Here is a 72,089-nt window from a genome sequence, read left to right as displayed (position 1 = left end):
CGGATGTCTAATCTGAACCTACTCTCCAACAACTTGTGGCCGTTATTTCTTGTTGTCCCGTTTAATAGGTATCTTGGGTTGTACATTCCCCGGTCCCACTGTGGGAAGCCTATTTAAACCTGATTGACTAAAACTCAGTTGCCGGGTTAGGGAATGCTGAGGCAAGAGACCGAGTCAGAGGTGGTATGGGCAACATTTGAACAATGGTTAAAGGTTCATCACAGCGTCCAGCCCATTGGAGTCCTGACCCCAAATGCTGTCATACTTTTCCCGGGATGACTGGTGGAAGTCCTCCCCACAAAGTTTATGAACACTCATGCTAAACTGAGGCTTATTCACAACAGGTAAAATACAAAACCCTGATGTGGCAAGCCATCTGAGAAGAAACAATGAGGTATCCTATCCAGTATATCTGCTATCCATAAGAATTTCAAGCTGGCTCTTAAGCGTCTGGTTGATCCTTAACCTTATGTTTTTCCTGGTTGTTAATCAGTTTCTTGAGATGTTCCAAACCAGATAACCCCTTGTCACTAGAAAAGGCAATTATTTACACAATTAAAAGAATGCTTTGAAGAAGCTAAACTGAGGGTATAAAAAAAGCTGTAAAAGCAGCAAACAGTGTGCTTCAAGACAGAAATATCTCTGACACTATCTGTTCTTGTTCTTGAGAAGCTGGAAGAAACAGATTGTCTCCCTTCAAGGATTGTGCAAAGAACTTTACCTGTCAGCATTGCAACCTGAGTGCCTTGGACTGGTGAGACCCCAGCTCTCTCTCTCTCTCTCTCTCTCTCTCTCTCTCTCTCTCTTCTTCTCTCTAGGCATAGATTTCTGAACCTGAATTGTATTAGTTAAATTGAGCTAAGTTTCCCCAAATACTTAGTGAAACCAGGGTAGTATTGTAATTGTTTTAATTGTTTTCCTTTGCGTGTCTATTATTACTAGTACCATTATACATGTCATATACTTAGCAATAAATAACTTTTATAGTCAAACTGGTAGTAACTGAGTATATTTTTCCTTCTCTACTTCCCCTTCCCCACTCGCTCTGCAGCAATGCTTCTTTTACCTAAGCCAAAGATCCCTGTGAAGCCCAGAAATACCGTGGGGTCCGCTCACCAAGAGGCTACCAATACTAGGACAGTTAGGGCAAATGATTGGGACGTACTGAGTTTAAGACACATAAGGGGATCAGCTTGTATGGGCTGGTTGATCCAGTTTGGCTCAGATGTGCCCTAATGAACTGAATGCCAGCCCATGAAGGTGTCAGCTGGACACCCAGCTGGATTCAGAGGTATTCTGTTCACCTGTGTGCTTGTGTCTGATTACATTTTATTGTCACCTTAATGAACTGATTCCTGGCATATGAGGGTGTCAGCCTAACCATGTTGATCAATCCGGCCGGGTCAGGCGTGTCATGTTAATCTGTGTGTGTTTGTGTGCATGACTGATTTGGTGACTGGAGGAACTCAGCCCCATTGAAACTGAGTCTGGCAAGATAGCTCCATTAGGGGTGAGGACTTGCAGAAGGGAGAGATACAGCTCCATGTAGAAACACAAGTAATACAAGCAGCTCATTGATAGAATGACAAAGACCCTAGAAATGTATCCCTAATAAATGAGCACACCCCAAAGTGATGGGCAAATCTAGAAACAACACCCCCTAGAGATGGGGCAGGAAACAGAAGCCAGAGGATGAAGGGAGAGCCCAGAGACCCAGCTGCTCTTGCAGCTGGCGTGATGGAAAGAGCAGCAGCTGGGTGGAAACCCAGGGGCTGTAAATCAGTCTCTCTCAAGCCACATGGGGACCATGTTCTATTCTTTTCTGGTCATCTAAATAGGTACTTTTTCATCATCTACAGGGCATTTTTGGTACTTAGGTGACTTGGGGAATTCTGTTTCTGTATGTGTAACCCAACTCGCATGGATGACTGTGTAGTTGTACAGATCAAACATGTGTGTCCCTTGTGGACCTTAGATGTCTGAAAATGGGGTCAGCTGAAGGAATAGAAAAGGGCCTTGTCTATTTGTAAGATTTCTTCATCATTGTGGCATGGACATGGTACTCTGTATAAGATTTGCCATTATGAATTAACAATGTCTACCCAGCCCTCCTAAGCATTCGGAACTATATTACATTTCCTCTTCCATTATGCTTTTCTTCTTGTATAATTTATACACTTTCATGTTAAAGATAAGATTTGTCAGCAATTATTTTTAACTCCCAAGTTTACATTGTGCACATAAGATCACAATCTCCCAGTGTGAACACACTTCCAGTTATTGTACAGACTTTGTTAAGCTCCTACATGTTGTGTATGCAGCAGCCCTGCTAATAAGTTCTGTTGTTAAACATATTTCCTGCTGCTAATGTCCACAGAAGTCTCAAAGTTAATTTGTCATTTTACACAGTGCCTCAAATTTACCGTAATTCTCCAGTCATATTCATTAGTTTGAACAAATAACATTATGCACAGCGAGAATTTGCTAACATAAAACATAATAGCATGACAAAATAAACATGTCTTATTTTTCATCAACAGATGACTGAGCCCACAGGGTGCTGAGTGCCATCAGTTCCCATGGACTTCACAGGCTAAAGCTCCCTTTTCAAACCTACATTTAACAGAGGAAATTCCTGAATCTCAGCTCAGTGATCGGCAGAGACTTCATACAGATGTTACATATACAGGGGGTTGTATATGCCACAAAATTGACCTTTAAAGCAGCTTTAATGACCTTTTGCAGTGCTTTAATGGTGCTGCTGTTTACACTGCCAGTGGTGTATTGCACGTTTAATCACTTTGGGACACAGCAAAATTAAACATGTTCGAGGTGTTTTAGTTTGCTCCCTTACAGCCGCTGCCCATGGAGGCAGCCCAGCAGCAGCCCATGCAGGCAGGCTCCACTGAAGGGGAAAAAAAAGAAAAGAAGTGGTGATCCTAATTTTTTTTCCCCTCCCTGGAGCCTGCCTGCCTGAGCTGCATGGGGGCCTGGTGCTTCCCTCTGGGGCTGTGGCACCCCCCAAGACTGCCCAGGCCAGGTGCTTGTGGGCAGGTGCCACCTGGGGGACACCACTGCCACCGCGGAGGGAAGCACCACCCTGCCACCCCCTGCCGCTCCCCAACTCAGGGATTGCTCAGCCCTCCGGCAGCTTTCCCTCCTGCTGCCAAAGTTTCATACTGGCACCCATCATCACAGTACTGAGCATGTTCTATCAATGAATAACAACAGCAACATTCCTAATAAACTTTAAGGAGCCTCTGGCACTCCAGCCTTTTCTGGATAAAGTGATTTCTAAGGTAGAGTTTCTTAAGCTGGTTTGTTTAGCCTACTGACACCCTCCCTTGGCATAGTGAGGCATGCCCTGTTTGCAACTAATGCCAGAGTTGGTACACTAGAGTACAGTTAACTCTGCAGACTGGCAAGGAAAAGCCCAAGTTCAAAAAGCCCAAGGCAGAATAAATCTAAGTTACACAGTTTGCTGTAAGCAGCATAGTTTAGATTGGTGGCAAAAAGGACACACGTTCACCCTTTGGTGGAGAGCGCAAATCTTATATCAGGTTCTGCCATTTTCAAGCCACTCTGTGCACCAAACCTCTGTTATGGGTATAGACTAGTTTCCAATCAGTTAGACTGGTGAAAGTATGATGTTTGTACTTGACTCATATGTCTAAACAAAATATGAATCTGAGTAAAAAGCCACAAGTTTCCATACACCCTCTACATCTCCAGCTCTATATGTTCCTTTCTGGTTTCTGTCCACATTTTGAAACATAACTGACAAAGACCTACGCAAGACCTCCCATGAGAGGCAGTGTGGTCTAAAGAAATGAGAACTGAACTGGATCTTAGGACACCTGGAGTCTATTCTCAGTTGTGCCATGGACCTGCCGCAGGACCTTTGCTGTTTCATTTCAACTCTCCCTCCCTTGTCTTTCACTGTGTGTTTAGACTGTAAACTCTTTGAGACTGGGACTCCCTCTACTTCTGTGTTTGTAGCTGCCTAGCAGAAGGATAGGTGTCATGTCTGATAAGAGTTGATGAGAGTGGGCTGTTGTCTCACCTGAACCTGTGCTCCAATCCCTGCCAGAACAAGGACAGGATAAATCAGATTTGAGAGAGAATATTGGCCACTCTTATCTGCCCAGAAAGGACAAGTCAATGAATGCACACGAGTGCCTGCCACTATAATCCCACTATGAAGATGCTGACACCATTGTGGGGACCGAGGGTCGGTCTAAGGCTATGGCCAGTAGCCCGGACCGTCAGGTGGGGTTTTTTCCACGACGGAGTAGAGTTAGGCACGGAAGCGTATTGGTTTTACAAAGAAAGCTTTACTTACACTGCCGATGGTCACAGTGCAGGAAGGAAACTTGCTTGAGTTGCAGTTGCACACAAACAAACACAAGTGAGATCTCTTCCGAACCGCACCGAACCGAGATGAGTCGTCAATGTACAACTCCACGAGCGCTTTACACGGTGGATACGTCAAATTTCCACTATGACGGGGAGTGGCTAAGAGCTGATCAGGCCTCTATGTCCTCCTCCAAGATACACACAGAGTTTGCTCGGCTCCACAGCACGCTCAGAGTTCCCCACGAGATGGTTGTGGAGTCCTCCAACTTGGGCGGAAACTGCTCTAACCTTTTATACGGCTAGCGAGCCAGTTGCTAGCCGCCACATAGGAATAATTTAGAATTGACCAATAGTGGGACACTAATTTGCATACATGTGGCGGGAATTCTTTTGCACCGGGGATTTCTCTCTGCAGTTGAGAAATCCACCGTGCAAAGAAAGCTCCATGTGGCAGGAAAATTCCAATGTGCCGAGGCACTAAAAATCATTGGGTTATGACAACCAGAATATCCGTAAAGTTTGGTATCTACTAAGGAAAGCAGTTACAACCTACTGAAAAGTGCGTACAATTTTGCATTCAGTGTGCAAACTGTAAGCTGGTCTCAACCATATTTTAGTTACCCTTTCAAATGTTTCCTCAGTAGTAGACTGCACCATCTGCCGCACTGTTTGCCTACATGTTTTGCTTGTTACACTGCTCCCCCCACAGCAAACACAGGAGGAACAATGGAGACGATGCTTTTCAGTAAGACGATGCTTCTCTCCCACCCACTTCCTTCCACTCCAGCCGAGATCCATACTACACAACTGTTTCTCCAATTCTATTGCATGCTCATTTCTTTAAACTCCTACTCCAAAGTCTGTTGAAGCCTGCAGAAAAATTTAAGTGGTCTTTGGATCTGGCCTTATTCCTTTACAAAGCCTTGTGAGACTAAGGACCAAATCCGGCAGTCTTGCATACCTGAATTTTCATTTGGGTGAACTGAAGCTTTCTGGGGATTTCCCTCGGAGTGATCCAAATTTGCAGTTTCTGGTTTTCAGAGGTTTAAAATTAAGGAGCATGTCACTGCTGCTGTCACTGGGGAACACACTCCAGGTAAGAGGAGGGAGAAAAACTGAAGGAAAGCTGAGTGGGTGGGCTGGGGATACCTGGGCAAATTAGAAGCAGACAGGTGGCATTGGGAAGTGCAGGACCTAGCTCAGTGTCCAGTTCAGGCTGTGCAACCAAGGAAACATGCAACTATTCAATAAACTTCCACCTCTGATAAATGTCTGAAGCAACAGAGATTCCCAGACAGCAGAGAGCATGTTTTACATGATAACAGAATCTAAAAATGCTAATGGCCTAATGGGACAGAAAGGGAAAGTTGAACTGGGAAAAAGGAGGGCTATATGTCTTAGGGGCAGCAGAGGAAGCAGGAGGCAGGCCTGTCTTTTCTCAGGCACTTAGAGGTACTATAACTATCATGTAATAAAACTGTCAAGAATTTGGAACATAGAGCTTGTATGTGATTTTTCTCATTGGCCCTCTTAGCAATTATATGGTGCAAACATTTCAGTGGATGACTGAAATCCTGGTGTTCAGTGGAGTTTCTCTTGCACTGTACCCAGGGATGTGCAGCAAAAAAGAGATGAAAGAACCAGGACTTGGGAACAGCATGGCTACCTTCACCTAAGGACAGGTGCATCCCAACTCTAGATCTCCATGATTACTAGCTCCATTGGTCACTGGCTCCTATAAGAATATTTCCTTTCATTAAAAAAAAAAAAATGTCCACAACCTACAAAATTCAGTGTGACAAAAAATGAACACAGAGTTAGGATCATCCTTCATTTTGCTAATTCACTGCCCAAAATCTGCAGATCCCTCCAGCATATCCTATAACCTCTTTCTGAATACATACATCAAAACACATTATAGCCCCTACACCCTAGTGCAGCTCCATTGGAGCTGTGGTCTGGGAAAGGCACTGTTTTGTGCTCTTCCAGACTGTCAAGCCTCAGTATTCTGACATCACATACACATATTTTGCCTTTGAACTTTATCAGGCTCCACCTTCCCTTATATACATACTAACACCCTCCTCTGCAGCAGGACTGCTATGTATATGACAATTTTTACTGCTTTTTCAATCTTTTTCATAACTCTTTCATATCTGTAAAGATCAGGGTGGCCAACCTGCAGCACAAGTGGCACAAGTGGCACAAGTTGCTCGGGCCGCCTTTTTGTGTGGCACGCAGCAGATCAGGGAGAGAGCAGGGAGCGCAGAGACAGATAAGGCAGGGAGCATAAAGCAAAGTAGCACATCAGGTAGGAAGCACAAGGCTTGAAGCAGAAAGCAGATCAAGGGAAAGAGAATGGAGTGAAATTCAGAGAGGGTGAAGGGCTAATTTATGGCACACCTGCCAAAAAGTTTGGCCCCCACTGCTATAGATGATGGTATCTAACATTTTACTTCCATCATTAAACTCATAGACTACACTTATTTCCAACCTAACTGCTGTTTATCCCCTGGCAAGCAGCCCAGTTATTCGTATAACCTACAGAAAGCAGCTGAGATGAGAAGAAATGAAAGCTCTATTATGCCTCACACTATAAATTCCTCTCTTGCATTTTATTGCAGATGCGAAGGTCTGTGAGAGGGGCTCACCCCTCCTTCAGAGGGGCATGGTCCTACCAAAGAATCAGAGAAAAATAGGACTAGACCAGTAATTCCCAGACTCTGACAGGTTGTGCACCACTGATTTAAAGTGATACAACCTTAAGTACCACCAGCAATTTTACATCATATAAAATAATTATAATAAATCTGTTAACATGTACCACTGACAGGTTGTTTGTGTACCACTGGTGGTACCTGTCCCACAGATTGGGAACTGTTGAACTAGATGAAACCTCAGGATGTCACCTAATGCAACTTCCTGCTCAAGACAGAATCATCCCTGGGCAGATCCAGAGGGGGTGCAGAGGCACATTTGCACCCCACTTTGGTTGGTGATGCATGCTCAGTGAGCTCTGCTGTGAACTCTACAGGCTCTATGAGCTCACAGCTGGTTGTGCAGGGCCTGCCCACATTCCCTGCTTTCAAGCAGCTCTGGAGCCCAGGAGGTGAGTACTTCTGCTGTTTGCTCTTCTTCCTCCCCTCTTAAAATCAACAACAGGGCAAAGGAGGGGACACTTACCTCCTGCTTTCATGCAGCTCCAGAGCCTGAGGCTGCGTACCACCACCACTCATTCCCACCTTTCCCCTGCTGAATTGGATGGGAGGGTGGGGAGAGGAAGAGTTAACAATGAGGGGTTAACAATGGCAGCACTCACCCCCTGCACTCCAGAGTTGTTTGCAAGCACAGACTATAGGCAGACCCCAAGGTGATGGGCTTATAAACTGCCAGCACATGTGAACTCCAAACAGGAGCTATGCTGACATACCAGTGTGCTCTGAGAGCTCGCTGGCATCCAGGATCAGAAGCCCCTTTGGCAGTGTAGCCCCTGCTCTCTTCACTCCGCATCCACCACTCAACCAAAGTGGCTGTGGTCGCATCCCCCATGATCTTGGTTCTGCCCATGATTATCCCTCCTAAAATATTCCAGCCAAGTCTTCATGTATCCTGCACTTCAAAACTGGGGAGCCTGTCCCAATGCTTAACCAGCTTTATAGTTCGAAAGTTCTTCTTCATATCCAGCCAATGTTTCCTTTATTGAAATGTAAGACCGTTGCTGCTTATCCGGCCCCTGAGTCAGTAGAGATTGCTTTCCTATTACAATTAAAGTTCTGTGAAGCTGTTCCAACTAATCCTTCCACTATTCCATGGAGGCATGCTTAATATAACAGATGCATGCATATCACCTCCACTGGTTACTGTCAGTTCCAAGGAGGCAGAGTTAAGAACGCATAAGTTTGTGCCTTTCCCCTGTATCTCCTGGTTTTCAGAGGTTTGAACTTGGACTACTGAAACTCTTCATGTCGGGAAGTTTCTGTGTTACTGACCTCAACACAAGACACCACCACGTAGCCTGAACTGTGTGTTAATGATATTTTTTTATAACTGAAAAGACTTGTTGTCCCAGATCTTCAGTTACTATACATCATTGTGGCTTCATTAAAATTATTAGACCTATATCAAGCTACAGCACCTGAGAATTTGTTCTGTTAGGCACTTTACTCAAATTCAAGCTGTGACTCATTGGCAGAGCCAGGTACAAAACGTCTTAGTTGTAGTTCTCCATCCTGTTTCCCAATAACCTGCAAATGTACAAAATGTATTTTTATTCAATGGCCAACTTTCCAGCCCTTTGCAACATTTTAGGATATGTTTTCACTCCCACAAATAGAAATATACTTAGAATTACAGGATCATAGGAAAGTAGGTCTGAAAGGCACCTTACGAGGTCATCTACTCCAGCCCCCTGCTCATGTCAGGATTATCCCTGACTAAACCATCCCACCCAAGTGTCTATCCATCCAACTCCTACTAATGTCCAGGAACAGAGATTCCATAATGTCTCTAGGTAGCTTTTTCCAATGTTTGACCACCCTCATAATCAGGAAGTTCCTCCTAATCTCCATCCTATATTTCCTCTTAAATTGAAGAATGTATTTGTTATCAAAAAACAGTAATCCAGACTGACAAGCTTGGAAAAGCTTGAAGAGGAGAAAAAAAAAATCCAAGGTCCAGAACTTCAGTTGGTATTAATGGCAGAGCCAACAGAGCTGGAACTTATATTAGTTGAGGACCTAACCCCATATCAATGAACCATTACAAAGTTTCCATTTAGTCATATGTTAAAAGAGCATAGGGTTTTTCGGCACCCAGAGACTACAGGTGCTTTCTGATCTGTATGGTCTCCAGTCCAACATATCTTATAGTGCCCTCTTTAAACACTTACACCTACCCCTCCCCAAACATACACAATTCCCCACCACACACACACACCCTCTGTTTCTCCCTTCATCAGCACAGTATCAATGAAGCGATTCTAATGGGGATCCCTTTGGCAGCATCTGTCCTTTATCACCATCATCAAAGTAGAGAAAAAGCTACAAATCAATATTGCTTTTGTGTTTAACTCCAATCTGGCTGTTTCTCTCATTTAAGTTATTTAGAGCAAATTATGTAAAATGATTTTATTCTAAGCATTTTATGAAATGTGCTGGATAAATCCTGCAATGTACATTCACGAATTATTAGCTCTGTAAACTGAGTGAATAATGGGAGGAAGGGAAAATGTAATGAATAATGCATTCAAACACCATTGCAGAATGTGTGGAATAAATTATGCAACAAATAGTCTTCAACCAGTTCTATTTTTAATACCACAGCATGGCTCACTTGTGCCATTAAGCCCCATCTAACAGCAGGAAGCAGCGAGGAGGTGCATTCATCCAACAGGAAGCTCATTTGCTCTGGGAGAGCCAAGCCACTGTTCCAACTATGGGCAGATCTAGGATTTTTTTAAGCAGAGGGAGGTGCAGATGTGGTGCACCATTGTATATAAACACAAGACATATTTTTCTCCAGTTAAAAAGAAATTAGATGCTTTACTAATATTGTACAGCCTAGGGCTGTATCATTCAGTTTAAGATCAAAGCAGAAATAAATATAACTTTATTGGAATGTGCATTAATTATGTATAAAATAAAACAAACTAGGCAAAAATAATCAAAATATGTTGTTTCATTCATCCTAGTGATTAGTACATCTCTTTTTTCAGATTTATAAAACAAAGTTTAGGCTTCTTGAGCACCTTGACAGTGTATCCACACCTGAATTATTGTTTTTATCTAGAGTTAAAGGTGCCAGACTTCACACTTAACAGGGCTGTGCAATATGAATTACATTACCAGAAGCAGCAAACACACAGCAGAATTGCAGGATAGCTTGATTAGTGGAACATCAAGACTATTACAAAGAAAGAGGGCTGTTAAGACCTTTGGAATGAAGTTTAGAAGGTTTAAAACTTTGGTTGCAGTAGGAAACAAAGGGGGATGTAGAAGCATCACTGTCCCCTCCCCTGGCAGATCTGCTACTGGCTTGACATTTCTCTGAAGAGTCTATGTCCTGCAGTGGCACCAGTTCAGTGGGGTATAAGAACTATGCTTCTGCTCTTGTTTCCATTTCCAATCCTGCCCAGAGGTCAACACTATGTTATAAAACCAATTAAGATTCGTTTTTATTACATTTCCATTTCTCCTTAGTTCTTGAATAATAGGAAAGCAGGATTGGAAAGGGAGTTCACAAGGTCATCTAGTCTAACACCCTGCTCAAAAGAAGATCATCCTTGTCTTGAACATTTCCAGGGATTGAGATTCCATAGTTTTTCTAGGTTTTCTATTCCAATTCTTGACCAGCCTCATAGTCAGAATGCTCCTTCTAATCTCCAACCTAAATTTCTGCAGTTTGAGGCCGGTGCTTCTAATCCTATCCCCTATGGCCACAGAGAAAAGCCCATCTCTGAAGATAAAGTTGGTATCTTAGAAATCTAATTTAACATCTTAACTTTTCCCTGAATACGACAAAAAAGATCATGATTCTTACCCTGCTTCCCAACCCAGGGAACAAGTAAAGCTAATTTAATATCAAGCTGCAACATAGACTTCAAAACAAAGCTAAGATGTTTCTTATGAGCACACAGCACCTTGACTGTTTGCATGCAACATTTTCATGCACCGCTTGTGTAAGTGACACCCAAGTAACTCATCTGTATATCCACAGGAAAAACTGGTTTCATCAGACCTAGTTGTTTTTTTTTATAGTAGCCTAAATACATACAGCAAGCTTCCCTAAACTAATTACTGAACTAATCCTAATTTACTCCTATATCATGAAAACAATGACACAACCTCAGAATCTAATGAACAAAGGAGTTGAAGAACAAGTAGACTGAGTGTTGTTCCACCTCTCTGCCTAGACTGAAGTTAGAAGTAGCTGAGGGGTGGTTGCCCCTGTCCTGTCCCTTTAATGCAGTAGTTTCCAACCTTTTTAAGCAGGAGATCACCTTTGGCACTTAAAAGCAACCCAAAATCTACTCTGTGCTGCTGCCCCACCCCCCGCCACAGCAGGTAAGTCTGTGGGGAGGGAAGGGGAGAGGGCAGACTGAAGCAGAGGGAGAAAAAATTATTTGGGGGCACACCTCCCCAGCAGGTAAGTCCCACCCAGCTGGGGCTCCACTCAACTCACCCCTGCTCTTGCTTCTGCAGCGCTGTCCCTCACTGCAGGGGCCTCAATCAAGCCCCGGCCCCTTCCCTCCTCCCATGGACTTCCCTTCCCAGCCTCAGATTGACTCCAAGAGGCTCCAAGATCAAGATCCACTGGTTGGTGACCACTGCTTTAATGGCCTCCAAGAGAGGTAAATCTAGTGCACAGGCAGGGAACAGAGGGTACTGATGATCAGAAAAACTGTGACCCCAAGGGCACAAGAACACCCAAGAGTGAAGTACAAAGAGGCCATTGCTTAAAGAAGAAGAAATGGTTACAGATAGATGGAGAAAAAAGCAGAGACAATATTGGTCAGCATAGCAAGCAGCTATCACAGCTCCTTGGTTGCCTACTACAATTAATTTTTTTGTTGGCATGATGGCAAAGGACAGTTTTAAAGAGTGATACACAAAAGGGCAATGCCCTTTGATGCTGATGGGGTACTCCTCCCAAGCTTTGATAATATAGCAAAGCCTTAGGCATAGAGAATAGATTAGATAGATTCAGATGATTCATATTGCGCTGGTGAATGCAATAACTCAGATGCTCAGGAGAGATGTAAATCTGGCAAGTACAACATTCATTAAAATTAAAGAAATATTATGCCACTGCTTATGATTTCAAGTCATGAGACAAACAGCCATTCAGCTAGTCTTGGCAGGAGCCAGGTCTGTTTTCTGTTTAGATTTTGAAATGTACTGTAACTGACACACAATGCAATAAAGTATCTCTGAAGCCTCAGTGATTCTATTTACCTTTCTGGCAAGAGGGAATTCAATGCATCTTGCTACCCTGGGGGACAGTATTTTGTACACAGCCTTTCCTAAAATTTGTTCTGGGTTTTGTTTCTCAACTGTGGATACTTTTTAATGAAAGGTCTAAAATCACTGCACAGTTGCCTATGGCAGTGGATAAAGATCATGCTGCATGTCATAAGGACTACAATTTGCTAAAAGAGGGTAGATGGAACCACAGCTCAAACATATTTTAATGTGAGGATTAGTTGATGGTGTCTCCGTTTGACTTCTGGGCTGTTTTTGTTGGTTTCATAGATTTCATAGACATTAGGGCTGGAAGGGACCTTGAAGATCATCAAGTCCAGCCCCCTGCCCCAGGGGCAGGAAGTCAGCAGGGGTCATAGGATCCCAACAAGATAAACATCCAAATGTCTCTTGAATGAGTCCAGAGTAGGTGCCTGCACCACTTCTGGAGGGAGTCTATTCCAGGCCTTGGGGCCCAGACAGTAAAGAAGTTTTTCCTTATGTCCACTCTAAAATGGTCTTGGAGGGTCCTTGGGCCCGCACTGTTCAATTTCTTTACTAGCAACTTGGAGGGGGGTGGTGAAAAGCACCCTGTTGAAATTCACTGACGACACCAAGATTTGGGATGAGGTGGGCATGCTAGAAGGGAGGGACAGGATACAGCTGGACCTGGACAGGTTACAGGGGTGGGAGAAAGAGAATAGGATAGGATTCAATACTGACAAGTACAGGGTACTGCACTTGGGCAGTAAGAACCAGCAGCATACCTACAGCCTGGGGAACTCCCTTCTCAAAAGCACAGTGGCAGAAAGAGATCTTGGAGTCATTGTGGATTCCAAAATGAACATGGGCCGACAGTGTGAGGAGGCGGTCAGTAAGGATAACCAAACCTTGTCATGCAACCACAGATGCATCACAAGCAGGTCCAAGGAGGTGATCCTCCCCCTCTATGCGACACTGGTCAGGCCATAGTTAGAGTACTGTATCCAGTTCTGGGCACTGCACTTCAGGAGGGATGAGTCCAGCATTAAGAGGGCCCAGAGGAGGGCCACTTACATTATCTGAGGACAGCAGGGCAAACCCTACGAGGAGAGGCTACAGGACCTGAACCTATTCAGCCTTCACAAGAGAAGGCTGAGAGGGGACCTGGTGGCCATCTATAAACTTACCAGTGGGGACCAGCAGGGAATGGGAGAGACCCTGTTCCCCCAAGCATCTCTAGGAGTAACAAGGAACAACAGCCATAAGTTGTTTGAGAGTAGGTTCAGGCTGGACATTAGAAGGCGCTACTTCACAGTCAGGGCGGCTAGGATCTGGAAGCAACTTCCAAGGGAAGTGGTGCTCACTCCTACCTTGGGGGTCTTTAAGAGGAGGCTTGACAATTACCTAGCTGGGGTCATATGAGCCCAGTATTCTCTCCTGCCCATGGTAGGGGGTCGGACTTTAAGATCTACTTAGGTCCCTTCCGAACCTACATCTATGAATCTATGAGTTTAAGACTGTTGGTCCTTGTTTTTCCTTGGGGTGCTCTGGTGAACAAACATTCTCCCACACCCTGATGTACACCCCTTACGTACTTATAGGCAGCCACCAGGTCACCCCTGGGCCTGCACTTTTCCAGGCCAAGTCCCATGGCTGTCAGCCTCTCTTCATAGGGCCTATTCTCTTGCCCTCTGATCATGTGTGTGGCTCTCCTCTGGACTCTCTCAAGCTTCTCAACATCCTTCTTGAATTGCGGAGCCCAGAATTGGATCCAGTACTCCAGCTGCAGCCTCACCAAAGCCAAGTACAGTGGAGGATGACATCCTGAGATTTACTTGAGAAGCATCTATGGATGCAAGCCAGAGTTTTGTTTGCTTTACCAGCTACAACATCACATTGGTGGCTCATGTTCATCTTGTGGTCACTCATGACCCCAAGTCTCTTTCAGCCGTGGTGCTAGCGAGTGTAGCACTGTTGAGCATATAAGTGTACAGAGGTTTTTTTTTTTTTTCCTGAGGTGGAGTACCTTGCATTTTTCAGTATTGAATGTCATCAGGTTTATATCCGCCCACTTTCTAAGCTTATCCAAGTCAGCTTGGATCACTAGCCTATCCTTAGGTGTGGACACTATGCTCCAAAGTTTAGTGTTTTGGGTGAACTTGGCCAGTGTGCTTCTGACATCAATGTTCACATCATTGATAAAGATGTTGAAGAGAACTGGTCCAAAGACAGAGCCCTGGGGGACACCACTGGTCATGGTGCGCCATAATGATTCACTTCCATCAACTACTATTCTCTGGATCCAACCTCAGAGCCAATTTTCCAGCCATTGGACTGTGGTGTAGCCGAGGCCATGGTTGGCCAATTTTTTCTATAAGGAGATCATGGGACACCAGATCAAAGGCTCTATTGAAGTCCAGATATATGATGTCAATCTCTTCTCCTTTGTGCAGGTGATATGTCACTTGGTCATAGAAGAAAATGAGATTGGTCAGGCAAGACCTACCCATGACAGACCCATGCTGGCTGTCCCTCAGGATCTTGCTATCAGCCAGCTCATCAAGAAGGGTCTCCTTGATAATTTTCTCCAAAATCTTACCGGGATTGAGGTCAATCTGATTGGCCTGTAATTCCTGGGATCTACTTTCTGCCCTTTCTTGAAGATGGGTACCACATTGGCCTTCTTCCAGTCTTCAGGTACTTCATCTGAGCACCATGAGTTTGCAAATATTTTTGCCAATGGTTGGGCTATGACACCTGCTAGCTCCTTGAGTACTCTAGGGTGTAATCTGTCAGGACCAGCTGACTTGAAGGTGTCCAGCCTCTCAAGGTGTTCCTTTACAAAGTCTACACTGATGCTGGGTATAAATATGCCCTCACCCTGGTTGTCCTGCATCATGCTAGGCAGGGCAGTCCCTTTGGGCTATTGAAAGACCAATGTGAAGTACCCATTAAGCAGGTTGACTTTTTCCTGGGTGTCAGTTATCAGTTGTCCCATTTGGTTCAGCAGGGGTCCAATGTTACCCATGCTTTTTTTTCTGACTCCCTACATATCTGAAAAAGGACTTTTTATCATCCTTGATATGTAAAGCTAGATGGAGCTTGGTTGCAGCCTTGGCTTTCCTGGTCTGCTCCCTGCAGGTACAGACCAGTGCTGAATACTCCTCCTTGGTGGTGATTCCAGCCTTCCATCCTTTATAAGTCTCTCTTTTTAGTCAAAGGAGGTCTTCAAGTTCCCTGCTGAGTAAAGGGGGTTGCTGTGCCTTTTTGCTACCCTTCTTCTGAGATAGGATGGACAGCACTTGTGCTGTCAGGATCACTCCCTTAAGGAGCAACCACTCCTCTTGGAATCCTCTTCCTGTTGATTTGTGGTCCCTTAGGGCCTTGACAATGAGCCTCCTGAGCTTATCAAAATCAGCTTTCCTAAAGTCAAGGTCTTCTGCATTACTGACTGACTTGCCAGCTTTGCAATGGATAGTAAAGGTGATTGGGTTGTGATCACTATCACCCAGCTTTCCATCAATTCTTAGGTCACTGACTAGATCATCCCCTTTGGCCAATACTAGGTCCAGCAATGCTGGAATTTAAGGCCTACCTGGAACATGTAGTGTTGACAAAAATGTCTATTTGGTGAGTTGATGACAAGGACGAAAACCAAATCCTCTTGCCTTATGTTTCTGCATAATGCAAAACAGACATCTGAAATGCTGAAGGATCATATAAAAGTTAGTCAGTATGGCTGGACAATTCTTTTTTCTTGGACAATTTTGACTATTTTGCCAAATAATTAAATACTGTGATATTTCACCTAGAAAACCACAATTTGATTTGCTATAGGGCTCAGGGGAGTTGCAAACAGGGTTCCCTAATCTAACTACATCATCTGTTGTGCATCACATTATCCACTCTGGTATATCATCAGGATCCAAGCACATCATGCATCTGGAGATGTGTAGTCCATCAAGGACTCTCGCCCACAGAAGAGAATGGAGACATGAAGCAATCAACCTACAATTCCCATGATGCACCATCACAGCAGATCCCTTTTTGAACTTTGGCTGACACATTTCAGTTTCAGGCATTCTGTTTTTAATTGGAAAAAAAAAATCAAAGTTTAAAAAACAAAAAGAGCACACACACACACACACACGCAATTACTTTATGTGAAAACTGTGGTTTGCATCAAGAATAGATTTGATGGAAAACTTTAAGCCAGATTCACTAGTCAACAGGTCCTGAAGCCCACAGTCCAGGTCTCCCTGCCTCACTGTGCAGCCATCAAAATCTGATGTCCAGCACCTTTAATTTGAGAGTACACTAGCCTTCCTTGCACACCCACTGGATTTGAAGAACACACTCTGCGTTTCTCAAACAGAGATCATGGTGTCGGTAAGTCCAGTTGGATTTCTAGACTAGTTCTTTGAAGAGGCCACCCCCATTGGGGAGTGAATCTTCAACGCCAGCTACCCCTGTCTTCAGTTCACTCCGGCATTTTGAATTCTACTAGGCAATTTTGGAAGACATCTGATAGCACATCTTTCCTGCTCTCTAGTTTTGGACTAACTGAGGCAGAATCTATGAACATTGACTGGAACCTACCAAGTCTGTCATCTTCTGCTCTGCAGCCTAGGGATTGATGGGTACTAAATGCATATGAAAATACAGTACTGTGATAGTTACAAGAGTTCATAGTAAAATAATCCCTGCCCCAGAGACCAAAGTTCACAGAGATAATCCCTAACCCAGAGACTTTACAACAGACAAGACGGATGAATGGCAGGAGAAGAAGAAATCATAAATGCCCCTTTTTATCTCCTCCCTTCAGTTCAATTTGGCATATGTAGAAGTGAACTTGGTTTAATTGGGGTTTGGAACACTGGTGTACAATAATTAAGTATCATAATGCCTCTTTAATTTATAAATAATGGCTCAAGTCTAGCCTGTCAGGTACAGATTACAACTATATGAAAAAATGTTAAACAGATACTGTTATGACTGACATCTGGGCACTTAATATATTGTATGTCTCCAAAACTAATTATATATTATCCAAAAGACTGAAAACTCCAAAACCCTCCTGGTCTCACAGTTTAGCAATACCCATTCTATAATGGGGAGACTGGGAAGTTCATTTAATATATTGTCATTTTTGATTTTGAGCTTTGATTGTTAAGCCTACTTAGCCAATACCTCAGGTTAAATATAAAAATCATTACATTATTTAACACTCTGACTTAAACAGACAAAAAAAAAAATCAAGAAATTCAAAGTTAGAGCTGGCATCGCTACCATAATATTTTCTCAAAGATAAATAATTACTATTGGGTTTCAGAAGGTTTTTCTGCTTGCCTTCCCTTCATACACTGATACCAGAGGGACCACATTCACAAACATGTGCATGTGTGCACACATACACACACAAAGCAGAACAGAAGAAACTAATTAGGTTTTAGTTTGCCATAAAAACAAGCAGTGTCCAGTCTTCAGAACATGTAGCTGCCAATGTCACCAGCTAAGGGAGTAGTGCATGTCTGTCCTATAAACCATAAACCATGCTCTACATTCAGAGAGGATAACACACAAATCAGTTACTAGGAGATGCACAAGAAAATCCTAAAACAGATTTTTAACCTAGAAATTAGATGAAGGGGAGGTTTTATCCATGTGTCCACAAGTCCTGCAAAGACATGTTCTAGTGTTTTTGTTTAAATCTATTAAGAGAAAGGGTTTCCATTATTTCCCCTGGTAGCATACTCCACAATTTCAATTAGGTCATTCTTCTTGCTATTTCACATAATTTTTTTCTGCCCTTAATTTCATCCCAGACCTTGTACTACCGAGGGTAATTCTCTTTCCTTGATTTTCTACAGGCATTAATGACACAAATACTTACCATTCCCCCCCATCTTACCATGCAAACCATCATTAGTGCTATTATACCCCCCCTGAGCCATTCTCCAAATAGCTTGTGTTGCTCTTCTCTGAACTCCTTCCTGTTTGAATCTTTTCAGTAAGCAAGTACATCCCAGTGTATTTTCCTGTGCCATTTCATCAGAATAAGATTATTCATGATCTAACACTCTAGTGTGGAGAGCTAAACATATCATAGGCCATATACTAAATCACAGTCTCAGCTGGTACAAATCAGCATAGTTGCACTGAAGTCACATCATTTTTAACTAGGTTTAGGATGCAGCCTATTGCTATTACTTGGATGGTAAAAAGGAAGCATCTTTTAGTTCTATGTTTGGATGCCACCTGGCACAAAGAGGCCTGTTCTCTGAGCATCCTCAACACCTCCCCAATAAAAGTAATAATGAATAACCCTGTGTCCTCATGCAGTATTGAACAGTACAGGTGGTTTGTCTCAAAGAATCATATAAAATTAGGGTTGGATGGGACCTCAGGTGTCATCTAGGCCAACCCCATGCTCAAGGCAGGACCATCTAGCTCCATCCATTTGAGAACAGTCTAGCTCCATCCTCTTTGAAACTACCTGTCAGGTAGTTAAAGGCTGCTATCAAATCCCCTCTCAGTCTTCTCTTCTCCAAACTAAATAAACCCAGTTCCTTAGCTTCCCCTCATATGTCATGTGCCCCAGCCCCTGAACCATTTTTGGTGCTCTCCACTGTACTCTTTCCAAATTGTCCACATCTTTTATATAGTAGGGGGCCAAAAACTGGACACAGTACTCCAGATGTGGCCTCACCAGTGCCAAATAGAGGGGAATAATCACTTCCTTCAATCTGTTGGCAACACTCCTACCAATGCAGCCCAAATGCCATTAGCCTTCCTGGCAACAAGGGCACGCTGCTGGCTCATATCCAGCTTATTGTCCACTGTAACCCCCAGGTCCTTTTATGCAGAGCTGCTGCTTAGCCAGTCAGTCCCCAGGCTGTAGCCATACATGCGATTCTTCCATCCTAAGTGCAGGACTTTGCATTTGTCCTTGTTGAACCTCATGAGATTTCTTTTGGCCCAATCCTACAATTTGTCTCAGTCACTCTGAATCCTACCCCTACCCTCCAATGTATCTACTATACCCCTCAGCTTGGTGTCATCCACAAACTTGCTGAGGGTGACCTCCATCCCATCTTCCAGACCATCGATAAAGGTTTCTTCCCAATTATACTGTTTTACTAGGAATTTCTGCATTTTAGTAAGATGACGGGGGATTTAAAAAAAAAACAACAACAATAAAACTTCAAGGTTATCTACCCTCAATGCAAGTCCTTTCCTTGGAGTCATTGACATCAACATACTTTAGATTAGTTCATTTCCTGTGCTGACTGGGAGATTATAGCATAGCTGTAATGTAATGTACTGCAGCACAAAAGCTGCCAAACACCTGAACACAATGCAGCACCTCAAAATCATCTTTGACACATGAAGCATATGCATTTGTCAATGCTAACCTCTTCATCTAAGAACTCAACCCTACAAATGTCACCCCTTTCTAAGTTCAGTATAAAAGGAGACTCTCTTTTGAAATAAAGGGAATTATAAATGAACTTTGAATGAAGAACCCTTTTGCCACACAGAAAATTGCTGTAGCTCCACCCCTTCAGGAACTGTAGTCTGTTTCTTGTCCTTCACTTTATGTGATGATAATTACATACCTGTCACCTACCTACTGCATTTAGAAGGCAAGTTGCACATTTTCCTCAACAACCTACCACTTAGTTCTCTCCCACTTTTTAAATAGTGCTGACTGGTAGTTTTTAATTAAGATTTGACAGTTGAAATTTGCATTCCAAAAGCCAGCTGAAGTCCCGGGAATTAGATTGTCTATTATTTTACACTCAGCACACTTTACATTCACACAACATTGCAGAGTAAGACTGTCCTGCTCTAGTCTTCATTGCTCACAGAGACAGCCACATGAGAGGGTGATAGGCTACCTCTCCCAGACCATTGTGAATTGGCATTTTGCGGTTTGATGCTCAGCTAATGGAGTGTAATTAAGCATGCTGTGTCATCTGTGTAACTCAGATAAAAACATTGTTCTTGTCTGATTAATTATTCATTCATACCTGCCAGCTCAAGAAACTATTACTATCAAATGAGCAAAATACAGTAGTATTATTGGCACTGAAATTTGGGGTGGCCATGGGGCTAAAACAAGGGGCCATTGCATGTTACTAGGACATATGACTGAATTTTATATTCCACTGAAGATGCCCTGGCCATGACTTTGACTCACTTGCATCAGTTTAACCCTGATTACCACTGAGTTCAATGGAGTTGTTTTTGATTGATGGTAGTGTAAGTCACATCAGAATTATTTCTCAACTGCTAAAGCCTTGGATTTGATTTTAATAAAACAGCTGTTTAAGCATAACAGCCATACCTACATGTTCTTCATAAAGCTAAACCTCAATTCTGACTGCCATTGAAAAAAGAATAAATCAATACTCCTGTTTAACCATTCCAGTTACTCACAATACCATTGGCAGCTGCTTACCTTTCCAACAAGAGAAAACCACAATGCTATAAATATCATGAAATACAGAGAGCACTGTCAGGTTTATAAAAGATTTCCCCTTGCAAGTAAAATGAGTGTCTAAGTTTAGAAGAGAGGCAAGGTTTTCCTAGGGTGACTGAACTAACTCCATAGCTGGGATAGAGTCAGACACACTTTCTAATGTAGGAGTACATTTAGGAGCACATTCCTCTTCTACTTTCTAAAGTGGTAAAAAACTTAGTGTCACCAACAAATGCATGACACCTATCTGTGAAATGTCATATTTTATTTCCCACTTTCAGTGGCCAAATATGTACTCTCTCTCTCATGTGCTAAAGGATCCAAAACACAATATAGGATGTAAAATCCATTATAGGTGTGAGGTTATACATAAAGCCATATATCAAAGTAGGTACTGACTATATGCAAAGGAAATATCTCAGACTCTTAGAAAGATCATGTTCTTTATACCAAAGGTCTTACTCCAATCTGCTATATCCATCATGCCTTTTACATCAAAAACTTCTGGAATATTTATTTTGGATCTATGACAATACTGAACACGTGGTTGGGGCTTATTAAAAGCATGATGAAAAAACAACAGCGGTTTAAAATGTAAGTTAACAAAACATCCTAGAATATTTCTACTTTGCCTGGATGTATTAAGGGGATTTTGCAGGTGCAATAATTATTGGTAATTAAAATGTTTGTCTATACCGAATGACCTTGCATGGTCTGGGTAGTGAAGTTATGCAGTATAGAACTATGTGCTGAATTTCATTTTCTGCAGTGCTTTATAATCAGGGATCCTGATTTTCCATGATAAAAAATCACAAATTCTCTGATAAAAATCCCAAAATTTGTGGTTAAAAATGAAATGCCTTCCACAGCCCTGTTAATGTCCCTTACTGCCCCCCCCCACAACTGCCCAGCCCTACTTGTGCTCTTTGCCCCCCACCCACAGCCTCTGCCCCCCAGCCCTGCAGGAGGGGGCCCCCAGCTGCCAGGGCTATAAGGCCAGACACCCAGGTCCGCAGCCCCCTGCCCCCAACAGAAGTCAGTGACTGCTACAGCAGCAGCATGAGCTGGCTTATCCCCTGATGCCTGCCTGCTGCAGGCTTGGGCAGGGACAGCTCTCAGTGGCAGCGTGAACTCCTGGGGCGCAGGAGGGACTTGCACAGGGGCAGTGTACACCCACCTTGCCACACAGATCTGGGGTGATTAGGGCCTTGTTGGGTAATGATCCATGCATAGAGGGCTAGCTCAGTGATAGGGCATGAGTGGTGTGAACCAGAGGTAGAATATTTTTGTTAGCAAACTACAGATCTGGTGACGAGGACTGAGGGTCTGGAGGAGTAAATAAAGCGAGACTATGGATGGCATCAGTACGATCACTTCAAGAGTCTGGTGGCAGCCTCCCTATGTGCTATAAGTTACATCAAGGCATGGCAGGAAAGATAGGAAAACAGGGGTACTCTGAAGAGCTGGAGGGAGGGGAACGGGAGGACCAGTAGGGGGCACCACAGTGGCCCTCGAAGCCAGTCTTGTTACACTGTACATTCCTGGTCCTGCTATAATTTACACTGGCCACATCTACACAAGGGGCTGACTGCACAGTAGCCCCAAACTATTGCACAGTAGCATCATATGGCAGAAACTTTGACATGACACTACTGCAGAGTAGTCTCGTGGTATTGCACAGTCAGCATCATTAAAAAGCCATTCTCTGGTGCTACTGCACAGTAACACAGGTTACTGCACAGTCATTTAGTACTTATATAAGCAAGGAGCTGTTTAGTTTCATTTGATATGTGATGTCACTTTTTCTTTCTAGGTTGGTGGATGCTAATACATTTTGGCTTGCCGCTGCCTGATGAACTGTCTGTGCTCATTGTTTGCTCAGGATGTTGGCTCCAGCCTTAGCCTTCTTATGTTTCAGATTTCACTTATACTTCTACTTGTGAAATAGATTCCCCATCAACCTCTGTCCTGCAGCAAGAAAGCACAGAAGGCCAAGAAGGTCCTTTTCAAATCTTGATCAGGTATGGAGTAGCAGCATCTACTTGTACTTGTATAAACAAGTACTAAATGAGTGTGCAGTAATGACTGTGCAGTCAGTGTGTCATGTAGATGCAGCCACTGATACACAAAAACTATCTAAATTACAATAGAGTATACATTCATCTGTCCTTACCCTGAAGGTAATCTAACAGTCCTTCTCAAAGCTAGATATCAGATATGTTGGGTGTGGGGGGGTGTGTAACCAGATGCTTAAATTGAACCTCTTCAAATTCAAGATTAATCAGATTTTATTCTAGAAATGTATAGGGCCTATTTTCCCATTCTGATTTAAATACAATGAGGTAATATTGGCAGCTACACTAGGCAGATTATATACCAAAACAGCACAGGAATTGAAATTAAATAAAACTAAACAGCTCCTATAATATTGGCCCCATTTCATCCAATCCCACCCTGGATTTGAAACTGAGCTCTACTCCAAAAATGTGGTCATGTCTACACAATACACTGACTATGCAGTAGCATAATACGACTGCGCAGTAGTGTTGCCTGACAATAACCATGATGCAACACTACTGTACACTAGTATTAGGTTGCTGCGCAGTCAGCATCACAAAAAAGTTGCTTGTTGGTGCTACTGCGCAATAATTTGGGTTACTGCATGGTCAGTTATTGCCCAGTAACAACTGCACAGTCAGCATCTCATGTAGATGCAGCCACTCCATACCTGATCAAGATCTGAAAAGGACCTTCTTGGCCTTCCATGATTTCCTGCTGCAGGGCAGAGGTTGGTGGGGAATCGATTTCACAGGTAGAAGTATAAGTGAAATCTGAAATGTAAGAAGGCCAAGGCTGGAACCAGGATCCTGAGCAAACAGTGAGCACAAACAGTTCATCAGGCAGCAGCAAGCCAAAATAAATTAGTATCCACCAACCTATAAAGAGCAAGTGACATGACATATCAAACTAATCCTTCTGTGTAACGGCATCAGCCCTTGCAGCTTAAATGCTGCCAAAGCTGTGGCTGAGAGAAAATGATTCAGAAGCAAGGAGCTCCTCAGGCCTTGAGCAACAAAACCCTTAGCTACTTCACCCCACGACAGGGTAACAGCAGAATTACCAGCAGCATTGAAGTCAGCACAGTGAGGGAGTCACCTGTTTTGCTGAAGGGCAGTGAGTCTTAACAGTGGTACTCCAGCCATGCTGTGAAGCTAGATACAGCTAAATGTCATACCACAGGAAAGAACTGACTGCTCCTATATTTGGACAGCATGGAAAATAAATTGGGATGTCCTTTCCCTCTAAGATTTTGAGCAGAGGGTCTCTGACTGAGACATGGAGACTAGCTGCCCCAGGTAGCCATGTATCAGCATTCTTTTGAAATCATGAGCTATCATTTTTTAAATGGTGGATCTATGAAAAATAGTGGAGCTTTGAGAGAGTGGTGATAGGTGGGTAAGTAGCATCACCTGACCATCGCGGCTGGAGATGCCAGAGATTTATAAAATATACCAGTCTTAATAAGACCTGTTTCCCATCTCCCCTTCCAACTTTTCTCCCAAGACGTATCTGGTTCCAGCTTTTGCACACTTGCAGCTATCCCAGGTGTGACTATCCTGCCCTATCCTATCACATTAAGTGCTCTGCTGTGTTTCTTGGGTCCTGAATCAAACAACTTTTCCAAGATCCTCTCCTGGAAAAACCCAAAAGTGAAAATGTAAATTGAAATTATTAGCTTGCATTTCCAGGGATGGAAGTGAGAGTTGAAGGGCCTTTTACAAAGATGTTTCTCTTTAAATATTAATATTTGCCTTATGAGGGGAAGAATGAAGTTGCACAGCTCCTTGGGATACACATGGTATCCTGTGGCACTGATACAAACAGCATCTTGCTGTGAAGAATGGAGCAATGTCTCCCCAGAATTTGCTTAAGTGTCCATGACTGAGACACAGTCCATGGAAAACTTTGGTGCAACTGATGGCTGCTATAAAGTGACTAAAGAGCATTTTTAAGACTGAGCTGGCAAGAGAGTACATGATCTCATTGGGCCTTAAAAATCTAGGGCACTTGTACACGTGATGATGTTACGATGTAAACGTGAAAAGAATTTGGGTTGTGTGTGTTAATAGTGTCACACATTAGACATTCGTGAGTATGGGGGTTTTGAATGAGTCTGCATTATCGCAAACTAAATTATATCCCGATGTGGTTTAATTTGCAACATTGCAACTTGAAACATTGCAGCCATTAGTCAGCTCGCCCCTGACCACAAGAGAGGTCGGCAGCCTCTGCAGAAAAAGAAAGGGATTGGGCTCCTCACCACTTCTGCCTTCAGTTGGCTTCTGCAGCTGACAGGATGCCTGGGGTGACCTAGAAATGGGATGACTTGCCACTGGGGTAGTATAGAGAGGTGGCAGGAGGGCAGTCAGGTGTGCTGGTGGCCAGAGAAGGCAGTGGGGACAGTGCACGGCAGAAGCAGCGAAGGGCTCAATCCTTTTTTCTACAGAGATTTCCTGCCTCTTCTGCGGCTGGGAGGTGAGCTGACAGATTAATGGCTCCCTAGCTGTGGGAGAGACAAGCAGGCTCCACCAAAAAAAAGAAAGGATCGGGCCTCTCGCCACTTCTGCCTTCAGCAGGTGCCTGTTGTCACCAAAACAAATATACAGCGATGGAAAAATAAAAGCTACCGTTTCAATTAAAATCTCACCATTTCAATTTAGGAGGCATAGAATGCAACCCTAAAGATTACAATCCTGTCGTGTACAAGCGTCCCTAGAAGCCAAACAACAGTGCCTAAAAAGACACAGAAAAAGGTAATAAAAATATTTTAGTTGAGATTAGAAAAGCCAGAATGGCTTATATTTATTTAGCCTGGAGAGGAGGAGAGATGTATTCAGAAGGGCAGAGAGAATGATCCGTACCTCCTCTCAACTCTCCCCTAACATGAGGACAACAGGACACTCAATTAAATGACAAGGCAGTCAATTTACAATGAATACAGAGATAAGATACTCCAGGCAAGCTGTAGCCAGCCACTGGAATTTACTGCCACAGGAGATCATTAAGTCAAATACTAGGGCCAGATTTTTTAAAAAGGTTGGCTAATTTAATGGTTATTAACAGCATATGTTGCTAGGCAAGCTAAGGTAATAAAAATGATAATAAAATTTCATACTTTGAAATGTAAACCAGTCACCTGTGATGGTCAGTAAGGGGGTGTCCTTCTTTCCTTTTTTTTCCTTGTGAGTTTTACATAATTACTTTCACGTTTTAAGGTAAAATATTATTGTGAAGAATGGGACATTCACTCCAGCCAATGATGCAGTGCTGGTCTACAAGGACCAATAGCCTAATCTGATATGGCACCTCTCAGGAACCAGTATGTGAGCTGAGCTCTGAGGATGCAGGCAAAGCAGACAGCAGGAAGGCATTTCCCCATGCACAGCTCTAGAAGCTGAAGTAAGATGTTGATGGGAAAGGACTTCCCCCCTCCCCTCCCCCTGGGTGGCGGGACTGGTCACAGGGGGGGCATGTGCCCCCCCCCCCCCCGACTAAGGTGGCACCAGTCGCCCATGCTTGGGAGACCTAACTGCTCCCATTTTAGCTTGAGCATGAAATAAAAAATAAAAACATCTCAAAACAATGTTTTAGACAAGACTGATAATATGGCTGTCAAAAGGGAAAGCCAGTGCAACAAGGAAAGCAGAGGGAAGTTGTGAAGGTTCCTAACAAATGACAAGCTTTAGGCTACCTTTTATAGACAGCAACTGATACAGGGGTGGCCAACTGGTGGTACATGCCACAAATGGCACAGGTAGGCTCTGTACATGGCACACGGCAGACTCAAAAGTAGGCAGGTAACACAGCAGCAGATAGGGCAGGAAGAAGAAAACAAAGCAGCCAATTAAGCAGGGAGTAGAAAGTATTGCAGCTGATCAGGGGATGGGAGGCAGTTGGGAAGGATGTAGGGCTAATTTCTGGCACCCCAAAAAGACTGGTCTCCACTGCTTTAGTACACCCTTCAAATCAACAACAGGTGGTGTAAATCTGTGTAGATCTACTGCAGCCTATTACCAGGAGCTGAGGATCTAGCCTATTACATTTAGAATAGGAAACTGGGGAAAAGGTTTTTATTTCCAGCATATTCTTTACCTGTCGAATGCACATAATGGTTGGATACTTTATTTTGTAAATGTGACAATCAATGTCTTCCCCATGTTTTGTAGGGGATTAAAAGAGGGAGATGGAGCCACTAGCATCATTGTCAGGTTTCCCAACAAGTCAGTCAGAGACAGCAGGCTCTCTCTATTGAGATGGCACCCCTTTCATATTCATCCTCTACATGCAATATTGAAAAGGTTTGCAGGATTCTCAGCAAGTATCACATCACCTCACAGTCACAGGTTATAATTATAGCTGGTTATTTGTCATGGGAAAAAAAATAGAGAAAATGATGGGAAAAATATGCAAAGCTCATCATTTCAGTGTTTAAGAACTGGGGAAGTTTTGGCATGGGAAGTTTTTCATTAACAGTAAAATTTATTTTTGTTAGAAAAATTTCTTTTGATCATTTTAAAAATTGCAAAACTGAGAAACCGAGCATGCGAGTGAAAGAACGAGTCAAGTTCATGATGATTTTGCTCAGAAATCAGCAAGGAAAGGCGAACAATATTATGACCATTTGTGGATAATAATAAAATGGCCTAAAATTTCAACAAATGACCCTCAGTTCGGTTTCCAATTCGGAGACCCTCCCTTTTTGGATTTCTAGCCTGAGATGCATTGGAGAAGGCAGGTTTTCTGAGGCTGGTACTCCACAAGAAAGCTGGTTGAGAAAAAGTAAGTATTTGAGATGAATGAAAACGAGGAAGGGAGATTTCCAACCAAAAAATTCAACTGGTTTCTGGGGAAAAGGACCCTTTACACCTAGCCCATCCCCCATCAGATTTTAACAACTGAACACCAAAACTTTCAGCCAAAAGCTGGGGAAAAAAATAATGTAACTGAGTAATTTCAGTTTGGGGATCTTTCATTTTCTGATAGTAAAAGCAAACAAAAAAAATGGACTGTGCATTACACACACACACACACCCCATTTCCTCAAAAATTCAATTTTCTGTCGAAGAATTATTCTGAACTTTTTGCCCAACCCCCTGCAAGTACTTGGCATAAACTTCTGAAAGAAATTAAATTTCTTGGACTTATTTTTATCAAAACAAAAAAAAAGTCATTTTAATTTCATTTCAAATGGATTGATTCCAATGTGCTTTGGTCTTTGTAAACTAAAAGACATAGGTTTTGTTTTAAGTGTTTTTACCTCTATTTTGGGGGAGAAAGTAAAAAATGAGAAAATGAGAGACAAGAAGGGATGGAGGGAAAACAAGAGAAACCAGCCAAACACAAAGCCTAAAAATCCAAACCTGATATGTTTTAACTTTTACATCTAAAACTAGATGTGGTATTTTTATTTCAAATTAAGAAAAATGAACATCTTTGTATTAATCTCAACTGATTAAAAACCCTAACGTTTCAGAGCAAAATATTTATGAAACATTATGATATATAAAAGCATTGATTGATTTTGCCAAGCCATCTTTGGTGGAAAAAAATATTTTGATGAAAAAAATTCAGATCAGCTCTATTTAATAATTTCTAAAAATCATATCTCTTTCAACAGGTCTCAGGAGGAATGCCACAAAAATAAGGCAGCTCAAAATCTTTTTAGCAGGCAGAACATGATCGGCCAAGTCATGATGAATGCTTATGTTCAGTCAGTACGCAATTTAGAGGTGCCCCTCTTGTCAGAAGGAAGCTGTGAGGTTGGGTCTGATTTATCAGTGCATTGTTTGGAGTCGCATTACAATAAAGTTGGAACAATGCATCAGTGAATCAGGTGCAGTATTCCCAAGAGCAGTTGTCAGATCATAGATATATCTTGTAATGATCAGCACAATTGTAGATGCTGCCAGAAGAACTCCAAATCCACATTTAACCAGTTTCTAACAGCATTTGTTCCCTTCCAAAGAAGTCAAAACTGAAATGCTATTAATATCTCCACTACAGTGCTTTGATATATAGGGATGCAAAATAGTATACAAGAGCTAGGTATGGTTCACTCTGAATACATAGAAGCAACCAGAGTGAACCATACCTAGCTCTTGTATACCTTTTTGCATCCCTGTATATCAAAACACTGAAGTGGAGATATTAATAGCATTATTACCATTTTTAAAAATGAGGAAACTGAGGTACAGAGAGGGAAGTCACTTCCTAAAGTTACTTAGCAGGCCACTGTGGAACTAGAAATCGGACGCAAGTTTTAAGAGTTCCACTCCTGTCCTCTCCAGTGCTCTGAAGTAGAAAGGATAAGAGTTAAAGACAAACCTTCACATTCAAGCTTCCTAAATTTTGAGTTATCAAGAGGGAAACAAAGTATAAGGAGAGCACAGAGGGAGAGAACGTAACACACCAGCCTACAGAGGAAAGCACAGCACATTTGAGGGCATCATTGCTAGGCTCAAAAGTTTTACTGGGCAGACATGGTTTTAGCTATATGTTGGTTGCTCCAGTGAACAGAAAACAGTATAGTGAAGTAAGGATGGTCTTGTGTTTAAGGTTTGGGACTGGGATTCAGTTTCTAGCTCCACCACAACTTTTCTGTGTGACTTTGGGCAATTCCTGTTGTAGGTACAGATCCACAAAGGCATTTGGTAATTCACTGTGGTTTAGCACTGATTCTCATGGGAGTGAGACATTCAGAAAGGAAGTAGCTACTTGAATAACTGGGAATGAGGCAAGGATGTTTATATCTTTTACTGGACCAGCTTTATAGTTGAGAGAGCTGTTGGACAAGCTTTCAGGCATTAAGTGCCCTTCCTCAAGGCAATTAGCTAAGGGTTTATTAGCTAAGTGGTTTCTTCCCCTTCTTATGCCTTTAGTCCTGAAAAGTGCCTGGTGGCTAAAAGTGACCTGGGAAAAGGCATTTGATACCAAAAAGCTTGCTATGCAGCTCTCCTAACTATAGTTGATCCAACAGAAGATATCATTCAAACTCTTTGCCTCTTATACATTTCCTGTACCATCATGGCTACAACAGAACACCCTACTACATTTGTGAATATGGGTCTTCATTGTCCTGGGACTTTCCCTGGTCTTTTTTTTTAAGATATGAAAAGTAGAACCACACTACCCAAGGGGACATTGTGATGAAACATTAATTGGCAGTTAGATATCACATTGATGGGGGAGCTCTAAGTACCCAGAGAGAAACAGCAGAGTTAAATGAGGCATAGTGAATCTGCAATCTGCTGATAGATGAATAGATCGTAAAAGTTGTAATGAACATAAAATCCAGGAAGAACATCCCTCCTCCTTCACCTTGTATGAGTCTTATGGAGATGTGGGAGTTTCCTGAGTTACAGCTCAGGTCATAGAAAACTTCAGAGTTCACCTGGCAACACAAAAGCATCTGTAGCTTGGCTCAACCCTACAACTTCATTAGCTAATAATAGTAAACGAGAAGGCTTCCTAGCGCTAGTAGTTCAGGATTGAGAGGGTCAACACAGAGATGTAACTAGGAATTTTGGTGCCCTGGGCAGAGAGGGGAAGGGAAGGAGGTGCCAAGTGCTGGACAGTATTACCTTTGCTGCTGCAGCCACTGCTGCTATGGTATGGGCTGCTGCTCCTGTAAAATGGGCTCCCCAAGGGTTGCCATTCTGGTGCCCCTCTAAATGGGGGTCCAGGGCTAGTTTGGGTCTAAATTAGGGTCCACTCACCCACCCCTGGTTACACTGCTGGGTTAATAAGTGCCCCTTCCTCCCCAAAAGTCTCTTTTCAGAACTAAAGGTACAAGAAGGAGAAAAGCCATTTAAGACAATGTTTCCCAACCAGTGTGAAGCGGCACAAAAGTGTGCCATCAGAAATGAACAGGTGTGCCACAGACGTTTACCATGGGAATGAGCTACAATATATATGAAGACGGGGAATGCCTTAACTGGTGTGCCACGAAAAATTTTTAATAATGTAAGTGTGCCTTGGGCTGGAAAAGTTTGGGAAACACTGATCTAAGACACAGCAAATTCCAGGCCAGAAGAAGCCATACTGTCCTGCCCTGAAGATGTCAGAGTGAAAGGAAGCCTGCAGTACAGAAGTCTTCACATGCCACAGAATAGTTCAAAAGGGAAACCTTTCTCAAGTCGTTTTATAAATGGGAAAAAAATGGAAAGGAGTGGCACGATTTGCCTGTAGTCTTTCAGCAACTTAATGGAACAGAGCCCTTCTCCTTGCAGCATGCTTCAACCCAAATACTCCCCACTCTAGCCTGGTCCAGCTGTATGCTCCCCTAGTTTCCCCAATCTTCAGCTATATCCTCTGGAGACCTAAAGGAATACTTCAGCCATCACTTCTCTCTTCCGAACCAGAAAACTGCTCCGACTCCTGCTTTTTCTCTCTTTGCAGTTTGCTGTGCTTTCAGACTGAATGCACAACTTGTGGGCTCTTTCTGGTTACCAAGGGAACTTGATGTCTGTGTTACTTGAGTCTATCACAATGGGTACTCCCTGCTTATTTATAGATGCTAAAAAGAAACAAGCCTGTTTTTATATCAATGAAGGGCTTAACAGGAGACAACTTCGGGCATGTGGCTCACATCACTTGTATGCATTTATTTATCTGTTTTTAAATTCCTTCTGAGAGTGGAGGTCCCAGGCATAAAACAGCTGATTAACTGCTCTGGCAATTTGACCTTCACATCAACTACACAAAATCTGGCCTGGCAACAAATAGCTCCAGAGAGTCCTGCATTGCAGTCTCTCTCTTTTATATCCAGGAGGGATGGCTTCCACTGTCTATGGCTTTAACATTTCCGGGTCATGGACTGAGTTGTGCATGGTTTACTGCTGTGCATTTTGCTTTGCCAACAAGGGATCTTTACATGTGGTTTTTCTGGCATTTGCTCCTAAAGGGAGAACTTTAGATTTTAGATTTTTAACTGCCTCTCACTATTTTTAACCATACTACAATAACAAGGTCCTTTCTTGGACAGTAATGACAATTATAATTCATACCTCACTCATATACCACTTCCTACCCATAGATCTCAAAATGCTTTACTCAGAAAGAGCCAATATTATATCCTCATTTAGTTGCTGTGTCCTGCACCTTGACAGTTAACCAGCACATTTGTTTAAAATCCCCTGGTTTAAAAACCCAGTCCTCATGGTTCCTGATGACACCAGAGGAAGCTGTAGGTTTTGACTACATCTGAAACTATGTCTGTGATGGTTTTAACCAGGGATGATCTTGCTTTGAACAGGGGGCTGGACTTGATGACCTTTTGAGATCCCTTCAACCCCACTTTCTTATTATCCTCCATGCTTTCAGACATGTGGGATCAGAATGTAATGTATATGTAGAATGATATTTTGCACACTTGACTCCATCACATCTGGGGGGAAAAAAACCCCAGGACTGATTTTTTGTTAAATACACGCACCCGTTCTTCCATAACAAAATCTAATGCCGCTTGAACACCGTCTGCCACATAAAGCAGCCACCCATAACAATTTAACATACCCACTCCATGGGGAAGTGGCTTCTGTGGTGTCTGCGAGATCCTGCTTCCTGCACAGTTCAGATAAGAGCTGGGTAAACAGTTTCAGGTGAGACAAAACTTCGTGGGACACCTCTTTCTCTGTCCTCACAATATTTTTGTTTTGGGGCTCAAGGAATTTTTACTGAACCTGAGCGGGTTAAGCCTGATTCCTGGCTGGCTGACCTAGGTTTGGGGGCCCTGGAAGCTCTGAATCTGCAGTCTGGAGAAATCTGCCTTATAGGTGGTCCCCAGAGCAGGGAATCCAATATTGCAGGAGCCCCAGCCTTTGTCAGGAATATATTTGCAGCTCTAGGACAGACCTGCCACACACACACCCCAGGGCTGTCAGATCTAGTGCTTCTGGGTGACAGGTGCTGGAGCAGTCGGTTTCCAGCATCTCTACTACAGATCAAAGGTTGTAACTGGGAATGATGGTATGCTGGGCAAGGTGCTGGTGGTGGGGGGTAGAAGGGAAGAGTTGTAATGAGGGCAGAAGGGGGAAGGGAGGGGGGTTGCCGAGCAAGGTTACTGACAGTCTTACCAAAGACTCAAACGAACCTGGCTCCTGCTGCTGCTGCCACCACGGGCTGCTCTGCCACATGGGCTCTCTGCTCAGCAGAAGCTGTTCTTGCTGCCACCACTGCTCAGGCTACTCAGGGGCCACCACTGTGACACCCCCATACATCAGTGCCTGGTAGGCACTGGTGTCCCATTCATCCACCCTTTGTTATGTTACTGCTTACAGTTTCCATGTGCTTGCTGCAAAACTGTAAGTCAGAGCATGCTGTTCAAGTCTGTGGCTTAGCAGAGAGGCAGGATGGGGGTATCCAGGAGCCAAAGATCCTGGCAGATCCCTCCCTCCCCTGCTGCTCAGTGAAAAATGGTTCTTATCAGTCTGACTGTTGAACGTGGCTGGAAAGGCTGAATCTCTCAGCACTTACAGGCCCCCAGAAACTCCTGTCATTTGGGAAGCCAGTGTTTCCAAAGGGAAACTTTATCAGGATTTCTCATTTTCAGGAATTCCCCACAAACCAAAAACCCTCTTTCTAGCCATCTTGAAATTGTGACTCCAGTTCCAGTCATAGGTATTTTCCTAGGGTAGTCTCTCAGATTCAGATTACTTAAGCACACATCTGCCGATATTATTTCATAGGGTCTTAACTGAGTTTAAATCCCCTTCCTAGTACATGTCCATATCCTCACATATATAATAGCAAGAGCAATGTATAGATATGTAGGTGGGACCAGATCACAGCTAAAACAGGTGCCTGCTAAAGGTAGGAAGATGTTCAAGCAGGAAAAAAAACAGTCTTGTCTTATGTACGAGGTGCTTCTTTCTGAGAGATCCATATTTTTCATTCTGTATGGGGGAGAAAAATATAAAGGTGGCACTATCTGTGGGGTTCTATGTAGGAAACATCACTTCCTACAGACAGTAATACCTCAGAATAAAATCTTTCTAAGCTGTACAGTTGTGGGCAGGGAGAAGCTGAATAATAGGCAGAACAGGTAGTGCAATGTCTAGAATTAAGCTTGCTCTGCATTTTCCAGGGTGAAACCATGTTTGTTGTGGCTTTTAATTGGAACAACATTTTAGCTTAAGCCTACATTTTTCATTCTGAATGTCTGTCTCAAGTTGAATATTAAAAACAAATTCTCTGAAACAATGTAGCTGTTTCTAAAGGGGATATATGTTAAGTTTTGTTTTTTGTTTTTTTTTCTATATTATACTTCTGTTTGCAAACATTTTACTGAGAAATTTCAGTTTTTTCATGAAATTTAGAAATTTAGCCAGAAAGGACAGGATCAGCCTGGAAACAAGGATGTGCCTTTTGCCTTTGCCCCCAAAAGACAACATTATCCAAATCTGCCTATTTTTTAAGCCTCTGAAATATTTTATTTCATACTTTATCTTACACCAGGTGAGATTTCTTTGAGTTCAGAAGACACAGTTCCAAGGAGACTTTCTGCGCTGATCATATTCCACCCTGTAACTTTCCATGCCTTTCACCTGTGCGTCAAGTCCATGTGGATTTCTCTGGCTTCACCATCGCTTTAAGGGAAGAACAAGCTTGTTAATAGATTGGACCTCAGTCGGTATCCCGGGGGGGTCTCCTGCCACGTCTTTGCTAGAAAATTAATTTTGATTGGCAGGAAGATGATTTATCATGTCCCTTCTGGTACCTTCCTCTGGTTATTCCGTTTGTCCTTCCTGCTTGGGGCTCCACCTCCCCTACACCCCACCTAACACCAACTGAAGACATTGTTACTTGAGCCACCTGGATTATTATGACGTACTCTTTTGATATCTTACACCTTTAGATTTACTGCAGCAGAACCAAGACATTATTTTATTCTTTTGATCATGGCCACACCTTGACTTATTTACATGTCTTGTGGGTCAACAAATGTCATGTTCCCCGGAGTCCCGCCCTCTACTGGCATCTTATACTTGCTGTGGTGTGGTTGTCTTCTGGTACCTGCTCTCCCTAATTGTGTGGTGATCCAGTCTGTGCTGTGGATCTCTTGTCCCCCACAATGACTCCTCTGGTAAATTATGGAGCCATCTCTGGCTTAGTCTTTTCAATGAAACCCCTTCCTGGGGTAGCCACCATGTCTCTGTGGTGGGACCACTTTCAATATCTGGCCTCTGCCAGGCTTTTTATCCTGGCTGCAGTGTTCTGGCCCATGAGTCAGCCCCAGCACGCTGTTATAAAGCATGACCACACTGACACAGGAGCTGATCCAGGCTCCTTCTGACTCAGCAGGGTTTTTTTTCTTTTCCTTCTTCACCGCGGTGGGCAGGAGTTCTGCGGTCTCATTTTCACACTGTTCCACTTCTGGCACGGCATCCCACCAGCTTCTCTCCTTGTCTGATGGAGGTATGTCTTTCCCACACACCCTCTGCATGATTTGTAATAGTGCTTTTAAATGTATGATCAGACTCCTTGGATATGCGACATATGTTTATGTAAAGGTAGATAGATTAGTTCACTAAAAAGATAAGTCTTTCCTCTTAGCTATGGAGAAAGGGGTCAGTCCTAACTTAATGTTTAATAGGGATGTGCGAAACAGGCCCTATTCAATTCAGATTCTGCCTGAGTCAGGGACAGTGATTTGAATCACTGTCCCCTGTTCTCTTTGGCTGAATCCAAAGATTCGATGCTGATTCAGAGAATCAGCAATTCAGCCATTGAAACAGCTTTAAATGTTTTTTCCACATACCTCGAGTTACCAGGCACGGCTCATGAATGCTGCAATGCTGGAGCAGATGAAGCATCCTACAGGAGTGTGGGGACAACCCCCGCATGCTCAGTGGCGAACCCGAAAGTGGACTGGAAGTAGTTCTGGTCCACTTCCAGGTCCACCAGGGAGAGAGCTGGGGGCTCTCCACCATGCCACGCTGGCTCAGTGATCAGCCATGGCAGGGCCCTGGGTGCCCCCCCCAGACCCAGGAGGCAACATTCACTGAGCCAGAGGGGTGAGAGGGGGCCCCCAAGCATGCTCCACAATGGACCCAGAAGTGGACTGGAAGCACTTCTGATCCACTTCCGGGTCTGCTGCTGAGCACACTGAGGACCCCCCTCCCCCGTGCTCCTGTGGGACACTCTATCTGCCCCACCATCACAGCATTCCCAAGCCCCCCTGGTACCTTGAGGTATATAGAAAAAACATTTAAAGCTATGTCTATGACCAAATCGCTGAATCTTTCTGAATCTCTCCAAACCAATTTGGAGGGTTCTGATTCAATTCAGAGACATTAAAGAGTCTCCTGATTTGATTCAGATTTGAAGATTTGGCTACCGAACTGGGCTGAATTTCTGCTGAATCAAATCAGTGGCTGAAGCTTTGCACAGACCTAATGTTTACTGTTATAATTCCATGGAAATCAATGAAGCTATGACAATTAGCACAAGATTGATGTGGGCATTTTTTAAGGATAGATGAGATCATTAGATCATCTAATCTGATCTCTTGTGTACCACACTCAAGGTCATTCCATTTCATCCAGCTACCTCTGCATTGAGCCCAGCAATTTGTGGTTAAGTGAAGCAGATGTGACAATTGTAGAATCACAGAAAAATGGGGTGGAAAGTATCTCAAAAGTTTATTCAAATCCACCCCCCTGCGCAAGGCAGGATCATCCCTGTATAAAGCATTCCCGATTTGCCTAACATGCCCTTAAAAATGGAGCTTGAGTTTCCACAGCCACTTCAAGTGATCTGCTGTCTAACCTTACAGAGAGAAAATTCTTCTTAATGTCCAACCTAAATTTCCCTTGTTGCAACGTATGATACTTGTTCTCTGTCCTGTCACCTGTGGACAGAGCTAATAGTCTATCACCATCCACTTTATAAGCACCCTCCAGATATTTGAAGACCATTATCATTCCTCTGTAAGTCTTCTATTGTCCAGACTATATCGCCTTAGGTCTTTCAGGCATTCTTCATAAGTGCTGTTTCCCAGACCTCTAATCATTTTTGTTGCTTTTTGCTAAACTATACAATTTATCCACTTCTTTCTTGATCTATTGTGCCCCAAACTCAAGACAGTACTCTGAGTGAGGCTACACTAGTGCCAAATGGAGTGGAAGATCTTATAGATAGAGACTTGATTAGGATCAGAAGACCTCAAGATATAGAGAGTCTACCACTTCCCTTGGAGTTCTCGGCCTTGACAGGTTTCTTTTTTAGAGACATAACTAGCCAGTTCTTCACACTCGGTGGTGGCAGTGAACTGTGTGATAGAAACATGCAGTAGTTTGCTGCTGTGGGGGAGTTGTCACCTCATTTTTTTTTGCTACCACCATACACGTTGAATAACCATTTAAACACAAATTTTCAATAACAAAAAGGAGTTAACATTTACCCTCATACAAGCAAACCTCCAGCTGCTGCTCTTTTGTACCATGTACCACCAACACCTAGGGCACTGTGCATCACCACTGCTCTGCCCTCTCTGCTGCCAGCAATGGAGCCACTGGAGGGAAGTAGCGGGAATGCCAGGCAGGGAGAGGGGCATCTATGCATCCATCCCTAGCTCCATGCCAGCATCCCCTTCAGCAGCACCCAGTACTCGTGCCCTGCTTATCCACCCATTGTTATGGTACTGTTCTCTTTTCAGCGAGTCTAATAGTTAAGTGGCCAGGGGGCTAAAAGGTTATAATTCCTGCTTTGCTTCTTACTCATGGAGACTTTGAGCCAGTTTGCTGATCTTTCTCTCGCTCTTTCTACCTCCATTTCTTCATCTGTAAAACTGAGTGCTTCTACTTACTTACTCGACACCTAAAGCTTTGCTGTGAGTTTTAATAGACCTGGAACTCCCCCCACCAGCATTAAATCTTCAAGGGACTAATACTCCATCACTCTACCAATGTGATGGAAAATGAGCTACTTTTTAAAAAATGTGTTAAAAATTAACAGAGACGCTTAACTCTTTTGTGTCAATATGAGACAGAAATGATGTGCTCTAATTACTGTGGAATTATGTAGCCACAGAGTCACTATTTGCTGTTAGGAGTGAAGGTGACTTAAAATGCAAGTGTTTGTGGTACTGAATTTTCATCACAATCCCAACAGTGTACAGAACACAGGAGTACTCCATTTTACTTCCAGATTCAAAGCAAGAAGTAGGTTCTGGCCTAAGGTCTGTATTCTGAGCCTTGTTAAGAGCAGAGTCCATACTGAACTCTGATATTCAAAGATAGCAAGTGGAAAAGAATTTACTCATCTTCCCAGGTTTCCCCTTTCCCAGGCATTATTTTTCCTCATGTAGCTTGATCATAGATTCATAGACTGTAAGGCTGGAAGGGACCTCAGAAGATCATTGGGTCCAGCCCCCTGCACCAGGCACAAAAGATGACAGGTGGGGTCAGGTGACCCCAAGAAGACGACTGTCCAGTCTCCTCTTGAAGATTTCCAGGGTAGGTGATTGCACCATCTCTGGAGGGAGCTTATTCCACAATCTGGACACACCAACTGTGAGGAACATTTTCCTAATGTTAAGCCTGAAACAGTTTTCCAGGAGTTTGTGGCAATTACTCCTGGTTTTCCCCAAAGGCGCCCTGGTGAACAGTTACTCAACAAACCCCTGATGTACTCACCTGACATAGCAGTAAGCTGCTACCGGGTCCCCTCTCAGGCTTCTCTTTTTCAGACAGAAGAGTCCCAGGTCCCTCAGCCTTTCCTGATATGGCTTGCCATGCAAGCCTCTAAACATATGGGTAGCCCGTTTCTGGACTCCCTCAAGTTTTACCATGTCCTTGTTAAAATGTGGTGCCCAGAACTGGATGCAGTACTCCAGTTGGGGACTCACCAGTTTTGAGTCGACTGGAAAAATCACCTCCTTGCTCTTGTTAGATATGTATCGACTGATTCATGGCAGAGTATTATTTGCCCTGTTGGCAACACAGTTACAATGCCACCTCATATCCATGCTGTGGTCTATTATTACCCCCAGGTCTGTTTTATTTGTAGTGCTGGTCAGGTTGGCATTGCGAAGCCTGAAGTTGTGCAAGGGATTGTTCTTCCCCAGGTGGAGCACTTGATATTTCTCAACATTGAACTTCATCTGACTCTGATTCGCCCAACTTGCTAGCTTGTCTAGATCCACCTGTATCTGTAGCCTATCTTCAAACGTGACCTTGCTTCCCCATAACTTGGTGTCATCTACAAACTTGGCCAGTGAGCTCTTCACCCCCTCATCCAAATCACTAATAAAGATGTTGAAAAGTACAGGACCAAGCTCCTATCCCTGCGGGACACCACTGCCCACTTCTCTCCAGGACAACATAGGACCGTTCATTAGGACTCTCTGGGTCCTACTGCATAGCTAGCTTCATACCCACCTAACTGTTTCACAGTTAATCCCACTATCTTCCAATTTTCTCATGAGAACATCGTGGAACATCAGATCAAAGGCTTTTTGGAAGTCAAGGTATATAATTTCCACCACTTCTCTCTTATTCAGGTGGCAAGTTACCCGATTGTACATGGAGATAAGGTTGGTAAGACGAGACCTGCCCATGATGAAACCATGCTGGCTGTCATTCAGAATTCTGTCTTCTGCAAGCCTATCGCACATAGATTCCTTAATTAATTTTTCCAGGATTTTCTCTGGGATAGAAGTTAGGCTAATTGGCCTATAGTTACCCAGGTCTTCTCTCTTCCCCTTCTTGAAGATGGGCACAACATTGGCCTTCTTCCAGTCCTCAAGGACCTCTCCGGAGCCCCATGAATTTTGAAACAGTTTCACCAGGGGCTCCACACTGACATCAGCCAGCTCCTTCAGCACCCTTGGATGGAGTTCATCCAGTCCTGCTGACTTATATATGTCTAATTTCTTTAAATGATCACACACCATTTCTACGGCTATAGCAGAAAGGCAGTCATTTCTGTCCTGCTCATTCTGTACCCTATCCAGCACGACTTTCCCCGTGGCCCGGTGAAATACCAAGACAAAGTAGTCACTCAGGAGTTCAGTTTTCTCCTGAGTGTCAGTAACCAGCTGTCGTGAGTTGTTAAGGAGTGGCCCCACACTCCTATTTGCTTTTCTCTTGTTCCCTATGTACCTAAAGAAGGACTTTTTGTTGTCCGTGATTCCCGTTGCTAATCTAAGTTCAGTCACTGCCTTAGCCTTTCTAATTTGTTCCCTACAAGTGCGGGCCATGGTTGTATAGTCCTGCTTGGGACTTGTCCCCAGCTTCCATTGGTTGATTGTTCCTCTTTCTTTTTTCTAAGGAGGACTGTGATATCCCTGTTTAGCCAAGAGGGTGTCTAAGCCGCTCTGCTACCCTTTCTATGCATGGGAATTGACTTCCTTTGTGCTTCAAGGATCGTGTCCTTAAGGAGTGATCACTCTTCATTTTTTTCTTCTCTATTTTGTTTTCTATTTCTCAGTCTTGTCCCCTCAAACTAATTTTCAGCACAATTTCAGAATTTACAATAAAATGTTTAAAGACAATTCACTGAATTTTGAGGACATAATAAGTAATGCTGATATTTGAGGGCACAGACCTTTTGGCACAAACTCGTAGTCATATAAGCACTTCAGGGATAATTTTATGAAACAGTTTGAGATTTTTCAAGTGCTCTGTATTATAATGGTTTCCAGAAGACAAAACACACACACCTGGGTAAACAAAGTACATAAAATTGCAAGGGCTAAAGAGAAATGCAGAAACTGAAGTTAGATCAAACATGTAAGTACAGTGACTAACATTCAAGTCAACTGAATTCATTCAAGGCTTCCCCACTGGAAAGGTGATATTGAGGACCATTGACTGCACTAAGGATGTTTCCAGTGCAGCCCCATTACAGGAACACCTGTCTGAAATCACTCTGCTGATTCATTGTGATCATTCATAAGGATCAAGAGCCCTCAGAAATGTCTCCTTCCTTGTCTGTAGTGAGGTGGTGTTGGTGGTCAAGTGGCTTCAATATGAAATATGAACAATTGCTTGTTCCAATCCTCTTAAAGGGCTTTTATTTTATTTAATTCTTGTTACACAGCTTGCCAGGAACACCTGGACTACTCCACTTGTCTCTCATATATAATTTATTTTTGTGTCAATGTTATACACCCTTGAAATAGGACAATAGCTGCTACTGATATAATTATAGGTCTGGGTTCCAAGGAAATCTGTATGTCTGTGACACACTTCAAGAGTGTCATATCACATTAGAACCAAATCTGCTTCCTACAGAAAGTTCTCCAAATTCACATGGTATTAAGCTTGCAGTAAGGATTTCCGAGTCACCATTTATCAGCACTACTGTCTTTTTTCAGCCAATAATGCTGTAAATTCCTGCTTGCAAACAGAATGTGAATTGATTTGGAGAAGTGTTTAAGCTTACAGCATACTAGTGTTACATCAAGCCTGGGATAAATAGATTTTTTATGTACCATAATGAAAAGAACTCCTCAAAAGTTCTCTCTAATGTTTTCAAATTATGTCCTCTGGCTTCAGGTAGGGATCAAATTTTTTGCACAAGGGGTATCAAAAAGTGCCACCTAATAGCTATGCTATACGTACAAATTAAAGCTGGATTGCAACCAACTATAAAGTTAATACACATTTTCCAGCTCTAACTTTATAGCTGGATGGACCTTTTTATGGTGTAATAGTTAATTTGCATCTGTAGCCAGTCTAAATAAATTGTGCAGTTAACCCAGTAATCACATGATATATGTAACATGTAGAGGGGACCTAAGTGATATAAGTGCTTCCATCATACTAAGTTGAACCAGAACCAAAAGTATCCTTCTCCCCATAGAGTAAAAATCCTCCCCTTGTGGCTGAGTACTGCTTAATAGCCCAGATCTGATCCTCCATTACATCAGGGGGAATCAAGGAAATGACTGAAATTCTGATTCCACTAAAGTCAATAGCAGAAGCCACATCACAGTAGTGACATTGCAAGAAAGGAAAGTGGGATCTTAATAGGTTTCTATTATGCTCTGCTTAGTTTATTACACTGTGGCATCTGGCACCGTGGTATCCGAGTATGGATAGAGGAATTCTAGACCTTCTCCTCATACCAGTGAACTGCAAACAAAATCCTTTGGGTACCCTTCAAGGCAGTGAGTGGTTTCAGTACTAGCACCTAGTGCTTTTTGGAAATTAAGAAGTCAGAACTGCATGCAGGACTCTGAAAATACAGGATCTGTAGACTGCAGCTTCTATCACAGACTTTGTTTTCTTTGGCCCTACCAAACTCAGTAGTTCCAGGCTGTACTTAGATGGGCAATCACCTGGAAGAGGAAGGAGCTAAGGGCCAGAAGTGCTACTTAATGCACTTCACAGTCATCACTAAATCAGTGATGCAGCCTGGTGCCAGAAGCCCCCTTTAACACGAGATGAGAAGAGACCTAAAACCCTCATTGCTTATGATCACGGATCCTGGTTTTCTCCGGTTAAAAAAAAAAAAAATGCAAATTCTCTGATTTAAAAACCCCACAAATTATGTGATTAAAAAATCCAAAATTTGCAATTAAATTGAAATGCCACTATATACATAGGTGTTAACTGAGCACAATATTTTATTGGTATAGTTACACTTTTAAAGCAATTTGGAAACCTACCAGCTCCTCAATCACTATAATGAAATAAATTCTAAGTACCTATAAATCTTGGTCTTTGATTTGAGGTTTATTATGGAAAAATATGAGCACCCCTTGCCCCTTTAACTCACAGAACATAGGTACAGGCCCCTCACTCCCAAGCCACTGCCCCCTGGCCCTGCTGGTGCCCCACACTCTCCCTTCACCCCCCACTAAAACCCCCCAACCCTGCTGGTACCCCAAATTCCCCCCCTGGCCCTGCTGGTGCCCCACACTCTCCCTTCACCCCCCACTACAACCCCCCAACCCTGCTGGTACCCCTCATTCCCCCCCTGGCCCTGCTGGTGCCCCACACTCTCCCTTCACCCCCCACTACAACCCCCCAACCCTGCTGGTACCCCTCATTTCCCCCTGGCCCTGCTGGTGTACCTCACTCCCCACCCACAGGCCCCCCAGCGCTGCTGATGTACCCACAGTCTCCTTTCCCCCAGCCCTTCCAGAGGGGGCCTCCAGCTGCCAGGGCTATGGGGCTTGGGACCCAGGTCCACAGCCAGTGACCAATCCCTGGCTGTCACCCAGGGGAGGCAGTGGCTGCTGCAGTGTACCAGAGCATGGAGCCTGGCTCCCCATCTCCCACAAGCACCACAGCTGGAGCAGAGCCTGTGTGGGGGGGGGGAAGAGGGGGGCGTGCAGGTACCTGCTGCAGGCTTGGGCAGGGAGGGGCCAGCTCCCCGCTGATGTGCACACTCTCGGGGCACCCCAGGGGCCCCTGTTCCCCCCAGATCTACATGTGGGGTGGGGGTGGGAGCAGGCTGCCTGCTGTAGGCTCAGGCTTCCGGGCCTCCTACCCACCCCCCGGGACCTCAGTGGCCTGGCAGGGGGGACCTGGCAAAGCAAGACAGAACGGGGCCAGACAGGGAAGCTCCTTCCATACTGCTTCCCACCTGCTGGGCTGCAGAGAGCCTAGGGGAGGGCAGCAGGGCAGGGAGCCTGAGCCTGCCTCAGGCAGCCCAGACCTGCATGTGCCCTCATCCTGTGCACAGCTCTGGGTGGCACAGTTCCTCCCTGCCCCCCCAGGAGTGTACAGAGCAGTGGAGAGCCAGCCCTTCCCACCACCCATCCCCTGGATGAGCCACTCATGGCCCTGTCCTGTTTCATGCTGGGGCCCTGCGGTTGCATGTTCCAGCCTTGGACTCCACACACAGCCCCGCTGAGCAGCAGCTTCAGCCTTGCCCAACTCCCTCCTTCCCTATGAAGGCTCAATTCCTCCCCCCCCCCCCCCACCAGACTTACCTGCAGAAGCAGCTCTCCAGGCTACCTAACATCCATTTGCATATACATGCACACAGTGCCCCTTGCCTGACTGCCCTCCTCCCACTCTCCCCAGCACCTTGCAGGCTGGAACTCTGCCAGCCTTCAGAGAGCTCTTTGCAAAAGTGCAATATCTGCGTGTTTCTCCATTAAAATGAGCAATCCATGTTTTTTTCCATGGGAAACAGAAAACCTGGATCCCTTTTTATGTTGCATAAAAAAAAAAAAAAAAAAATCACATTCTTTTCACAAGAAGAGTAAGGATGTTGGCAACAAGGCTCTGATTTGGTTCCAACTTCATAAGTGCTTGTGGCCCAACTAGATTTCTTCTGTATATCAGCCGAATAGGATGTGCACTGCATATTGTTCCTGTGCATCCATTAAAGGCTGCTACATGTTGGACCACAGGATTGGAAGGTACCACTTGTAAGCCAACGGTGTGCCTTTGTTGCCAAGAAGGCTAATGGCATCCTGGGCTGCGTTTGTAGGAGTATTGCCAGCAGATCAAGGGAAGTAATTATTCCCATCTATTCAGCACTGGTGCAACCACATCTGGAGTACTGTGTCCAGTTTTGCTCACCCCCGCTCCCAAGAAACAGTGTGGACAAATTGGAGGGAGTCCAGCAGAGGACAACAAAAATGGTTAGAGGCTAGGGGACATGACTTATGAGGAGAGGCTGAGGGAACTGGGCTTATTTAATCTGTAGAAGAGAAGACTGAGGGGGGATTTGATAGCCTTTGACTACCTGATGCAGGGCTCCAAAGTGAATAGAATTAGACTTTTCTCAGTGGTGGCAGATGACAGAACAAGGAGCAATGGTCTCAAGTTGCCACATGGGAAGTTTAGGTTAGATATTAGGAAAAAAAAAACTCTCTCACTAGGAGGCTAGTAACACACTGGAACAGGTTACCCAGAGAGGCTGTGGAATCTCCATCCTTGTAGGTTTTTCAGACCCAGGTAGACAAAGCCTTAGTGGGGATGATCTAGTCGGAAATGGTCCTGCTTTAAGCAGAGGGATAAACTAGGTGACCTCCTGAGACCCCTTCCAACCCTAATTTTCTATGATTTCTGCCTTCCTGTCCAGCTACCTGGAATGGCAGGCAACTAAGTTACCAATCTTGAGTCCAAAAGTGCCAACAGGAACATCCATGACAGCCCTCCTTCTCCCTCCAACATGCATCCTGAAAGCTTTCCCCTCATATCTCTGTAACAGATTTAGGAGCTGTAGTACAGAGAACCAAAGGCCTCAGAATAGCCTCAATGCACCGTAGGGACTGAACAAGAGATATGAAGAGTATGACTTATGCCTTGGTCCTTTACAATGGTAGGAAATTTGTAACCTAAAACATGCCCAGATGATCCTAGTAGTGGATTGTGTCTTCCTTTGTAGGATAGGACAACACATCTATTCTGTACCACATCAATTCTGGAATGAAGAGACTCACATACATGGTACATTAAAACGGCCTTCATTGACTTCAGCTAGGATCAATAATTCCCCAATGGGAGCATCACCAGCAACGGATATGGTTGCTGTACTAAGTGATGTAGATCTAGTATGTTTCAGAGTGAGGAGCCCTATACACAGCATGTAAAGACCCTATCTCATGCAGTAAAATTAAGGACATTAGGGAACAGAAAACCCACCCAGTCCAATAAGGCACATTTCTGCCTAATGCTCCATCCACTGGGGAAAGCTGCGGAGTTCAGGAGAGACAAGATTCATGGGCAAACTCTGCTCCAGTTCCTGTGCACATTGGGGTCTCTAGCATGGAGGACTTGATCCTTCCCATCGTTCTGTAGGCCTTCTTCCCTCCACATGCATCCTTCAGGAAAAATGCTTTCTACCCATACTATGTGTTAATTAGAAGTGTTATCTTCAGCATGGATTTGTGCTCAGGTATCTTCTGGGTCTTACAGAAAGTTTGACACCCACCTGCAACCTCTCCTTCTTCATACTACTAGAAATATGCTTGACTGAATAGACTAGAAAGAGCAGGGTATTGAGGAAGTGGGGCACATAGCATGATGGGGAATGAACACTTTGTACTCAAATTTCTAGGTCATGGAAAAGAGCATATGTGATAAAGTTTATTCAGCATTTCTGGATCTCTGCATGAAAGACACTCTTCCTAAAATGTGACTCACAATCATTACCATCCACAGTTCTCCAAAATGATGTGAAATAAAAAAATAGCCTCTCCAGCCATCCAAAAATGTGTTCATTTAATATTTAAGCTTTCAAAGTGATTATACAATTGGACAGGGTTGTTCTTTGGCTCCTGGCTCTAGCAGCCTGATATAGTGCCATATCCTTTGAAAAAGCGAATCAGATATTCTGATATATAAACCCCAGGCACATCTGACTTTGAATAATATATCAAGCATCTCCGAATAAAATCTCATAATAATTTAATCAACATCCTTGGAGCCTTCATTGTGGAAATCTGCCAAGAGAGACAGGGACAAGGTGGACGCCTCGCTATGCCTCTGTGGCCTATGATGTTAAAGCTGTGCTGATGTAATGCATTGCTAGTGGGCTTCCCATCTCTGCTAAGGCTGATGACAGCTTAACGAAGAGCAGTGTGAGAAGCAACTGCATGTCCTAGTTAGCAGATCGCTGGATCAAGAATCAGGAAACCTAAGTTTTATTCCCAGCTCAGCTACTGGCCTGCAGAGTACTATTGGGCAATTCATCATGCCTCCATTTCCCATTCTACTCTGTCTATGGATATTGTAAACTGTTTTGAGCAGGGGCTACCTCTCCCTGTGTTAAAGCATGGAGCATGAGATCTATGGTGTTACTATGATAAAGAACAACATCTAAATATCAAGCGAGCTCCTACTCAGAAAAATGACCATATAAAATGATATTCTCTTTCTCCAGTCTTCGCTATACATTAAATGTATTTGCTAGGTTTAGCACAGCTGCCAAGTCCATCAGCACTGAGGAACCCAGGTAAATGTCGGCAGGATTCTTTTCTGATGCATTGCAGTTTCCTGGAGGCAAGGAAGAACTCCTTTAGTGCAAGATGTTCCATGACCTGCAGTCCATGACAGAGCTTTATGAACGACTGAATTTGGGGTTAATCGGCAATTCCCCAAAAAATCCAAATTATTTCAGGTCAACCCGAGGGAAAGTTTTCAGGAGCTCCCAGCAAGCCATAGTAGCAATAGCAATAGTTTGATCCTAAATTATATATTTTGTTTCCTTTTCAAACATTTTTAACTTCAATTTTTAAATAAAACTGAAGGAATTTGGAATCATAATTTCAAAGTAAAACCTTAAAATGGCCTGTTTAAAAATATATTTTTTTAAATTATTTAATTTAACCTTTTTTGCTACCTTAAAAATCAGACAAAAAACTGTGACATGCTGTGGTGTTGCCAAATACACATTTTTCATGGGAAAAATAGTTTTGCCCCATAAAATTCATACAACTCTATTCTGCAGAACTCAGATCATAAAACTCTACTGTTCCATTCAGGTTTTAGAATCAAAAACATTTTAACACAAACTTTAACTGATACATGCATATGTAGCACCACTCTCATCAATTTTTGGCTTCAGTTCAAGCAGGCAATATAGCTTTGGTTTTTCCTCTACCTATACAACATCACCAGAGACACGCTGTCCTCCCCAAACAATACTCATGTTCTGATTGTGTACTTAGGAGGAAAAATATTGCCTACTGACCCAGACCTGCTTACCTGGCAATATTTGGAGACAAACTCAACCTACGAAAACTGAGCCTGGCAAGCAGTAAGACAGCCAAGACAGTAAGATATGCATCCTCTGGGAGACAATTATCTTCAAAGGGACCATCTAACAATGGCCATCAGCATATCATTCCATGGTCAATTCCCACCTGAAATATCAAGGACAGGATTTTTTTTTTTATATATAACTCACTCATATTAGCTTGTTTTTATTTATTTATTAATTCAGCAGGCTACAGGTAGCTTTTTGGGAGGAGGAAGCACTATACAGTTTGTGACAGAAAGGATGAAAACCCCCTTGGTCCCTCAAGCAATGTCTCAGTTGTAACAAATTTTCAAATGCCAGCGCTGTTGAGGAATGTCCCTTTCATTTTCACTTAAATAAATCCATCCAGCAGTGACATGAAAAGAGCAAACAACAGTTGATGCAGAGCAAATGCATTAGACAAACTCTCTCCTACAACTACACGTATAAGTACCTTTGGAGACCAGAGGGATTATTCCACAGATGGTAAATTGTCTGACATGTATGCAAGCTGACAAGGGTTTTCAACCTTCAATTATTATACAGAATCATTTTCTATTTAACGCAGGATTTCTGCCCCTGAACTTCACTTTATATTATTATTTGTTGGAGGGCTACTGTCAGCTTCAGGGCAAGAGTACTTCCAAGACTGCAAAGTGCCATTTATAACTGCCTGCATAAAGATTAGGAGATAAAATTAGAATCTAGGGTGACTTAACTTGTTCAAGTAAAGCTGCTAATCAGCCCCAAGACGCATACTCCTGGACAAACTGGACGACAGAAAACATTAACGAGCTTCTCTTCAATCTTAATACTTTGCAATTCTGCTGCAGTCAGTACTGCAAACACCAAGTACACAGATGGCAGAGCATTGGTGTCAGCTGTAAGCACTGCCTCCAAGCTATTTGAAACATTCATCCATGCATTCCTTCTCCATCTCGCCTGGTATAACTCCATAGGTATCTTGCTGGTGTTGGGACTCCTGGGGTGAACTGAACCCACTGCAGAAACTTGAACTAAGGTCTCTTATGACTTTGGTTGTCAGTAATTAGTGGTGGTCTATTGTGGGGAGATTTGGGGGTGGGGGAGAGGGGGTACCCTTTTTCCCTAGAAAGGAAAATAAAACCTATTCTGTTTATTGTCACCCTGCCTAGCCTGACACCTTGACTCAGTCATTTGGTCCCTTTTTTCTTTCTACTTGAAGTAGCCACTCTAGCTGACCATATTTTAGAGCTTTACAAAACAAATGGTACTGGCAGCTTCACACAGTGTGTGTTTGGTTAACAGATAGATTTTATGGTGCTACATAAAACTGATAACGGGTCATAATCTTAGTCAGCACACAAAGCGTATAAAACTTCAGCCAAACATTTATGAACACAATCAAAATTAGCCGGAAGAAAGCAGTCTATTATCTACTTGCCAGTAAATCTCTTTGAACAAGAAATAAATCGCAGCAGTAATGGCGCCATATTTATGCCACTTCCATTTAATTCCTCTTCTTCACAAAAGAATATTTTGGTTGTTAAACATAAAATAACATGCTCACAGCAGGTGTTGCTAAATATATGTGTGCCCAAACAGCCAAGCTGCCTGTATAGACAGAGAAATGTGCCTCAGCACAAAACAGCAGAATAAAGCTCCACTAGGAACTACATAACAACCAACTGGAGAATAACAACAATAGAAGAGACTAATGCTCATGAAAATGCACTGTCTCACCATCAGCTGTGTGTCATTCTGAGACAATCAAATGGATTGTAAGGGCAATTTCCATCCAAGCTTGCTATAATGGCAGGTTTGCTATTTGAACAACATATCTTATATCAGTTACCACAATCTATTTATTTATAATTGGGGTTATGTTCCATTATTTAAAGACCTTGATTAGATTGCACTCATTCTTTTGTCAGCCGATGAACCAGAAACAAGAAGTGCAAAACACAACGGCCTCTGCACAAATGCCTGGAAATGAATGGTATAACCACTAGGCCTGCACAAAGCAGCTAGCATTTGCATCAGATTCAGCTGATTTGGGGGACACTGATTTGATTTAGTGATTCAAATCACTGTCCCAATTCCATTCAGCCTAATATGATTCAGAGATTCAGCTGCTACCGAATCTCCAAATCAGCCAGGCCAAGCCCGTCCCCACCGACTCTCCCAGCCCGGCAGCGGCTGCCCTGCCTGCCCCAGCTCTCCATTTTTGTTTAAAAAAAAAAAAAAAAAAAAAAAAAAAAAAAAAAAAGCCCCAGGTCAGTGGGTGCTGCCAGGCAGGGGGTGATCCCCACTGCCCCACGCTGTATGGGGGGCTCTGCACAAGCCCCCCACACCCCTCCTCACTTCCCCAGCCCTTCCTGGTACCCCATCCAGGCCAGCTCCAGCCCTTTAAGAAAAAAACAAAAAACCCCCACAGTCACCACTCCTGCCAGTGGGGGGTGATCCCCGCTGCCCCATACCATGGGGGAGGCTCTTCCACAAAGCCCCAAAGCCACTGCAGGAGCAGTGAGTCCCAGGGCTTTTCTTGGTTTTTTTCTTTTCTTAAAGAGCCAGAGCAGGCTCAGGTGGGGCACCTACAGGGGGCTCATACAGAGGCCCCCCATGCAGTGTGGGATAGTGGGGGGCAGCAGTGATTGCTCTCCACCTGGCAGTACCTGCTGAGCACCAGGACTTTTTTTAAAAGGCTGGGAGCTGGGGCAGGTGGGGATAGCCATGGAGGGACTAGGGGAGCAGGAGAGGGGGTTGGGGACCTGGCAGGGATCCCCCCATGTTCCCCTGCCCCACATACTTACCATCTCGGAGTCAGCTGCAACCGGAGGGGACTGCCCAAATCATCAAAGCTCTCCAGATCTTTTCCGAAGATTTGGAGAGTTTTGAATCAATTTGAACCTTTAAATTGGTCCCCTGAATCAATTTGGATTCGGAGATTCAGCCACTGAATTAGGTCAAATCTCCTCCAAATCAAATCACCGCCCGAAGCTTTACACGGCCCTAATAACCAGGTCTAATTATGAGTTGATTTTACACCTGGTTAAGGGACCAGAGACAAGATTCACATTGCTGAAATCCTAGTTTTCATCACCATAACCTCTTCTAATTGTTCTCAGCACATCTTTTCAGAGCTAAATCTACCTAGAGGGCTCTCTAAATGCACAGTATTTTTGCCCTGCAAGTTTTAGGAGTTTTCCCCCCAGCCTTTTCCATATTAAAATTAATACATCATTTTTGGCTCATTGTCTTGCTTTAATGAGACTATTATTTTGAACAAAGCTGGTCATAAATGAAACAATCACATCCACATAACAGCTCATTGCTCTTTTGGGATCAAAATGAGCAGCAAGATGAAAGCTCTCTCAGCCTTTAGATGGTTTGGTGCTTAAAAAAAACAAACAAAAACCCAGGAACAATTTAAACATCTCCTAGAAATGTGATTCTGTATCTAGAAACTACCAAGGGATTGTTCTGCAAACTGCACTTCCAGGGAGCACAGCCTTTCTCTCTTCTACTGCAGAGTGTTAGCAACCAAAAGCAACTGTTATCAGCAACTTATGCTGATGCAAACTTTTCAGATCCACTCATTAATCTAGCATCTGGATGCCTGTTAATCAGAGCTGCAAGGTTACTTTAACACTCCCCATGGCTTATGCTCCTTGGCAAGTTTTGCTAGTTCATGAAACAATTTGTTACTGTCCATGTTTCATGGAGAAAGATGCTGAAAATTGTCACTAATCACACTGTCATTCAAATATAACGCAAAGCACCTGGAACCCACGCATCTAATGTGTTACGGGGATGGTGTTGGTAAGTACTCAACTTCTTCCTAGTCCTGTGCACAGTGTCAAAGGTTATTTAGCAGGCTGTTTGAACCAACACTGGTGGCGCTTAAAGTCTTTATACAGCTTGCATACTAGCAGCTTTTCTTCCAGGCTGGGATTGCAGTGATCTCACTGATAATCTCCTTAGCACAGCAGGTATTAGTCAACCATCTATGTTCATTCTTCCAAAGCTGCCACAGCCTCTGGCATTCTTTCATCACAATGCCTTGCTGACTAGCTCTGAGAGAGCTCCCACACAAGGGTCAAGGTTATCTCCGGTCACTGTTGCCATATATCAGATGCGTAGAGCTGTTGCAAGAATTAGTGAAAAGGTTTGGGCTCATTTTCCACAGCCTGCCTGATTTGGGACTTATCTAGGAACATGTTGCGTAGACTGAAATTTCAACTGGCAGACACAGGAGTCAATTGTTGGCCAGTGGGAGAATCACCTTGGGAAGCTTTCTACCCTTTCTGTGGGTTTAAAGCAAGTGCTTATGAAATCAATAAGAATCATTCTATTGACTTAATGGGCTTCAGTACATGTCCTGAAATGCCTATGGCATCCTAATTGCTAGGTAATACAAAGGGGCAGCAGAAACTACAGGATATTCCCGCCTACCTTTTACATCTCATTAGGCAAAGATTTGTGACTTAAGGGCACTTGTGCTCCTAAAACATCTCTGATGCTTTTGAAAGGAGAGCCCTTACTGTTGCAAATTAGTTCACCATAAGCTACTTACTAAGTATTATAAACAAGTCACTTTAAGCGAAAGATCAGCTTTGAGAAAAGCCTACTCACATTCTTTCTTTCCTCTTCAAATACCTCTCATCACAACCTGCACTCCTTCCACTAGACTGAGTTTCGTCTGCTAGCTCCAGTTCTACTCTACAACAATAAAACTTTAACAAACATTTTGACTAATGAAATGAGAAAAAAAAAGCTTTAAATGTTTCTGGTGACCGAGAAGAACAGTGTAGATGAGCAATGGGTAAGGCCCATCATATGAAGACTTGAGGTTGTCCTGGTAAAACATAGATTTACAGTTATTTAAAACAGGATGGTGCAAACACACTTTCACCTAAGGCAAAAACCTGAGTGTGGGGAAGCTGAGACAATAATTTAGTGAGAGGAAGGAGATGATAAAACTCTATTTGTTTAAATTATATACCTATGCCTCAAGTTTATGAAAGGCAAGACTTTGGCCAGCCTATGACCTGGGGATGAGAGATGATCAAAAAGAGCTTTTATCACATCAATCAGGGCTCCTGGACAGAGGTGATATCTTTTATTAGACCAACAAGATTTTTGCAAAAAAAAAAAATAAAAAAATCTTGAATTGCAAGCTTTCAGGCACAAACACCCTTCATTAGGTATCAGAGAAAAGATTGTAAATGTTATCCTGGGTAGAAATGAAAGTTCATATTTCATAGGATTTCACAGAGGAGTCAAAAATGGGAAAACCCTCTAGGCAGCAGTTCTTAGCTGGTAAGGGGTCTCAGCTCTCCTGTGAGGCTGTGATGATGCAAATTACCTTGGACAAAGGCAGGAGTTGGATCTCAGGTTTCAGGTGGTCAACCTTGTTATCACACCATGCATTCTTGGCCAGATCATTCACAGCTGCCATTCTTGAGCTCATCTGAGTGCAAGCAGCTCAGCCCATCCCAAGAGAGAGCCCATCCCAAGAGAGAGGGGAAAGGGTAATGCAACCTGCTAAGGTTCAGGAGAGAATTTTGTGTATGCAAAATACAGTAGAAAGCCCTCTGAGTTCATCTTACTTTAAACCCACCACACAAAATACTTTCTAACACTTGCATTGGTACATTTAGACCAGTGAAACAAAGTAGGCTCAGTACACTTGCAAGAAACTTTGTGACAGGGAGATATTCAATACATGCAACTAGCTCTTTATCCCTATTATCTAATACATTATAGTCTCTTTTCCCAATTAATGTGGATCATTGAGGACCAGGATCAATGACCCAAAAGGCCCCTTCCACTTCTATGTTTCTTTTAAGTTCTCAGAACACAATGTTAACAGGAAAATTACAGTTATTGTTAGTTAGCTGTGCTATATGCAAGCTGTTGGGTTGTTTTTTTTAATAAGTGTTATTCTCTTATACAAGAGGTGTGGTGGCAGAGTAGTGAAGGCATCTTTCTACCAATCAGAAGGTGGAAGGTCAAGTTTTCTCCAAATTCACACTGAAGGCTGCCATCACCTGTAAATGTGTGCCTGTCTATTATGGCTGGGGAGTGAATGGTGGATATGGATGACTTTAGCTATACTCCCTTGAGTGTTGTAGACTAAGAAACAGGCTTGCCTTAATATTGGCTTGATAGGCCATCTAATATCACATGAGTATTTGATCTTTTGATAAAAAAAGTCTTAAGTTTTATCTTAGCAACCTACTTTGTAAGTCAACCCAACTTTGTAAGTCACCTTGCCATACATTCCAATAGGGCTAAGTTAATTTCACCTGAAGATTTTAAGATTTTAAGAAGAGGGGCAGGTATATCTGCCCTGTCCACACTGGTACTAGGATACAGAGATGAAATTCCACTATGCTTCCATTACTTTCACCCCCTCCAACCCGCAGGTTGGAATAGAGGGTGCAATACCTCCACGCTAAAGTGTTAAAGCCAGTGGCTGTACCTGATCACCGATCATATCTTATGAGACCTGGGTCCTTTTATCATTCTTTGCAGTGGTCCCATAAACTTGGACTTGTAATTGAAGATAATCTCTCTCAAACATACACATGCCTATTGCAAGACAGGCTCTCTGCTCCATTAAAATCTTTAAGTTGTGCAAAGTCTTACATTAGCCCTCTGCAAATGGGTGAATTTCAGCTTGTAGGAGTGAGTCTATTTGGTGCAATTTTCTTATAGCTGCCAAGCTACCGTCTTAAGTGAGCTGAGCCATTAATGTCTTGGTCCTTTGATTTTAGTACTCTGCAATCATAGCAGATGTTTAGAAAATTGTGTTCATAGGATTGGATCCATTGCATCTGCTTCTTCTGGTACACACTGCTTTTCTAGCTCATTGCACTCTCCTTTAAATTAAAAAAAGCAAAAAAACATATTTGATCTCACGTTTGCTATTAATCAGAAAGTGGAAAAGGGATGTTTACATATTTTTACAGTAGCTTGTTTTTAAACCAGCTTCCAGAGTGCAACATTTGCTAAGGTACTCTTAATGAATATTGCTCATCTCTGTCCCAGACAGCCTTCCAGCTGGCTAGAAAAGTTTTATCATTTCCTTTTAATGAGCTGAAAACATGTAATCAAGTAATGGTTAGAAGATGGCATTTTATCATGGATTTATTCTAATGGGAGTAACAATAGACTAGGACAGGAGATGGCAACCTACAGAGCACAGGTTGGATATGGCCTATGGAGCCATTTCATCTGGCCGGTGACCTTGGGGCTGCTGTGCTGTGTTGGCAGTGGGGGATTCCCCTGTGTGATGACCAGGCACGAGGGAGAAGGGGCAGCCAGTTCAGAAGGGCCAGCTCACCTCAGACTGAGCTGGATAATTTTAGCTCCCCACTCCTGAAGCATTGCTGGCTTCTGGACACAGGTGAACTGACCCAGTGTGTACCTTGCACTAGTAACTGCAATGCTTTGCACCTCAGCCCCATACCCTTTCTCCCCCATCTATAAAATGGGGATAATGATACTTAAACTTTTTAACGGGCTTTGATATCTATCAATAAAATATATATCTACAAGTGCTAGCTGTTACTGTTGTTATGTTCCATAGAACACACTGGGCATACTTTTTTCTGGGTCTTTATTTTCAGTGTTTTTTTGGCCAGATCTTCAGCTGGTGTTGCTCACGGCAGGTCCACTGACTTTAACCAGAAGTCAATAGAGCTAAAATGAATGATGCTAGCTGAGGCTCTGGCCCTCTTGATTCATATTTCATCTGTGCAGAATAATTTTCCTGATGGCACTGCTTTTGGCTGCCAAGAATGAAACACCACTAAATGATACTCACTAATATCCTAATAACTAGATGTGGTAGAAACAGGTTTTTTTTTTTTCCTGCCCAGCACTCACATTGCGCTGCATCCAGTAAATAATATGAAGAAAATACCCAACTCTGCATTTGAATGTTAAAACAAATGCACTTCAAATCTGTTTAAGCCACTTGTGAGTTTTCCTTTCATCAGTATATTAACAAATGAGTTTACTGGAAAGAACATTCACTTATCTATACATAAAATCAAAAACATGATGGATTTCAAATTGCAAATATCCAGTACTCACAATCAAGCTCTCACAAACAAGATGCATGCCAAAATGTACTTGAAAGGTCCTTTCCACTCTGAGATATTATCATTGCTTTTATTTTAAGTAGAGGAAATAGCGCTGTATAATGTAATTTCTTGAAAACTAGGATGATTTTTTTTTAACATATGCCCACTGCACTTGCAGAAACTCTAATGCTCTGTGATGAGTTATTCATTCCAATCTGCAGCTCAGTGTGAAACAGGAGAGCATACATTTATGCACATTAAAACTGAAGAAAGCATTCACATGAACCCCTGTGAAGAGAAACCCACTACATTTTACACAAGTGTAAAAAGACAGAGAGACACAAAGCTGGGGCATAATGATAAGGAGAAATAGATGGAAAGGAATCTAAGGGACTGACTAAAGAGATAGGAGAGAAAAGGAAAAAGTGGAAAGGATACAAGGAGAAATAAATGAAATATTAATCAAAATATATGAGGATTTTCCAAGAGAGCTTGATTAAGGTCTAAATCTGCATGAGTAATTGGATAATAGATTGTTTCTATTTAATCCATTACAGTGGACATAGCTAGATGTCCTTATGGGAAACAGTGGTCCCTGGATAGAAAGAAAATACATAGAATAGGGCAATCTATCATTGTAGGGTCTATTCAGTGTTTAGGTGAATGATAGGTTCAGTTTCAGTGGTTTTACCTGTGATCAAAATTTTGACAATATTGCAGGAGGACACATATGCAGGAGGATCAGGCAGCTTGGCAGGCTCTTCTGGGGCTGCAAGAGGTTCATACCTGTTCCAAAGGGCCCCAAAGCCCGCCACACCAAGGTCCCACCCCGCTGGAGCTTTGCAACAGGTATGAACCTCTTGCAGCCCCAGCAGAGCCTGCCAAGCTGCCTGATCCTGTAGGCAACACAGGCTCTACTGTAGCTACCACCCCTGCTCTCCCTAAGACAAAATGGAAAGTGTTTCTAGTGGAAGGCTCCATCCTGCGGGGGAATGAGGGGCAATCTGCTACCCTGGCCCCTAAGCCTGGGAAATCTGCTACTTCCCGGGACCCTGTACCTGAAACATCGTGGAGAGGATCCCTGAGCTCCTCCGGCCCACTGACCACTACCCTATGCTTCTTATCCATGTGGGAACAAATGCCATGGCTCAGAGCAATCCCAGATGGGTCATGAAGCACTACAGGGATTTGGGAGCAGGGCTTAAAGTGTTGGGGGCGCAGGTGGTGTTGTCCTCAATCCTCCTGGTTTTGGACCACAGGCTGAGGAGGGAGAGGATGATCCAGGTAGTGAACCAAAGACTGCAGCGCTGGTGTCATTGGTAGGGCTTTGGCTTCCAAGACCGCAGTCTGCTCTTTGGTGAGAGAGGCAGTGAGCTGCTGGGAAGGGACGACCTCCACCTCTCTCTGATGGGGAGGAGGCTCTTCTTAGTCAGACTGGCTGACCTGCTCCACCAGGCTTTAAACTAAGCCTGCTGGGGGACAGGGGGACTACTGCCACTGCTGGCCTGCTGAGCAACCCTTGCAAAGCCAGCTGGCCAAGGCACTTAAGGGAGCCCATGCCTTCCCCAGCCCTGAAATCAGCTGTGGGCAAGGCAAGGGCCCCCAAGGGGACACTTGCCTGCCTGTACACAAATGCCAAGAGTTTGGGGAATAAACAGGAGGAACTTGTCTTCCTGCTCAACACAAACAATTACGATGTCATAGTGATAACAGAGACCTGGTGGGACTCCACTCATGACTGGGCCACAGGTGTAGATGGCTGTACCCTGTACAGGAGAGATCGAGCAGATAAAAGCGGCGGGGGTGTAGCTCTCTATGTCAAGGAGAGCTATGCATCCTTGCAAGCCAGCATTGGCACCCAGGGTGGATGACTGAAGACCCTCTGGGTTAAAATCCATCCGGAACACAGCACAGGGGACACAACGGTGGGAGTCTACTACAGACATCCTACCCAGGATCAAGACCTTGACCAGGAGTTTGCCAGGGAATTGACTGAGGCCACACGCTCCTGGTGCATGGTTGTCATGGGAGACGTCAACTACCCAGAAATCTCATGGGAAGGGTGCTCGGCCAAATCTGAATGGTTGCAAAGCTTCCTCACATGTGTGGATGAGCTTTATCTGACACAAGAAGTCTATGGGTCGATGAGAGGTAAAGCACTGCTTGACCTGGTACTGGCAACCGGGGACAACCTAATCAGCAACCTAATGATCAAAAGAATCTGGGTGACAGTGACCACGAGCTGATCTCCTTTACCATCCACCGTAAAGCTGGCAAGTCAGTCAGCAAAACAGAAGTCCTCAACTTCAGTAAAGCTGACTTTGACATGCTCAGGAAGCTTGTCAGCGAGGCCCTAAGGGACCATGACCCAAAGGGGAGGGGACTTCAGGAAGAGTGGTTGCTCCTCAAGGGGGCAGTCCTGCATGCACAAGCAAAGTCGATTTCATCTCAGAGGAAAGGTAGCAAAAGGGCACAGCAGCCCCCTTGGCTCTCCAGGGAACTAGCGGACCTCCTGTGTCTAAAAAGAAAGACCTACAAAGGATGAAGGACGGGATCCACCTCCAAGAAGGAATATTCTGCACTGGTCTGGACCTGCAGGGGGTGAGCCAGGAAAGCCAAGGCTGTGACTGAACTCCAACTGGCTACAAATATCAAGGACACTAAAAAGTCCTTTTTCAGATATGCGGGGAGCCAGAGGAAAAGCAAGGGCAACTTTGGACCCCTGCTAAACCAGATGGGACAACTGACAACTGACGCCCAGGAAAAAGCCAACTTGCTAAATGGGTACTTTGCGTTGGTTTTTCTCCAGTCCCAAGGGACAACCCTGACCATTATGGGACGGGAAGGTCTGGGTGCGGGAGATTCCTTACCTTTCATCAATGCTGACCTCGTGAAGGAACATCTCGAGAGGCTGGATACCTTCAAGTCAGCCAGCCCTGACAGTTTACACCCCAGGGTACTGAAGGAGTTGGCTAGCATCATAGCTCAGCCCCTGGCACGGATATTTGAGAGCTCCTGGTGCTCTGGAGAAGTGCCTGAAGATTGGAAGAAGGCCAATGTGGTGCCTATCTTCAAGAAAGGGAGGAAAGTGGATCCGGCAAACTACAGGCCCATCAGCCTGACCTTTATCCCGGGGAAGGTCTTGGAAAAGATTATCAAAGAGGACATCCTTAACAGACTGGCCGATGGCAACATCCCAAGGGATAGCCAGCATGGGTTTGTTGCAGGTAAGTCTTGCTTGACCAATCTTATTTCCTTTTACGACCAGACGACCTATCACCTAGACAAGGGAGAGGAGATTGATATCATATATCTTGACATTAAAAAAGCCTTTGAGCTGGTATCCCATGATCACCTTTTAGCAAAACTGGCTAACTGCAGCCTTGGGTTCACCACAATCCGCTGGCTGAGGAATTGGCTCTGTGGTCGGACCCAGTTGGTGGTAGCTGACAGAAATCAATTGCTGTGGTGCACTGTGACTAGTGGGGTCCCTCAAGGATCTGTCCTTGGGCCTACACTATTCAACATCTTCATTAATGATGGGGACATTGGAGTCAGAAGCAGACTGGCCAAGTTCACCGATGACACCAGACTTTGGGGTAAAGCATCCACACCTGAGGACAGGAAGGTGATCCAGGCTGACTTTGACCGGCTCAGGAAATGGGCAAACAAGAACCTGATGGTGTTTAACACTGAAAAATGCAAACTTCTCCACCTTGGGGAGAAAAACCCGTAGCATGCTTATAGGCTCGGCAGTGCTACACTGGCTAGCACTATGGACAAAAGGGACTTGGGGATTATGATTGACCACAAGATGAACATTAGCCTTCAATGTAATGCAGCTGCATCCATAGATGCTTCTCAAGCAAATCCCAGGATGACATTCTCCCCTTGTACTCAGCCTTGGTGAGGGCACAGGTGGAGTACTGCATCCAGTTTGGGGCTCCACAATTCAAAAAGCATGTGGAGAAGCTTGAGAGAGTCCATAGAAGAGCCATGCACATGATCAGAGGTTAGGAAAACAGTCCTTATGATGAGAGGCTGAGAGCTATGAGACTCTTCAGCCTAGAAAAGTGCAGGCTCAGGGGTGATCTGGTGGCTGCCTGTAAGTTTATCAGGGGTGCTCACCAGGCTCTGGGGGAACATTTGTTCACCAGAGCTCCCCAAGGGATGACAGGGTCGAAAGGACATAAACTCCTCCAAGACCATTTCAGGCTGGACATAAAAAAGAACTACTTTACTGTCTGAGCCCCCAGAGTCTGGAATAGACTGCTGCTGGAGGTGGTTCAAGCACCTACTTTGAACACCTTTAAGAGAAATTTGGATGTTTATCTTGCTGGGATCCTATGACCCCAGCTGACTTCCTGCCCCTGGGACAGGGGGCTGGACTCGATGATCTTCTGAGGTCCCTTCCAGCCCTAATATCTATGAAATCTATGAAATATAGGTAGTATAAGTCAGATACAAAACAAGCACATTGTTGTGAAGAGTTGTATCTGGTTTCAGATAGCAGACTGCTGGGGCGCATCCCCACGAGCAGGAATACCTCTGCATGTGCACTTTGGCACACAGCAACTTACCCCGCCTGGGGTAGGGGAGGTTGGGGCCAACATCTGGGCTGGCCCCAGCAGCCTTAGCTGCAGTCCTGGTAGCCTCCCAGGGCTCCAGCAGTGGTGATGCAGCTATGGGGATCCTGATCTGCAGCCGGAGCATGGCACTGGCCAGCCAGGCTCTAGTTTCAGGCAGTACACACTGCCACTCTGTGTGCTACCCCGCTTTTTTCTGGTGAAGGTTTTTTAGACACCAGGACCTCCTGGTGTCAAAACAAACCCATCGTGCTGCAAATTAGCAGTGAAGGGAATGCCTCCATGTGTGGCACATGATGTTTGTGGTGCTGCAAATGGTTCTGCAGTGCCACGAACCACATGTGCACACTCAGCTGGACAGTCCCATGTTGACTTTCAGAGAAGGGTCATGGCTAAAGCTTTGTGAAGTAACAGGCATGAGGGGTTCTTCCTCCCCATCCTTCACAGGTTCGTTTACATCTTTATCAAGTATAGACTGAGTGAAAAAATTCCATTGATCCCTGTCTTTCCATATTTCCTTTCCCACTAGTTCTCCCCCTTGCTCCATAGAGTCATGGAATCATAGAAAATAAGGGCTGGAAGGGACCTCAGGAGGTCATCTAGTCCAAACCCCTGCTCAAAGCAGGGCCATCACCAACTACATGAAACCAGGCAAGGGTTTGTCTAATGGGGTCTTAAAAACCTCCACACCCCATCTCGGTAACCTGTTCCTGTGCTTCATTACCTAATGAGAAAGTTTTTCCTGATAAACTTCCCATTTCTTCTTGATCTTTCATCTGCCACCACAAAGAACAGTCTAGCTCTATCCTCCTTGGAACCATGCTTCAGGTAGTTGAAGGCTGCTATGAAATCCCCACTCAGTCTTCTCTACTGCAGACTAAATAAGCCCAGTTCCCTCAGTCTCTCCTCAGAAGTAATGTGCCCCAGACCCCTCACCATTTTGGTGCCCTCCATTGGACTCTCTACAATTTGTCCACATCCTTTCTATAGTGGGGAGGCAGAAACTGGACATAGTACTCCAGATGTGGCCTCACCAGTGCCGAATAGAGGGTAATAATCACTTCTTTCAATCTGCTGGCAACACTCCTACTGATTCATCCCAGTATGTGTTAATCTTCTTTGCAACAGGGGTACACTGTTGGCTCATATTCAGCTTATTATCCCCAGTGACCCTCAGGTCCTTTTCTGCAGAACCTGTACCTGTGTAACCCCCAAGTCCCTGGCCTATACTGGTGTATGAGGTTGTTCCATCCTAAGTGCAGGACTTTGCACTTGTCCTTACTGAACCACATGAGATTTCTCTTGGTTCAGTCCTCCAATTTGGTGAGGTCTCTCTGAATCCTACCCATACCTTCCAGTGCATCTACTACTCCCCACGGCTTGGTGTCATCTTCAAACTTTCTGAGGGTATGCCCCCTCCCATCTTCCAGGTCATTAATGAATATATTGAACAAAACCAGCCTCAGGATCAACCCCTGGGGGCACTCTACTTGATACCAGCTGCCAACTAGACATCAAGCCATTGATTACTACACTCTAAGCCCAATGATCCAGCCAGTTTTCTATCTACTTTACAGTCCATTCATCCACCATATACTTCCTTAGCTTGCTTGCAAGAATGTTGTGGGAGACCATCTCAAAAGCCTTGCTAAAGTCAAAGTATATCACATCCACTGGTCTCCCCACATCCACAGAGCCAGTAACCCCATCATAGAAAGCAATCAGGTTCGTTGGGCATGGATTACCCCCAGTGAATCCATGCTGACTGTTCCTAATCACTTTCTTCTCCTCCAGGTGTTTAGAAATGGATTCCTTGAGGATCTACTTCATGATTTTTCCAGTGACTGAAGTGAGGCTGACTGGTCTGTAGTTCCCTGAATCCTCTTTCTTCCTTTTTTTTAAAGATGGGAACTATATTTGCCATTTTCCAATCATCCAGGACCTCTCCCGTTCACCATGAGTTTTCAAAGATATTGGCCAGTGGCTCTGCAATCACATAAGACAACTCCCTCGCACCCTCAGGGGCATCACATCCAGCCATGGACTTGTACACGTCCACCTTTTCTAAATAGTCCCTAACCTGTTCTTTTGCCACTGTTGGCTGCTCACTTTCTCCCCAAACTCTGCTGCCCTGTGCAGTAGTCTGGGACCTGACCTTGCCTGTGAAGATTGAGGTAAGAAAGTCATTGAGCAGTTCAGCCTTTTCTGCATCATCTCTCAGTAGGTTGCCTTCTCCATTCAGTAAAGGACCCACACTTTCCCTGATTTTCCTCCAGGTTCTCACCTTTGTCATGCTGACCTTTAAACAGATCCCACCAGGTCTTTCTGCTCCTCTTCCCTTTCTAGTTACCATCTCCTCCTCTCTTCCCGCCAAGATGAATTCAGTTCTACATCTAAACCTTCTCATGCTTCCTCCATCTCCCATGTGGTACATTTGCTTCTACCACAGCCCTCTCTCCACCTCCCACAACACTAACTCTTCTTCCGTTATGTCATCATCCCTAACCTCCCTCCCCAGCCCTTCTTTCCTCTTCACCCTTTGTGCTATTTTTGGAATGCCCACTCTCTCGCTAAAAAGAGCAAAACTATCCACTCCTTCATTACTCATTCCACCAGAGCCTGGTTGTCACAGAGACCTGGCTCCCTTTTTGTATCTGCAACTGTCCACTCTTGTAGAGGCCTCTTCTTCCTTATTCCTAGTCATTAATCAGGTTGTGGTAAGGTTGATGGGTTTTCTTCTTCCATCAACTACTTCTCCTTTCAAACACTTCCAACCTCTACCCCTTTCCTTTTCCCTGTCCCACACTAACTGTCTTCTCACTACTCTTTCTCATCCAGAGGATGTGTAATGATTCACAGTGATATCCTGAACCCTTGCATTTGGATTTAGTATGCTCTACTGTAGCTCTGTAGGCTATGGTAATGGTCATATATGGAAGGAAATACTTTTTTACCTACATACCCATGGGAGAAAAGCCTATTTATTTGATCTGTGTTCAGGGAAGAGAGCCTTCACCTGAAAGAAAGTAATGATGAAACCTTGGTTGGTTATAAAAGATTAATGTGCATATACAACATTTAGTTCTGGAGCTGACTGGGAATGTAAGTGAACTCTAAATCCCTAGCAAAATAGGGATTCAAACTGTTCTTTCACCTCCTTACTTCAGTGCCCCAGCCATTGGCTATCCTGGTGTGGCATGGAGCAAGTCCAGGAGGTTCCTTTTACCCTTCATCTCTGTTTTCTTCATAGAAAATAGAAAGTGCTCTATTTAACTCCAGTGATGGGCTGGGGTTGGTTTTTGTTTTTTTTTTGGTTTTGTTTCGTTTTAAATCTCAAAATTTTTTGCAGGATGAGAAAATGATTTAATTGCAACCCTTAGCATCTGATAGCATGGAATAGTTGGCACCATCATGAAAGTTTCAAAAGAAGAAAATGTTAAGTGAAGCAACTCTTTAAATGGGCCATTGTAATTTAGGAGGTACTAAAAGATACAGGTGTTCTGGGTAATGATCTCATGGAGAGATTATAGCATTATTGTTGAAGGGAGGGACCTATGAGAGAGATTGCTCTAGAGAGGAAGGCTCTAAAATACTAAACAGGGGGTTCTACCTGGTTGCTATTAAAAAAGGGATTTCTGCATAAACTCATTTTTGTTAAAAAAAAAATCCAATCCAATTTTCTCAGTTCCCTTTGATACACCACCTACATTAAGTTATGCTGCATCAGAGATTCCCAAACTTTTTCTTATTCCATACCCCCTTCCAAGTTTACCAGCTGCCTGTGTACTCCTACCAGCATACATTTTACATTTTAATCTCTTAAATGCCAATTATTATTATAATGAAAGTTAAATCTGCCATTACACAATTTCTCCTGTGTACTCCCTGGAGATGTCTTACATACCCGTAGGGGCATGCATACCACAGTTTGGGAACCCCTGTACTAGATCAAGAGATTTCAGCACCTCTAGAGATGGCTTTTTTAAAATACTCATTTTTAATTCCCTGAACTGTCTTTTTAAAATCTCATTTTTTTTCATATTAAAATACTTTTTCAAGAGTAAAAATTAAGAGGCATTTATCTTCTCATATATTATAAATATTAAATAAACACATTTTACTTATGAAACTGTATTATAGCACTTTTCATCCAAACAATCTCAGAAAGGGTATGGGTCAGATTTTTCTTATCTTTCTTACTTCTTTTATGATCCCTAGTGATATCACTTGTCACAAACTTAAGTCAATTGCCAGGTTACACACAGCAGAGTGGAGACACATGCCATTTCATATCCACATGAGCAACTATTTAATAAAATGGAGGTTATTACATATACCTCCCCATATTAGTATGTCTGAGAGTCTGGGTATAGAAGGAATTGTATCTTAGAGATGCTCTGGCACAAGCCAAATCATCTGCTCAAACACTTTTTTCTTACACAACATTTTCTAGGTACTAGTTAAGCCAGGGTTCAGCAATGTTTTTCAGTAGAGTGCCATAAACATCTGCAACCTCAATTTGTAAGATGTTGGTATGCCAGGGGTGGATAGCAGGGAAGCTGCAAGGGCCTGAACCATGTTGCAGCAGTGCATCCCTGGCCCCTTCTCTGCCATCTGCCCAAAGGTGTGCGAAAACTGAAAATGATACCTCTGAGACACCCCATTCTTATCCATAACTGTCTTTAAGCATCTTCTGAGCAATAGCATAAGGATGAGTGGGCAAATACTGCGTATGGAATGGAGTACTACCTGGAATGAAGTTAGGGAGCACCTTATCTTCCTGTTCCTCTCCCCACTGAAACTTTCCTGCTCAAACTCTGGCCTTAGCAGTGAGAAGGGCAGAGAAGTGGTAGTAGGACACAATGGAGAAGCAGGTGCTGAGGGAATTGTCACCCCCTCTTATTTCTGCTGCTTTTGAGCATGTCTGTAGTAAGATGTATCCTGAAGTTTCTCCTCCAATGAATTCAAGGGCCAGCCAGTTGGATCTTCTCTGACCAATCTTTTAGGGGGTTAATGAGTTCTTTGTTAATTTCCAAGGCTAGTGACAGGCACTACAAATAAACTGGTTTAAGTGATCAGAAACTGGTTTAAACCTGTAGCAGAACAGATGTTCAGTGCACATAAACCAGTTACAAAATGGCTGAAACCAGTTTGGGACAAACCTGGTTGAATGTGGTATCAGACTTAACTGATTTGGCTCAAACCGGTTTATGCAATGTCTGTCCCAGACTCCTTGCTGGTTTAAGGTAAACCAGAGACCCCCCAGCATCCCGGCATGCTGTTGGGCTGGTCCCTCCCCTCTGCTCTCTAGCTGAGCAGGGACTGGCACTAGCAGAGACACTGGCCAGCATGGCTTTGTTAAGGCAAAGTGTGACACAGAGTGGAGCTGCGGGCATAGAGGCAACCAGCGCTGGGCAGGGGCTGAGAACTGCATCCCCACACAGCCTGCCCGGCCACTTCTAACCCTGCAGCTCCAGTCTCACAGAGGAGAAGCTCCATGCTGGACTCTGCGGGGAAGCAGGGCCCGCACTCCCTCCACTCTGGCAGAGTGTTTTGCAGCCAGCAATGGGGGAGAGCAGGCACCCACACACCCCACCCTGCCCGGCTGAGCTCTGCACTCCCACTGCCCCTTTAGGAGGAAGATGGGGAAGAGTCCCCTTCCAGCAGGAACAGAGCCTCCCCCTGCCCTGGGAGGGTGGAGGAGTCGGGGGAAGAGTACCCCTCTGCGGCTGGGCAGCAGCCCATAGAGCTCCCCCTCCCCACCCTGCAGCAGGAGGAGAGAAAACAGGGAAGAGTCTCCCTCTGGGGCCAGGCAGCCTCACAGAGCCCCCCTCCTTACCCCACGGTGCCGGCAGGGAGGGGGGAGAAGAACCCCCCAGCACCGAACAGGGCCCCCCTCCTGGCCCAGCCGTGGAGAGGGAGAGGAAGGAGGGGGAAGAGTTCCCCTCTGGGAGTTCCCCTCCGGGAACTCTTCCCAGCTGGACTGGATTGCTCCTGGCTGTCAGGGAGCCTTGGGGCAGGCCTGCCGGGGCCTGGCCATGCCCTCCCCACCCCCCTCCCTAGCTCAGCTTCCCTGTGGAAGGGAAGGGAGGGCTACTGTAGTGGCCCCGAGCTTCTGGCCTGAGCCACTGCAGGGATGTGCCGAACGTCTATCCCCTTGTAAACCGGTTTAGCCTAGCCAGGTTAGACTGACCTGCAAAGACTGAATCAATTTAGGCTAGGGCCTTTTGAATGTCTGTCCCTAGGCCAAATGAGGTTGAGAAGCCACTTGACAGGTGCCACGTGCAGCTGCGCAAAGCAAAAAACAAGTAACATCACTCTTTCCATTTTACCTACTCTGCATAAGCCGTGAGATCGACACTTCCTCCTACAACTCCCTAGACATTGCCTATTTCACTTGCTGGTAAACTTAGGACTCTCCCTTACTTTCTGTTTCTTTCTATTTCTCCCTCTCTCTAAGGCAGTGGCATTGTGATCTGGAAACCTCACCAATGTGTTTCCTCTATGTATTCAGAAAATAACCAGCTGTTTCGTTTCCAAGCTCTTCAAAAATGCTACTACCTGGATGGCACTACCTTGCATTTCTCAGAGAGTCAGCTGAAGCTCATGTGTTTATAGCCCATTATAACCTCAAGCGAATGGGAGGCTTGCAACTTTCTCTATGGCTGCTAAATGTATTGCCCTTTGCGTGTGTGTTGGGCAAAGCTGTGCTGCATGAGCAAGGAAGCCAAGTTTCCTTATCCCACCATCTATTTTGCAGATGATTAGATCCAAGATGAGGGCCAAAGTCCATGTCAGAGCAGCGCTATTTGCAGTCTTTCTTCTCTCAGGTGAGAGGGCTGAACAATTATTAATGGTTCTTGAGATACAAGTTAATTAAGGGTGGTAAGGGTATCCCCATTATCTTTAAAGCCTAAACTTCCCTCTCTCTGAAAATAAGGCAGCAGAATAGCTTAGTTTCCTTATACAAGGAGGGGAACCAGCATCCATCTTCTTTACCTGGGACCTTATTTATCAGGAATCTTGTTTAAAACTTTGTATAGCACATTGGGAGCTCTAGTGTCTGAATATCATTATATATCATTATAATAACTGATCGTTCTCCCTGGAAAAACTAGGATAAAAGTCTGAGCCAGCCACCAGACCCATAGGCACTGAGAGGAGGACCATTTTGAGTGGCAAGCAAATGAGCCTGTCCCCCTCTCACCTACAGGAAGTGGTATTGAAAAAAATGGGGGCTATTTTGGGATTTGCTCCTGTGAAGGATGCATTGCAGCAGGGGAGGCAGGAACAACATCACTGTCTGGTGTTGCAAGCTTAGTTTAGTTTTCAGGTATGCTTGAAATGGGCAGTCCAGTTGAACCTCAGGAACTGTAAGTCTAAGTCCCACTAGATTCAGATCATAAAATCCACATGAACTGAAACAGGTGGTTTTCACGCAGCTATAGAAATATCTAACATGAAATATGACTTGAAACATAACTCGGGTCACTGGTTTTTTCATCAAATGTAAAAAGACTGCTTGAAAATCCATGCAGATAATCTCCTACCTATTGCTGAGAAAATTGTCCCATTGAAAACAAGAAAGGCCAGAACATGCAGGGTTTCAACACTTGGCTGAACAGAATAGGGCATATTCATCTCCAGTGCAATTCCACTGAAATCAATGAAGTCGTAGTAGGGATTAATTTGGCCCTGTTTATTTGGTTCTAAATCCAAAGGTTACTGCTAAAAGATAAATGATCCTACAGGTTGAATCATTACTTCTGACATCAAAGTTAAAAACACATATTTTATGGTTCCCTTAAAAAAAGAGATTTCATTTTAGATCAGTTGTAGTTTATAAATGGCTCCAGAGTCCATCCGATTATCTCTTGCACATACACACTGTCTTTTATTTTAAAACAAGTTTTGTATCACCATAAACACAGGATGTTTTAGAGAAATGCAAATCGCATTGGAGCTATGTTGGGGCTAACAAACAATAGAGTAACTGAGAGGGGTAACTGGGCAGCAACCCAAAGGGGGACAACAAGCATGCCTAAACAGCCATCACTGCCACCAGCAACACAGCAGCCAGCACTGCCCCGTGTGTTGCCCAGGGCAGGGAGCTGCCCTGTTATACTTCTCCTACCAAACCAAGATCAGGACCTACTGTGCTAAACAATGGACAATATGTAGTCAAAGACTACAGGTGTTGCTCTCGCAATAGGATTCATTAGGCAGTATTGTTGCATCTGGTCCTGAGAAGGGAAAGGTAGCCTGGCCCCAGGGTGGGGGGAGAAGGGAGTATGGCCCAGCCCCAGTCTGGTGGAAGAGGAGGCATGGCTTGCCTCCAAATCAGCCCTGTGGATGGGGATAGGGGCATAGCTGAGTCTCAACCTGGCCCTGCAGTGGGAGGGGGCTAGATTATTTTTTCCTGAGACATGAGTATAGCCCTCCATGAGACATGGCAAAGAAGGAAACCATTTTCCAACCTTACACCACATGTTACACTGAATTATTTGTCTGAATATACCACCCCTACTAATGGGGATGTGGGCATAGCAAGCAAATCGCAGTTAAAGAACTGATCTGTGCTCCAGATACCCCTCCATTACAGGGGAATGTAGAACCAGAGAGATATGTCAGTGGGCAATTTATGGGCATCCACAGGCAACATGGTACTTAAGTATGTGCCCATTTGGTGAGCGTGCAGAAGGGGAGATACTGATGAACTCTGTTCTAGTGATTGCAAATAATTGCTTGCAAAAATTTCCCAAAAGAAAATCACTCCCACTTCAACTGTAACTAGTCAGTTTGGAACATATGGTCTCTTTGTACATGTTGCTTTGCATACCATGAATATATGTATGTACATACTCTGTGTGTGTATGTGTGTGTACTGTGTGTGTGTACATACAGTGTATATATGTACATACAGTGTGCAAATAGAGATATGTGTATTATATACAATAAACTCGAAGGAGCCAGGTTCAGCATATTATTTGGCATCCCACTTTAGTGAGCAGGATGGAACCACCAAGGAGCCTTTATAATGCTATCTCCTACTCCCAGCACAAATAGACAGCGCTACTGGCCTGGATGGAAAGAGGTCATGTCATGACATAATTCCATTAGCCTGGTTTTCTTTTTTATGGGCTCTCAAAAGGAGTCATCCCTGTCTTTCCTGGAGTATGAGGAATTTAAGTGTCCGTAACAGAAAGGTGATTTTTTTTTCCCTTCCCAACCTGCAGACTATAATAAGCCCTAAGCCACTTACTGGCAATATGGTATAGTATTTGCTTGCATTTACTTGATCAAAGTTTGGGTAAGAGCAGAAGTGGGAAAGGAAATGAGCAGATAAGAACATGTCACAGGTGAGAATAATTTTAGAAAGTTCAAGAATGACTGCTTGAAAGAAGTCATCTAAAAGAGGCTTAGAGTGCATTTACTAGTTTTATTCCAGTTAGATCTGATTTAGGAAATGATGTAGTTTAAATAGGGGATTAAAATAGGCACATGTTTATTTATTAAAGTAGAACCTATTAGGAATATAGATATATATTTATTTATGTTACTTTTTTAGTAAGCTTTTTGATATTGAGCCAGACAATAGGCTGTAACAATCCAGGTTCATCTCAGAATTTTTGCTCTTAGCTTTGAACTGTGGTTCTTACTGAACTGCCTATCTGCAAAGGAACCAAGACAAGCTCTCTTTTGAAACTTAATTTTAAACCTAGGCCAGAAGTCCTCTCCCCTAACAGACTGGCCACCTGTTAGAGGCATTTTAAGACTTTAGAACGTAGAGCGTTTAAGATTAATTTATTTCAGCTGTTAATAAGATTGATATTATTTCTTTGGATAAATGCACATTTTATAAATTCTAATCATTTGCTTTCTATGCCTTACTTGTACTATTTGGTCATGTGTATCTTGTCTCTATCTCATTTCTAAATTTGCTATTAAAATCTATCTATATTTATGCTTGTAAGTGTTTAATTTTGGTGAGACTGGCTCTTTGACCATTTCTTGGTTCCCAGATTACCTGGGGGGTCAACAGACCACAAAAGGAACAGGCAAACCAAACCCTGTAGCCCATATATAAGATGTATAAGGAATTTGAATGCCATAAAATAACATTGTTTTCATTCCAATTGTTATTTTTATTATAAATATAATGAGTTGGCCCAGCTGTCTTTATTTCTTGTTTTACATACACTAATTTTGCTTCAAATACCAAATCATTTTGTCATTCGCTCAAGCTGTTTACACTCAGGCACTTTGCCCAGGTTGTGATATCACATATCACCTAACAGAATAATATAATCAATTTGCTTTACTGCCGTGTTTTTCAGGTACAAAAATACAACCAGCCTCAATGGAAAAATATTTAAGAATCACTGGCTCTGGTCTCACCATGTATGTCTCAATCTGTCTTAAATCCCACTGTGTTTCTGTCAATACAATAAGTGCCTGTCCACAATAAGCATTACATTTTATCATGGCAGTTACCCACAGGACCTGTTAAGCTGACCTATCATACAATAAGTCTGCACTGCTTAAATACTATATTTTTGGCTGGTGACCAAGATGTTCCAATTGATTTTTTTTCTTTTTTTTTTTTTTAATAATTCCCAGCAAGATCAATGCATTACTGAAATTCACTGCTTATGGCTCCTGTCATCTCTATAATCAGATAACTGGATATAGCACGCAGTAGACACAGGACCTTGTTACACAATAATTTTGGGCAGCTCCTGGAGCAATTAACGCTTGGATTGTCCATACCTTAAAGTGGCTTAAAGCTCGTGTTATGTGGCTCAAAGTTATATCACTCTAGGGCAGGGTTATCTCTTGATCCACATAACCCAGCTCCAGTTCCATTAAAGTGTGGCCCTTCCCCAAGATGTGCCACTCAGACTGAAGGTGTGACTGCAAGCTAGCACTAAACCAATCAACATTTGTGCGACTCACTGTGTAATGTGTCACAAGGCCCAGAGTCATGAAAAAAAAACTGGCAGAAGCCAACATAAGATATATTATCCCACAACATGTTTCCACCAGCCAAACTGTTTTTAGTTTATTACTGTTGCTGCTTCCTCCAATACCTACACAAGAATCCTATGTAAGTACCTACAGACTGAATGGTTGTACTGATTTTCACCTATATAAAGGTTCACGTATTTTGATGCATGTATCCTGGGGCAGAATATGACAATATATATATATGGAAATTTATCATAACATGCTAAAGTAAGCATCCAGATACGGATATTAGATTCATGCCTTTAAAATCCCCCATTCATTTTCATGGTTTGATTACATGATGTTCCCTCTTTGCATCCCACATTTTGCTTCCTCTTACTTTCTGATTATCTTACTTACATTCAGGTAAATCTACATCGCCGGTACCTATTAAAGGTTCTTTGAACAATCAGAGGAATTACAGAAGAAGAAAACTTCTGTACCTGGTTAATTATAAAACACCTATAAGATACCAGGGGCCACATGATAAGATTTTATCATTTCTACAATAGAAAACCATACTCCATTTTTTTTAATGTCTCAGTGAATAGTGGATGAAAGAGAAATGGTTGATGTCATTCGTTCATACTTTCAAAATCCCTGACTGCAGCTTTCTGATGACAATGGCATCTTAATATTCCTTTCATATTTCTGTAGATACAAATGATTGTTAGCATAATGTATAGAACTTATTTTATGGAAGCAACCATAAGAAGATGAATTGGTTATTTAGATGTTGAAGTGTTATGAAATATGCCTGCTATTATTTGCAGAAGAAGTTAGAGGCGGTTTTTCAAAACAAAGGCTTTTTTCTTTTGATTTTACTTCAAATACACCAGTATTCTATGATCAAATTATTTTAAGTATTTTGCACATAGGAGCCTTGTTAATTTGACTGGGACTGTACAGCAATTTCAGGATTAATAAA

The 72,089-nt window shown here is 43.6% G+C and overlaps 2 long non-coding RNA genes across 2 annotated transcripts; one reads left to right on the top strand and one right to left on the bottom strand.

Moving 5' to 3' along the window:
* Nucleotides 1–582: 582 nt before the first annotated feature.
* On the top strand, nucleotides 583–3,723 carry LOC132250286 (uncharacterized). The gene is made up of 2 exons (XR_009461956.1): nucleotides 583–754; nucleotides 2,541–3,723. It is a non-coding gene; the product is annotated as an uncharacterized LOC132250286 (long non-coding RNA).
* A 42,230-nt stretch (nucleotides 3,724–45,953) lies between these two features.
* Nucleotides 45,954–51,100, bottom strand: LOC102576989 (uncharacterized). The gene is made up of 3 exons (XR_001373208.3): nucleotides 50,286–51,100; nucleotides 47,460–47,617; nucleotides 45,954–46,748 (listed from the first exon to the last, which is right to left on the bottom strand). It is a non-coding gene; the product is annotated as an uncharacterized LOC102576989 (long non-coding RNA).
* Between the last annotated feature and the right edge of the window lie 20,989 nt (nucleotides 51,101–72,089).

Source organism: Alligator mississippiensis, chromosome 1 (assembly GCF_030867095.1).
Source record: "Alligator mississippiensis isolate rAllMis1 chromosome 1, rAllMis1, whole genome shotgun sequence".
In the NCBI taxonomy this organism is placed as follows: Eukaryota; Metazoa; Chordata; order Crocodylia; family Alligatoridae; genus Alligator; species Alligator mississippiensis.
The sequence above is the reverse complement of the archived record's forward strand: the minus strand, read 5'-3'. Positions and strand labels throughout refer to the sequence as shown.